The 70,602-nt window shown below is 32.6% G+C and overlaps 9 protein-coding genes and 1 pseudogene across 16 annotated transcripts in view; 4 read left to right on the top strand and 6 right to left on the bottom strand.

The window, feature by feature from the left end:
* The first annotated feature begins 10,258 nt into the window (after positions 1–10,258).
* On the top strand, positions 10,259–10,573 carry LOC123206157 (CLAVATA3/ESR (CLE)-related protein 33-like). The gene has a single exon (XM_044623286.1). It carries the CDS (start codon positions 10,259–10,261, stop codon positions 10,571–10,573), a length of 315 nt encoding a protein of 104 aa, XP_044479221.1.
* Positions 10,574–26,713: 16,140 nt separating this feature from the next.
* On the top strand, positions 26,714–30,839 carry LOC123206175 (transcription factor GTE3, chloroplastic-like). Of its 2 annotated transcripts, XR_006499952.1 has the most exons (6): positions 26,714–29,020; positions 29,117–29,162; positions 29,274–29,387; positions 29,504–29,580; positions 30,130–30,184; positions 30,519–30,839. XR_006499952.1 is itself a non-coding variant. In XM_044623313.1 (5 exons), exons 1-4 carry the CDS (start codon positions 27,332–27,334, stop codon positions 29,551–29,553), a joined length of 1,899 nt encoding a protein of 632 aa, XP_044479248.1. In that variant the 5' UTR covers positions 26,714–27,331; the 3' UTR covers positions 29,554–29,580; positions 30,519–30,839. The 2 variants fall into 2 exon arrangements, 1 of the variants encoding a protein (XP_044479248.1); XM_044623313.1 differs by lacking the exon at positions 30,130–30,184.
* Positions 30,840–31,367: 528 nt separating this feature from the next.
* LOC123206167 (malate dehydrogenase, mitochondrial) lies at positions 31,368–35,151 on the bottom strand. The gene is made up of 7 exons (XM_044623299.1): positions 34,836–35,151; positions 33,941–34,114; positions 33,678–33,846; positions 33,241–33,302; positions 32,987–33,108; positions 31,939–32,056; positions 31,368–31,758 (listed from the first exon to the last, which is right to left on the bottom strand). Exons 1-7 carry the CDS (start codon positions 35,076–35,078, stop codon positions 31,618–31,620), a joined length of 1,029 nt encoding a protein of 342 aa, XP_044479234.1. The 5' UTR covers positions 35,079–35,151; the 3' UTR covers positions 31,368–31,617.
* A 3,858-nt stretch (positions 35,152–39,009) lies between these two features.
* LOC123206166 (tRNA dimethylallyltransferase 9-like) lies at positions 39,010–44,117 on the bottom strand. 2 transcript variants are annotated; one of them, XR_006499950.1, is made up of 13 exons: positions 43,744–44,117; positions 43,037–43,090; positions 42,861–42,903; positions 42,619–42,727; positions 42,010–42,208; positions 41,414–41,636; positions 41,220–41,314; positions 40,527–40,621; positions 40,339–40,414; positions 39,594–39,733; positions 39,456–39,515; positions 39,210–39,305; positions 39,010–39,078 (listed from the first exon to the last, which is right to left on the bottom strand). XR_006499950.1 is itself a non-coding variant. In XM_044623298.1 (12 exons), exons 1-12 carry the CDS (start codon positions 43,978–43,980, stop codon positions 39,269–39,271), a joined length of 1,368 nt encoding a protein of 455 aa, XP_044479233.1. In that variant the 5' UTR covers positions 43,981–44,117; the 3' UTR covers positions 39,010–39,268. The 2 variants fall into 2 exon arrangements, 1 of the variants encoding a protein (XP_044479233.1); XM_044623298.1 differs by having other exon boundaries at positions 39,010–39,305.
* Positions 44,118–46,039: 1,922 nt separating this feature from the next.
* Positions 46,040–48,443, top strand: LOC123206173 (protein trichome birefringence-like 31). Its single transcript, XM_044623310.1, has 5 exons — positions 46,040–46,679; positions 47,071–47,242; positions 47,532–47,731; positions 47,822–47,968; positions 48,055–48,443. The coding sequence occupies exons 1-5, from the start codon at positions 46,303–46,305 to the stop codon at positions 48,407–48,409; spliced, it is 1,251 nt and encodes a 416-aa protein (XP_044479245.1). The 5' UTR covers positions 46,040–46,302; the 3' UTR covers positions 48,410–48,443.
* A 36-nt stretch (positions 48,444–48,479) lies between these two features.
* LOC123206172 lies at positions 48,480–52,062 on the bottom strand. Of its 3 annotated transcripts, none has more exons than XM_044623308.1 (6): positions 51,924–52,062; positions 51,102–51,277; positions 50,044–50,992; positions 49,843–49,959; positions 49,488–49,642; positions 48,480–48,940 (listed from the first exon to the last, which is right to left on the bottom strand). In XM_044623308.1, exons 2-6 carry the CDS (start codon positions 51,195–51,197, stop codon positions 48,743–48,745), a joined length of 1,515 nt encoding a protein of 504 aa, XP_044479243.1. In that variant the 5' UTR covers positions 51,198–51,277; positions 51,924–52,062; the 3' UTR covers positions 48,480–48,742. The 3 variants fall into 3 exon arrangements, with proteins under 3 accessions (XP_044479243.1, XP_044479241.1, XP_044479242.1); XM_044623306.1 differs by having other exon boundaries at positions 49,843–49,962; XM_044623307.1 differs by having other exon boundaries at positions 49,843–49,962; positions 51,917–52,051.
* Positions 52,063–54,078: 2,016 nt separating this feature from the next.
* LOC123206163 (UBP1-associated protein 2C-like) lies at positions 54,079–59,802 on the bottom strand. Of its 3 annotated transcripts, none has more exons than XM_044623295.1 (2): positions 58,455–59,802; positions 54,079–54,310 (listed from the first exon to the last, which is right to left on the bottom strand). In XM_044623295.1, the coding sequence occupies exon 1, from the start codon at positions 59,713–59,715 to the stop codon at positions 58,456–58,458; it is 1,260 nt and encodes a 419-aa protein (XP_044479230.1). In that variant the 5' UTR covers positions 59,716–59,802; the 3' UTR covers positions 54,079–54,310; position 58,455. The 3 variants fall into 3 exon arrangements, with proteins under 3 accessions (XP_044479230.1, XP_044479229.1, XP_044479228.1); XM_044623294.1 differs by lacking the exon at positions 54,079–54,310 and adding an exon at positions 54,465–54,663; XM_044623293.1 differs by lacking the exon at positions 54,079–54,310 and adding an exon at positions 55,953–56,231.
* A 3,020-nt stretch (positions 59,803–62,822) lies between these two features.
* Positions 62,823–65,265, bottom strand: LOC123206176 (multiple organellar RNA editing factor 8, chloroplastic/mitochondrial-like). The gene is made up of 4 exons (XM_044623314.1): positions 64,811–65,265; positions 64,068–64,165; positions 63,918–63,983; positions 62,823–63,763 (listed from the first exon to the last, which is right to left on the bottom strand). The coding sequence occupies exons 1-4, from the start codon at positions 65,203–65,205 to the stop codon at positions 63,009–63,011; spliced, it is 1,314 nt and encodes a 437-aa protein (XP_044479249.1). The 5' UTR covers positions 65,206–65,265; the 3' UTR covers positions 62,823–63,008.
* Positions 65,266–68,759: 3,494 nt separating this feature from the next.
* LOC123206158 lies at positions 68,760–69,964 on the top strand (annotated as a pseudogene).
* Positions 69,965–70,050: 86 nt separating this feature from the next.
* The window catches only part of LOC123206144 (cold-responsive protein kinase 1-like), a 4,639-nt gene continuing 4,087 nt past the window's right edge, over positions 70,051–70,602 (bottom strand). For both annotated transcript variants that reach the window (XM_044623276.1, XM_044623277.1), the window contains exon 7: positions 70,051–70,602. This exon is cut by the window's right edge and continues 156 nt beyond it. In XM_044623276.1, coding sequence (XP_044479211.1) covers positions 70,393–70,602 — 210 coding nt within the window. In that variant the 3' untranslated portion in view covers positions 70,051–70,392.

The following is a 70,602-nucleotide window of genomic DNA, read 5'->3' on the forward strand; positions in this document are numbered from 1 at the left end:
AAAAAAAAAAAGTGAGAGGGGTGGATCTCTCGCTTGTTTTCGGTAGAAACTTCAATAAAGGGGCCATAAATATCATGGGGGGGGGGGGGGGGGGGGGGGGATAGAAATTACACTATCAGATTGGGAAAATGATTATTAGAAAGAGAAAATGTAATTAGATGTTTCAAAGTTAATAGGTGAAATTTTGTCAATGAATTAAACCTCAAGTTTTTTGGCCATTCCGATGAAAACAATAATAGGAATTTTGGAACATAACTTCTTTTCATAAATTTTCAACACAATTGTTGTTCCATTGATTTTTTTTTTTTTAAATCGGGAAAAATGAGAATATAAGAAATAATTTAATGGTTGTACATAGAAAATTGGTTGTAAATTAAAGAGTTATTAAATTATAGTTGGGTGCAAATAGCCCCACTCAATGTAGCCAGGCTGGTTTTCTATTTATTCGGGTGAGTTCCATTGATATGAAGTAAATTATACTTCACATTGGCTCTCAAATCTTGATTAATTTATTTCTTAACCATACAATTTAATCGGAATGTGAAGTAATTTGCATGGGTCAAACATTTTTGTCTTCCTACCAACTCATCTTCAAAGATTCGTTAATTCAAAGGATCATAACTTACTACTTTCCATGATGTCAGTAGAGGCAGACAACGACGCCAAAAATAAAAAATAAAAAACCCTTTGCCATCTGTGAAATGGATGGTGCGATGTGATTTTAAGGTTTAATGGAGACTGACCCATAAGAGCAGATTAGTTTTGTTTCTCATCAGAGAAGACAAGTTTCAAAGTTTATCTGTTTTTGCGACGATCCACTATAAAAGGGCTTCTTCATGTTCTCTGTGTCACTACTTTGCCATCTTTCTAACCTTATTAAGTCTTTTAAACTGCTATATCCATGGCTAATTTATCAAAAGCTGAAGTGTTTTTAGCTTCCTTTATGTTACTGGTGCTTGTAGTGAGCTCAGAGGCAAAAATTTCTCGTGGTATCCCAGCAGCCTCAGCACAAAAGATTGATAGCAAACTTATCCTAAGGAAATTTGGATATCATGTATCAAAACTCCATGGGAGGAGGTTGATGCTTGGTAATGAAACCCAGAGATTTTCTCCAGGAGGCCCAGATCCTCAGCATCACTCTTTACCCCCCGCATTTTCCTAGAGAGCAATGTTATGTATACCCACTTTAAGTACATAGATAGATACACATTTATGTGTCATTATGTAATTGAGTGTTACTTTTTCATTAATTCAAAATGTGTATTCATTTATGTGCTCAAAATAGTACGCGCATATAGTTTTATTGTTTCCTAGAATATCCCATAAAATTGTGGATGTTAATATGAACATACAATAAACCAGGAGAATTACTATATTTTGTTATTCTATTATGTAGTTAGCTGTATGATCTAAGCTCATTGATCTTACTTTATTTATCCTTTCTTGTTTAAATTCTGTTATGTTTTATTTTTTTCCTCACTTTCTGTTGTATATGTGTTGTTGTTGAGAATAAATGCAGGTCTTGCTAGTTTAAAGCTGCAGTGGTTTAATGAAAGATGGTCTTTTTGGCCCCTGCTATTTTTCATGTGTTGTTGCATCAAAAGAAATATGGCTTAAAAAAAATTAAACTCATTTATAGATCAATTAAAGAACACCAAAATATTCCTGTGATGCTGATATATATGACTAAAACTTTTGCGTGAAGTTCCAATTGTTTCATTTTTTTTTCATGTTCCTTGTCACTCTCTCTTAGAGGTGTTAAATAGGTCAAGCTGGTCGCGGCGTGGCACGACATGACTTTTTTGGCTTGGGCCACTTAGGCTTGGCATGGAAAACCCTGGACCGTGCTAGGCTGTGGGCTGAGCAAATCGTGAGGTAAGGCCTGCGTGTCAGGCCAGACAGAAGAAGAAGCTGAAAAGATATCATGCTGAACCAGAAATAAAGGACAATGAAGAAAGTAGAATCGACGATGAACATATAGGTGAATTGCTGAGTTTAGGCCTAAACAAGAATGACCCGCAATCAAAACCTGCAAGCGGCAGAGGCAAGATCTTTTGATGCAACTTCTGCTTGAGGAAGTTTTACAGTTCACAAGCGTTGGGTGGTCATGAGAATGCACACAAAAGAGAAAGAGGAGCTTTTAAAAGGTTCCATTATTCACACAGAATGATGATGACATCTATAGGTTTTCCTTCTTATTCTCTTCCTGTTAGATCATTGAGTGTTCAAACTCATTCACTTGTCTACAAACCCAACAGAGAAGACTCCTGTATGGTTGCAAAATTTGCTCAAGGCAGCACAGGGTTTGGATTTGGGACAAAATGGCCACCCTTTGCACTTGAAAAGGCAACCAATAGTGTTTGGCCTGGAAGTTTTCGTGTTCATAATTCGCCAAATGTTTCATCCGAATTGTGTAAACTCAATTTAAGTCTTCGGTTTTGATAATTTGTTATACTATTTGTACGTGGGGTTAGTTTTTCCACTAAAGTAATACTTTAATATGTAAACAAATTGATCTCGAGAGTTAATTTGAATGGTTAAGTGAAATAACTCTTTCGTGAAAGATTAGGATTTGATAACTATGTTTGTTCATATAAAAAATCTAGACCGGTCAACTTGTATACCAGTTTCATTATAACATATTATTTATATATTAATTTGTATACTTAAAAGTGTGTTGCTTCTTAAAAAATTCAGTGCACTTTATTGTCTATGTAAATTACTAATTCCCACCCTAGGTTTAGCAAAACTATTTCTGTTTACCAAATTCTTTAACTACAAATTTTCACCCAAAAGCTAATCCGTTAATAACCATATTATGCCTAATTATTTCAAAATTTAAAATTTATCATATTATCCTTGATAGGATTGCTAATAATCTAATTAGATTCCACAATCAAAATTGCACCAAGAAAGTTGCTTTGGCTAGATTGCACCGACCTAACACACTAATCTAGATGTGATTTTGTTAGAATCTCACCAAGTCAAGAGAGATTTTGAAACTCGAGTTGCACTAAGCCTAGTGAGATTTTGATGAGGGAATCACACTTGCTTGGAGCAATTATAATAAAATCGCAATGAAAAGGTATAATCTCACTTACTGTAATTTCGATTAGATTATTTTTTTTTTATGCCATTCTATGGTTTTTGATCAAATATTTTTTAAAATTTTTTATTTTCAAATTTTTGGAAGAGGAAATGACATTTATACCGTTCGATCATTAGTTTTTTCTTATATAATTAGGTTGTGGATGAAAATTTTTAGGTTAGAAATTCAGTGGGTAGAAAATATGGTATTGCTAAACCTGGAATATGCAGATGGGAACATGGTTTGCGACTGTTTATTCTTTTCCCATTTAATTGGCAGTCATTTCAGGGTGATAAAGAATGAGATAAACTTTGTCGAGTAGCTCATGAATTGAACATAAAAAAGGTAAAAAGGGCATTAGTGTGAAACAGCAATGGAGTTTTGTATTTTAATGGATGACCATCGACAACAGACAGAGCTACAGAGAAATTAGATCAGTGGACCTAAAATGGATTCTATTAAAAAGTTTAGAATCAGCCGAAGTCGGCACTTAGTTAACCGACCAACCGAAACCAAATTGCCTCTTGCACTTCTCTCTGTCTCTCTCTTTTTTTTTTTTTCCTTTTTCTTATCATTATTTTTTAGGCCATATAAAGGATATCGGGGCTGTTGCTTCCTTTAATTTGATTGGTACAAGAATTTTCAACCTTTTAGACCTTTAATTTATCGTAATTGCATTATTTTGTGTTAAATGTGGAAGAGCAATCTTTTATATATATATATATATATATATATATATATATATATATATATATATATATATATATATATATATATATATATATATATTAGTATACAATTTAAATGTATAGATAATACGTTATCATGTGATTTGATATTATTTTATTTTTAATTTAAAATAATCTAATTACAAGATAAATTATTTGTATATCTAATTTGTGTATAAAAAAATACACATACATAGTTTTATTGAACGTGGAATTTGTTCCTGTAAATAGTTTGATTATATTTCCCATTTGAATTATTACCGAAAGGTTGGGAAAGGTTCTTTGTCAAAAATAAATAAAATGGCCGATTCTTATAGGCCAAAAGACTTATTCCCACCCAAGCTTTAGTCTATTAACAAAGTTTAACCTGTTAATTTGGAAAAATCTAAATACTCATTTATCGTCCAATTCTTTTAATATATTTTGTTAGTTTAATGGCAAATTACTAATTTACTATTTTAAAATATATGTATAGATGCACATGGAAAACCAAAATTGGATGAAGGGGTGTATTATTCAAAAAACTGACTTTTTTCTTGTCCTAAGATTTCATATTATTCATATTTTCCCTTTTTAGCCGCAACCACAGTTTTGAAATGTTTACACTTTCAACCTTGTCTACCATGATTTTCACAACCAACTCCGGCAAACTTCTCCGTTCATCTCCGATCGATGAAGAAAACTAAGGTACAACAAGTCAATCTTGCTAACGAAGAAAACCAACGTTGTTGACGAATAACTGAGGAACTGAATCGACGTTCTTGTGTGTGATTTAAAAAAAGGATGGTTGGATCAAGATACAGAAGAGGGAGGGGAAGAGGGAGGGAACCAAGCCGACGTGATGAGTGTCAATGACCTTTCTCCTTCGTTGTGACAAGCAAAGGAGAGCATTGACTCTTGCAAAAAAAATTAAAATAAGTGAGAGGGGTGGATCTCTCGCTTGTTTTCGATAGATTCAGAGAATGATTTTTAGAAATGGAGAATGCAATTGGATGTTTCAAAGTTAATAGGTGAAATTTTGTCAATGAATTAAACCTCAAGTTTTTTGGCCATTCCGATGAAAACAATAATAGGAATTTTGGAACGTAACTTCTTTTCATAAATTTTCAACACAATTGTTGTTCCATTGATTTTTTTTTTTTTAATCGGGAAAAATGAGAATATAAGAAATAATTTAATGGTTGTACATAGAAAATTTGTTGTAAATTAAAGAGTTATTAAATTATAGTTGGGTGCAAATAGCCCCACCCAATGTAGTCAGGCTGGTTTTCTATTTATTCGGGTGAGTTCCATTGATATGAAGTAAATTATACTTCACATTGGCTCTCAAATCTTGATTAATTTATTTCTTAACCATACAATTTAATCGGAATGTGAAGTAATTTGCATGGGTCAAACATTTTTGTCTTCCTACCAACTCATCTTCAAAGATTCGTTAATTCAAAGGATCATAACTTACTACTTTCCATGATGCCAGTAGAGGCTGACAACGACGCCAAAAATAAAAAATAAAAAACCCTTTGCCATCTGTGAAATGGATGGTGCGATGTGATTTTAAGGTTTAATGGAGACTGACCCATAAAAGCAGATTAGTTTTGTTTCTCATCAGAGAAGACAAGTTTCAAAGTTTATCTGTTTTTGCAACGATCCAATATAAAAGGGCTTCTTCATGTTCTCTATGTCACTACTTTGCCATCTTTCTAACCTTATTAAGTCTTCTAAACTGCGATATCCATGGCTAATTTATCAAAAGCTGTAGTGTTTTTAGCTTCCTTTATGTTACTGGTGCTTGTAGTGAGCTCAGAGGCAAAAATTTCTCATGGTATCCCAGCAGCCTCAGCACAAAAGATTGATAGCAAACTTATCCTAAGGAAATTTGGATATCATGTATCAAAACTCTATGGGAGGAGGTTGATGCTTGGTTATGAAACCCAGAGAGTTTCTCCAGGAGGCCCAGATCCCCAGCATCACTCTTTACCCCCTGCATTTTCCTAGAGAGCAATGTTATGTATACCCACTTTAAGTACATAGATGGATACACATTCATGTGTCATTGTGTAATTGAGTGCTACTTTTTCATTAATTCAAAATATGTATTCATTTATGTACTCAAAATAGTACACGCATATAGTTTTATTGTTTCCTAGAATATCCCATAAAATTGGGGATGTTAATATGAACATGCAATAAACCAGGAGAATTACTATATTATGTGGTTAGCTGTATGATCTAAGCTCATTGATCTTACTTTATTTATCCTTTCTTGTTTAAATTCTGTTATGTTTTATTTTTTCCTCACTTTCTGTTGTATATGTTGTTGTTGAGAATAAATGCAGGTCTTGCTAGTTTAAAGCTGCAGTGGTTTAATGAAGATGGTCTTTTTGGCCCCTCCTCTTTTTCATGTGTTGTTGCATCAAAAGAAATATGGCTTAAAAAAAAATTAAACTCATTTATAGATCAACTAAAGATCACCAATTATATATTCCTGATATTCCTGTGATGCTGATATATATATAACTAAAACTTTTGCGTGAAGTTCCAATTATTTCTTTTTTTTTTTTCATGTTCCTTGTCACTCTCCCTTAAAGGTGTTAAATAGGTCGAGCTGGTCGCGGCGTGGCAAGACATGACTTTTTTGGCTTGGGCCACTTAGGCTTGGCATGGAAAACCCTGGACCGTGCTAGGCTGTGGCTGGGCAAATAGTGAGGTAAGGCCTGCGTGTCAGGCCAGACAGAAGAAGAAGCCGAAAAGATATCATGCAACAATCAATATCATGCTGAACCAGAAACAAAGGACAATGAAGAAAGTAGAATCGACGATGAACATATAGGTGAATTGCTGAGTTTAGGCCTAAACAAGAATGACCCGCAATCAAAACCTGCAAGCGGCAGAGGCAAGATCTTTTGATGCAACTTCTGCTTGAGGAAGTTTTACAGTTCACAAGCGTTGGGTGGTCATGAGAATGCACACAAAAGAGAAAGAGGAGCTTTTAAAAGGTTCCATTATTCACACAGAATGATGATGACATCTATAGGTTTTCCTTCTTATTCTCTTCCTGTTAGATCATTGAGTGTTCAAACTCATTCAGTTGTCCACAAACCCAACAGAGAAGACTCTTGTATGGTTGCAAAATTTGCTCAAGGCAGCACAGGGTTTGGATTTGGGACAACATGGCCACCCTTTGCACTTGAAGAGGCAACCGATAGTATTTGGCCTGGAAGTTGTCGTGTTCATAATTCGCCAAATGTTTCATCCGAATTGTGTAAACTCAATTTAAGTCTTCGGTTATGAGAATTTGTTATACTATTTGTACGTGGGGTTAGTTTTTCTCCTCTTTTAACTTGTTTCTTCCGTTGCTATCAATGTGATGTAAATGCCAGCAATGAAATAAAGATACTAATTTTAGGTGATTGGGATGATTAAAAAACCTTCTATTTCTTGTTGCTCTACTGTTTGTACTTGGAGCTCTCCCTTCTAGTAAGTTTGGGAGGGGAGGAACCATTGTAATGTTGAGTGCTGAATGGGAGTTGGTTGAGAATTGGAGAATAAAGAGTCTCACATCAAATAAAAATAATATAAGTGAGTAGTATATAAGTGATGTAGATTAAACTAAATAAAAGTCAATTGATTTTGTGTAATATGAATTTTAATCTCTATATTTATAGGCCAATATATTTTTATATGGTATCAGAACCCAACATATTTCTATATGGTATCAAAGCTCAAAACCAAACGAGTGGTCCTAAAGAATCTCATATTAAATAAAAATAATATAAGTAAGTGATATATAAGTGTGCTAGATTGAACTTTAATATAAACCAATTAGTTTTTGCTAGTTACGTGGATTGTATGCATGAATTATTATTATTGATTGAGATCATAGGTCAAAAAGACTGGCTATAAGAATCACTTGAGTTTAACTAGAGAGAAGCCACCTAGGACATTTTCAAGTTCTACTTGAGAAATTAGAATTTTAAGGTGTATATTAATGTGTTTAGGCTAGAGGTGTCCACATGCCGGGCCTTTGAGCCCGGCTGGCCCATAGGATGAATAAGGCCTGTGACTCGACCTATTAATTTTAATAAAAAAATTAATTTTTAATATCATAATTATTAATGAATTATTCATTTATTTTAATATTATATGAACAGGATTAGGCTAGGTTGGCCAACAGGCTTTGTGTCTAGGCCCATGGGTCTGGTTCGGTATTCTACCGTATCAGATCGGGACATTTTCCAGGGCTTTGGGCCAGGCTAGGCAGCGTAGGGAAAATTGAATTTAAGGAAGATGGTCTGTTACTCAAAAGTTATACCACTAGGATTTCTATTTACAATTTGGCAGTGAAAACATGTATGTGACAATTGTCTTCTCTAAGTCTATGTACAATCCTCAATTTATAAAATAAGAGGACTGAGTTACAAATATAATTACAAATTTAGAGTATCAAAATCATTGCACAATGAATTTAGACATATTAAATTGCTATGGAAGGTGGATGGTTGTGCTTCAAATTTAATAAAAAGTGATCCTTATCCGTGGTGACAGAGGGTGCAAAAGGTATAATAAGTAAATCACGAGAAATTGTTGTTAACTTATAAGAGTTCCGTTTTCTACTCTCTGGACTAAAGGTTGGTCACTTTCATTATGCCATTGACTTTCGTGTAAGCATGTGGCTAGCTAGTGGAGTTAGTTGCCCTTAGGGTGGATTCAAATCGAGTTTATTCAAACTCTAACTTAAACAAGCTTAAAACAAGCTAGTCATAAACAAGCTCGAGTGAGTTTTAACTCAAGCTTGCTTGTCAAAGTTTATGAGTTAAAATTTTTTATACAAAACGACTTTATTTTAACCAATATGTATTAAAACGACATCATTTTAATAACAAATTAATTAAAAATTTAAACTCAAAACGAGCTAAGTCAAACTTGAGTCAAGTTCCATCTCAAGTGTAGCAAGCTCGATTAGCTCGAGCTCTATTATATGTAAGTCGAGTCAAGCTTGAGCTCGAACTCGGCTCGAATTGATTCCAACACTAGCTGCCTTATAGTGTTGTTTTGGTGGGTATGGCCAAGGTTTTTAAAACCAGACCAATGATGAATCCGATTCTCTCACTAAGTTGTGGTTCAACTTATTCTCAAATTATTATGAATTTTTTAAATGATAATAACTATTTAACACATTTTTTAAATATAAATCATATCATTATAAGTAGTTTTGTACAATTATCAATAACAATAAAGTGTATTTACTTATTTGAAACATAGATTTCTATTTAGTAAAATAAAAAAAAACTCAAAAAGAGAAAAAACAATTTTAAATATATTAATTAAACAATTCATACTCGATTACATAAATAAAGAAAAGAATTAATATACAAATTTATTATAAATATTGGATATAAATTTATATTTGAATGATAATATATTATTATGTGATTGAATATTATTTTATTTTTAATTTAAAATTATTCAATGATGGTATTTCACTGATTTATGTAAAAGTTTATATATATAATTTTAGGCAAATGCATTAATATATATAAGACAAAATTGATAATAGGAAAAAATTGTGAAAAATATTATAAAAACAAATGCAAGATTCAAGAGAGATATGATTGGGCATTGGCTAATCACACGAGGCTCGAGATAATTATTGCCTTCAGTCTACTGTTGGAATATGAGAAAACTAAAAATATGTAAAAGTGAGGTAAACTCAATTCAATTCGTTTGATCAGTTCATCTAGTCCATTGAGTTTAACCAAATTGCAAAACAATTCACTAATTTATGATAACCGAATTGGGTGTAGACTGGTTTCTGGTTATCTTAATTGAATCAATCAATCCGATCTGATTTAAAAACAATAGATATAATTGAGAAGTTCGAGTCAATATACTCTTTACTTTGGATTTTTTATCTCCATTTTTATTATTAAAAAATTAACAATATAATTTTTGTTTTGTTATAATTTTATTTTTAAATATTAATTTTTTAAGTGAAAAATATTGTTTTTTTAATTAATATGATAAATCACATGAAAGTTATTTTAAAAGAATTATATCAAGATTATTTAAATAAAATAATATTAAAATATTTTTTTATTATATCTAATTAAATATAATAATTATTTATATTTATCAATTATTTTTATACATAATAATAATTTATACATAATAATTTTTTAAATAATCTATTTTTTTTGATAATATTATATTTTTATAATAAAATATTACCTGACCCTTGGTGTGGTGCCTTAAGCTAATTTGACTGATGTAGGAATGGAAAAAATATTATTGAATGAGCACTAAAGTTGTCATAAAGTTTAATATTACAAGTGAGATGGACAGATTGAGCTCTATAAAAGGCAACTCACTCTTGCTCTCAAATACTACGCTTCACATCATACTCCAGCTTCTGACTTCAGAGACAGCTAGCTTCGGTAAAAAAATGGCCTTTAGCTTCAGGTTTTTGTTATGCCTCTTCTTGCTTTCGGACATCATTTTAATCTCTCAAACTCGCCCTCTTGATAGCGATGCGACATTTTTGAAGAGCCTGGAAGAAGTTTCCAGGACGAGTTTGCCGAAACAGAAGATCATCGAAAGGCATTTTGAGTCCAAACGATATTTGAACGATAAGGGTCCTCTGTTGATGGAGAAGGCCATGGAAATGTTCAAAGAAAGTGTAAAAAGACAAGAGCTTCTCGGCAGGTTTTTTGATTCCAAGAGAGTGAGTCCTGGAGGCCCTGATCCTCATCACCATTAATAACTTCTTCAAGTGATGTTAACAAAAATCCTGTAAAACTTGTTCTGGTTTTGCATCGTCTTTAAATAATACAAAGAAGCCACTAACACTTAAGTGGTACTCCATAATTGAAATATTATTGTATTCTCTTCCAATAAAATTGAGCGTTTATATTTTTGGTATTAATATTATAAAATTTGAAGAGTGATAAATGATTTTTATATATAAAAGGCTCTTCTTGTGAATTTAACTCACTAAAACAAATTAGATATTCAATGTGTACGTATGTAATTTAAAAATCAATAAAACTATATATACATATTTTTAGAATATGATTTGGATATATAAATGATATATTATGATATAATTAGATGATTTTGAATTAAAGATATGCACATATAACATTCCTCTTTAAAGAAATATACAAATTAGGTCATTGAGTCAAGCCTTGTTTAAAGGAAGTTTCAGTTATCACCTTAAAACATTTAATGCACTTTCATTGTATGTAAATTATTATTTCCCACCAAGGTTTGGCAAATTAATTCCATTGATTAAATTCTTAAACTATGAATTCCCTAAAAGCTAATCCGTTAATGACTATATTACGCTTAACTATTTAAGATTTTAAATTTATCATATTACTTGTGATCTGATCGCTAAAAACTGTTGAAATAAGTGGCTCTTTATGTCCCATATCTATTAATTTAATCTCTTTATATTTTATCAAAAATTATAAATAGAGACATTGATTTTAATTCAAAATCATCCTTAAGACAGTTGTGGTCAAATACAATTGTATTGAGAGAATCTTATTATTAGAGATCTCTAATAGTTTATATTTCCTTTTGTAACTATTCTTTGGAGATAGTGAAAGTAGTCAGTGACATTGAGGACGTAGGTACATTTACCGAACCTCGTAAATTCTTGTGTTCTCTTTCTTTTATTTTTTTGTATTTTATTTTCTGTTTTAATTATTTATTATATTTAATAGCATAGAAATTATGTTTTATATTTTTTTTGCACAACAAAAACCTATTCAGATTCGATGAGCAAAATTGCACCAAAAAAGTTGATTTGGCTTGATCACATTAGTCAAACACATCTACCTAGGTGCAATTTCGCTAGAATCTCACCAAGTCAAGTAGAGTCTTTGACACTAGAGTCGCACAAAGTCAGGTGAGATTTTGACGTAATAATTCCCATAGAATCATATCGTGAAGGTGAAATCACATTTATTTGTTGTCATTTTCGACTAGATGATACATTTTTTGTACTATTCAAGGATTCTGGCCAAAGATTTTTTTTTTTGAAATGACATTTATGGCATTTGACAATTACTTTTTTCCCAATATAATTAGGTTTTGGGTGCACATTTTTAGTATAGAAATTCAGTGGGTAGAAAACTATGCTATTGCTAAACCTATAAAATGCAGATGACATGGTTTAGAATTGTTCTTTTTTCTTCTTTTTTTTTCCTATTTCAACTAGCAGTCTTTTGAGTGTTATAAAGAACGAGAAAACTTTGTCGAGTAGCTCATGAATTGAACATAAAAAAGGAAGAAAAGGGCATTAGCGTGAAACAGCAATGGAGCTCTGTATTTTAGTGATGATCATCATCAGCAGAGCCACAGAGAAATTAGATCAGTGGAGCGCTTAAGTGGATTATATTAAAAGGTTTAGAATCAGCCGAAGTCGGCACTTAGACAACCGACCGACCGACCGACCGAAACCATATTGCCTCTTGCACTTTTCTCTTTTTTTTTTTTTTTCACTTTTCTTATTATTATTTTATAGGCCATATAAAGGATATCGAGGCTGTTGCTTTCTTTAATTTGATTGGTACAAAGGTTTTTCAATATCTTCTAGACCTAAAATTTATCATAATTTTGTGGTAAATGTGAAAAAACAATGTTATATGTATTCACTTTTAGTACACAATTTAAGTATATAGATAATATATTATTATGTGATTAAGTATTACAATTTGTTCTTGTAAATAATTTGATTATATTTCCCATTTCAATTATTACAAAGAGGTTGGCGAAGGTTCTTTGTCAAAAATAAATAAAATGGCCAATTCTTATAGGTCAAATGACTTATTCTTACATAAGGTTTAGTCAATTAACAAAATCTCATCTGTTAACTTTAAAAAATTCAAATATTCACTTATTATCTAATTTTTTTAGTATTTTCTGTTGATTTAATTGCAAATTATTTATTTATTATTTTTAATAAATATGTATAGACACATGTGGAAAACCAAAATTTGATGAAAAAATGTATTATTTAGAAAACTAACATTTTTCCCCTTATTCTATGGTTTCATATTATTCATATTTTTCATCTTATAACCACCCTAGAAAGTTTTGAAATGTTTACACTTTCACCCCTGTCTTCCACCATTTTCACAGCCAACTCCAGCAAATTTCTCCCTTAATCTCTGATGGAAAAAAACCAAGGAACAACAGCTCAATCTTACCAATGAAGAAAACTGACGTTGCCTACAAATAACTGAGGAATTAAGATGACGTTCTTCTGCGTGATTCCAAAAAAGGATGATTGGATTGAGATACAACAGACAAAAGGAATCATGCTGACGTGACCAGCGTTGATGACCTTCTTCTTTAACCGTGATGAGAGAAGGAGAGCATTGACTCTTGCCGAAAAAAAGAGTGAGAGGGGTAGATCTCTCACTTGTTTACGATCGAAACTTCAATAGAGGGGCCAAAAATATCACCGAAGAGGGAGAGGGTGTTGGAGGATGGATTCACACAGTTGGACAGGGAAGAACAGTTATCTAAAAGAGAATACAATTTTTAGGGTGTGACTATAATTTTCAATGGGGCCTTTTGTATTGAGTTAAAGAAAAGAAACTCTAACAAAAGGAAAAATGTGAGTTTTCAAAATTATGTTGGAGGAGGGGGGAGAAGTGAGTTTTTAAAATCAAGTTGAAAAAATGGTAAATTTTGTTTTTTAATATTATTGAGTATAATGTCAATTACACCCTTATTACTAATGAATTTTACTAATAATAACAGTTAACGAGTGAGTATTTGAATTTTTCAAAATTAACAGTTGAAACCTTGTTAATGAACTAAACCTTAGGTGGGAATAAGTCTTTTGGTTGTTCCTATAAAAACGAAGATTGGAATTTTAGAACATAACTATTTTCATAAATTTTCAACACAATTGTTGTTCCATCGTTTATTGGGAAAATGTTAATATATGAAATAATTTAATGTTTGTACATAGAAATTTGGTTGTAAATTAAAGAGTTATTAAATTATAACAGGATGCAAATAGTCCCACTCAATGTAGCTAGGCTGGTTTTCTATTTATTCGGGTAAGTTCCATTGATATGAAGTAAATTATACTTCACATTGGCTCTCAAATCTTGATTAATTTATTTCTTAACCATACAATTTAATCGGAATGTGAAGTAATTTGCATGGGTAAAGCATTTTTGTTATCCTACTAACTCATCTTCAAAGATTCATTAATTCAACGGATCTTAATTGATTACTTTCCGTGATGCGAGTAGAAGAAAACTCTTTTATGGGGTAACTTGAATAGCAAATGATGTGGAATTTTCGAATGAGGGGGTTTGGGTTTCTCCACACTTATAGGCGTAATATATATTCCGATATGGTATTTGAGTATGAGTCAAACAAGAGGTCTAATAGTTTAAAGTATTCCTGAATATAAGTAATAATGCACATGTCTAAAAATAGACTTAGTCAAGCGGCGGGCCTAACACCCTATGGTGGTTGCATTTGAGAGAGGGTGTTGAAAACTAAATCCCTCATTTAATAAATTTAATATAAGTGACTAGTATATAAATGTAGGAGATTGAACCTTAACACAAATCAATTGGTTTTATGTAATATGAGTTTTGATCTCTATACTTATAAGCTCAATATATGATTTTCATACTTACAAGCCTAATACATATTCTGATTCAAAACTCGTTGATGATATACGCTACCAAAAAAACTGCATTGTAGCTTTCAACTATAAATTTATGATTTTAACTGGGGAAAATGGTCGTTAAAAGTATATTTCCCATTGTTAAAAAGTTTTAACGATCTAAAAAAATTTATCATCAACTATTATTGTAGTTTTTTTTGTTAAAAGTATTAACAACCGGAGTTAAAGAATTTTTTCCCTTATTAAAGCCTTTTTTTTTTGTAGTGATATCAAAATTAAACTCTTGACTTACTTAATACAGTGATTATAGGGTTAGTTACTAGACTTAAAGTGCCACCAATTTAGGTGATTGATTCAGCCACAAAAAGGCATTCTAATTTAAGTGAAGTTTTCTTTAAAAAAAAATATAGTAGAGGCTTTAGAGGATATTAGTGACATGGGGAAGAGGCCAAAGCAACGGATTATAAAACCTACTAGATTTATCATAAATTGAGAAATAGAATCCTGTGAGAAAACTTATGTTTTGTTAAAAAGTCTGGTATCTTGTTGCGTTACAATTTTTACTATTAGTTTTTGTTTATTGAATAAAGCATGAATGGGAAGTACGGGTGTTTAAACCCAGTTTGACAATTTTTCAAATTAAACTGAATTTTCGGTTGGAAGAAAATCATAATCTAAAACCGAATCACTTTAAAGATTAATTGATTTTGAACCAAACTAACAATACAAATTAACCGAACCAAACTTTTGATTAACCGAATTTCAAAATATTTTTCTATTTTATCATTTTTTCTAATTTTTTAAAAATTTGTTCAATATTTTATTTTTTTAATTTAATTTTTTTTATAAATTTGTTCAATTCGGTTAATCAATTTTAAAAAATTAATAAATTAGTAACCAATCAAAACATCAGCTTTTTCATATTTTTGAATTAGTGTCTAAATAAGATTTTCAAATAACCTATTTTTCTATTCAATTTTTGGTTCAGTTTAATTACTTGATATTTTTGAACACCATATTGGGAAGAGAGGGAAAAGGTCATAGAGGATAATTTCAAAAATTCCTGTCCTCTTTTTCTCTGCTCTTCCATTTCTCATCCCCATTTTTATTTCATTTTTTCCCTTTCTAATTCTAAGTCTTTCTCTTGAGAGTCCAACAATTGGTGCTTTCATCGTCATTGATGGCGTCTATGCGTTCGAAGTCATCCGTGGAGGGAAAGTGGACGAGCAAGAACAACTGTTGCTGATGAATTCAGGTTTGAAAAATCTCAGCCTTCATCTTCGAATCAAATTGTGCTAGTGGAGATCTCCAACTCACCTAATTTACCACCTTGGAATTTCAAGGGTTTGAAAATTGTCTTTCCAAGATTTAATGGTGTTGACGTTTCTTCTTCTTTAATTCAAAATTATCCCAAACATCCTTAACAATCTGACAATTGACTATTATTTTCATTTGATTAATTGAAATAACATTAAAAATAGCATGAATGACTTTAAAATTCCATTTGGAGAGTTTTAATTCAATAGTAATCCATGGTTCGATAAGTTTGGGTGTACAAACTGTTGATTTTATCGTTGGCTCAATATATCAATAAGGGCAATGATCGTAAAATTTAAAATTTAAAACATAGCATGATATTCATCCCCGATTAACCAAGATCCAATTTATAGGAAATTAATATGCATAACATGTCGTCACACCATCAATGGGTGTTTTTAGGTACTTTCTCATGTATTCTTTTAACGATAATCTTGCGTGAGTATAGCTATTCAATCTAACATAGGATAGGAGAATGCCAAGGTGATTCATATGAGGCACACTGACACAGAGAAAATAGAGGGCTCTAAGTTTCTATATGACACCTTGGGATTGATGAAATCATGTTTTGTTGAGAGCGTATGAAAAATGACATACAAATTAAATAGTTTGCATATGCAGCCAATTTCCAAGGAGTGGTAATGCCACTTATGAGTGTGATATATCTAGGACAGACATATAACACATCATTTAAATAACCGTTTAGTGTACATTCATGATCGTTCATGTGATACCATATCAATTTACATTAATTATGTGATTGATTCTCAAGTTATGTGATGGCATATTGAATAAGGACAATTAGAGATAATAAAATCCATTTACTCATAATGAAGACATGTTCATTTGACCTGACACTTATCTAATAATTTAATTTCTTTTATTCATTTTGGATATAGTTAACTCTCAAACATTTCATTCCAACCCTTCCATTTTTGGGTTATTTCAGCTTTGACCCTTCAATCAACGTAGTCATTATTGAGTCTAACAATCTTATACATAGAGCTCGAAAATCATATTAGATTTTGGACATGATTCATTCTATATAACTCAAGGTCTCAAGATTTTGTGATCTACCCCTTTTTATGTATGATCCATAGACTCTTTATCATGTAAGTAGTGTGTAGATTTATGGCAAATCAATAATTCATCAACCATCATTTGGATGGCTATGATACCTCATTAGAGGTTAGCCTTAGTCGGTCAATTCGGTGAATATGTCTATTTAACATGTACTCATGTGTTATACCATGTTATTAACAAACAATCTTAACATGAGAAATATGTCATTACCTTTAAGTAAGATTGTTCAACATTATAATAGTTATAATTGTATTACTATGATTTAGGTCAAAATAGTACCAAGAATAAGAACATTTTTAGAATGGATATTATTTGTATTTATAGAGTTCTCATGATCAATGCTACACATTGATTCCCACACTACAATTTTGTCATCTTAAGGACCATTCATCTAATTACAAAAAGTAATAAAATCAATGATGAAATAATGCCATTTTATTAATATAATCGTAATACAACTATTATTACATGAGTAAGATGATTAATATTAGAGCACCTACTCTAATAGAAATATCATCTACAATAATCATAAGAGGCAACAAATCATTAACAACATATATCTAAAAAATGCTCTCATCTTCCCTTTCTAATATAGATAATTAGTTCTATGTAATATGAGAAGTCTTATAGTTGACCAACCTTCTCAGAAAAAATCTATTAAGAGAAAGAAACAAATTTATCAAAAATGAGAAAAATGAAAAAGTAGTAAATAAACCAAAGAAGAAGACTAAAAACCAAACCCAAGAGGATCTACTAAATATGAGAAAATTTTGAACCCGCTTCGATACCAATTGAAAACCAGTAAGGTGAGATGTACTATGTTAATATTGATAGTCTCTCACAGTAATCAAACAACCATAAGCAAATGCATAGAAGTAAGTGGACACAACCCATTTTTTTATTCTTCAACCAAGAATTAATATAGCCTACATCTATGAGACCTTGTCAAGGTAATCCACTAAAAATAAACTCAACGTAAAAAACAAGCAAAAATTAATGTACAAAAGTTTATCCTCATATCTAAAACACTTTGACTATCCCAATCAATTATTCAAGCTCAAATCCCTTTAAAACCCTGGTCTCGAAATCTCTTCAAGCATTAGTCACTTAATTTGAATCCCACGATTTGATCAATCAAGCTAACCTGCTAGACAAAGTTAAAAAATAAAGCATAGAAGAAAAATTGCAGTACTAAGCTCTACAGAAACAAATGAACCTGACAAAAAATGACAGTAAAAAATTTCGCCCTTGAAACAAAGAAAATAAATAGGTTAATCTATTTGAAGACAAAAGTAAGTTCATACACCCAACAAGAGCAAGGCAAATGAGGACACCAATACAGAATCACAACAATACACTTAGACAATAAATAACTAATTCGAATACAGACAATGCAACCATGTGCTTAAGTGAATAACCTAGCTTAGATGATCATATACAATGCAACCATATGCATGCCAAATACCAAACGTAGACAAAATAGTTCATACGTTTACTTTAAAAAGCAGAGAGTAGGACATGACACCATTGCTGTCGGTCATTGCTGTAAGTCGATATACACGACTCCATTCTATCAACTTCATCCACTTAAAAGCATGATGCAAATGGCTGCCATTCATCAAAAGTCGAACTCAGCCATTTTCATCAGTCAACGATAAGGCAGAAATTCGTCTAAAATTTCAATCTCCTTCAACCCACATGTAAAGGTGGATCCAGAAATGTAAGTGGGAAAATGTGTTCATATGGACTACTTTATCGTCCTGAAATATTAATGATGAACTATGCATGAAAAAAAAGCTTTTAATGGCTAATTTTTGGAACATCTATGACACCTTTAGGCAAACTTTATATTGATAAAACACGAAAGATATGTTGGGTTTATATATACATTCCACATCACTTGAGATATTAAGATATGAATGATTAAATAGTCTGTGAGTTACTTAAGTTCTAAAGATACATTTTGAGTTTACAAAATCCACAAGTAAGACCAATTTAAACTGTGTGTTTAAAGTAAATAATATCTTGACAATGTGTCTTTATTGGGGATGTTACAAATGGACTAAAATATTATAAATGGTATCTTGATAGTTGGTCAAACTATTAAACCAGAATTTTACAATAGTTGGTCAAACTATTAAACCAGAATTTTACAAATGAGAGGATTCATAATAATGGGTCAGACTATTAAACAAAGACATTATAAACAAGAGAAGATTTATGACAATGGGTCAAACTGTTAAACCAAGATATTACAAATGAACCAAATTATAATAAATGTTATATTGATAGTAGATTCGACTATTAAACAATGAGTCAAACTATTAAATTAAGATGTTACAAATGAATCAGAATATTATAAACGTTATCTTAGTGGGTCAAACTATTAAACCAATTAGAACTAATTATGAGAGAATATTATAAAGGTTATCTTGATGGTGAGTCAGACTAATAAATCAATAAGAACCAGTTATGAGAGAATGTTATAAATGCTATTTTGATAATGAATCAGACTATTAAACCAATTTAACAAGTTACGGGAGAGGATGCTACAAATGGATGAGAATTTGTATGTGCATTCCACGTAATTCCAAAAAAAATCAATGCGATCTTATGTGTTGGATGTTGAACGGATATGGTCATCATGATTTATAAATTTTTACTCATCCAACTCTAATTCTTATAAATTTCAGCTAAATGATTGATTATTTGACCACTATCAGTCCATAAAATCGATCCCTATCATATAAAAAAATAATTTATTTGGCTGTACCTGTGAAACAAGCCAAAGGGTCATCCCACAGGTGGCAAAAAATCATGAAGCAGCCAAAAGGATTGAAGCATCAACATAAATTAAAGCTTTCCAAAATCTAAGCTCTTAGAGGCAACTCTCAAAATCTCTCCTGGGTATTGGAGATATATACATCAGATATGCAGTAGCAAAAGCCTTAAAAGCATGATGCCTTTTTTAGCATGATTCCTTTTTTAGCATGAGCCAGCTTACAAGAAATTTGTTGATGAATTGGATAAAGACAATAATGGCCGACATTAGAGGACAAATTTAGGTGACCAGATTTCATGAACTTGAAAACAGTCTGGCTGTTAGCGCAGACAAAGAGAAGATAGACAAGTTTGACCCATTAAAGCAGATTAGTTTGTTTTTCTGACATGGATGTAGTGCGATGTGATTTTAAGGCTTTAATGGAGTTTGACCCATTAAAGCAGACAAGTTTCAAAGTTTATCTGCTTTTGGGACGATCCAATCTATAAAAAGGCTTCTTCATGTTCTCTATCTCACTACTTTGCCATATTTCTAACCTTGTTAAGTCTTTTAAACTGCTATGTTCATGGCTAATTTATCAAAAGCTGAAGTGTTTTTAGTTTCGCTTATGTTACTGGTGCTTGTAGTGAGCTCAGAGGCTCAAATTTCTCATGATATCCCGGCAGCCTCAGCAGAAAAGATTGACAGCAGACTTGTCCTAAGGAAATTAGGCTACGATGTAGCAAAACTCCAACAATATGGGAGGAGATTGATGCTTGGTTCTGATTCCCAGAGAGTTTCTCCAGGAGGCCCAGATCCTCAGCATCACTCATTACCCCCAGCATTTATCTAAAGAGCAATACTATGCATATCCACTTTAAATACACAAATGGGTACGTATTTATGTGTGTTATCATGTGATTGAGTGTTACTTCATCATTAATTCAAAATCACTCAATCATATGATGATACACATCAAATACATACACATTTATATACTCAAAGTGGGTATACGTAGTTTTAACGTTTCCTGAAATAATAAAATTATGCATACCTACTTTGAGTACACAAACGGGTGCATATTTGATTTATGTTTTCATATGATTGTCTGATTTTAAATTAGTGATAAAATAACACTCAATCACGTGATGATACACATAAGTGTGTGTTTATTTGTGTACTAAAAGCGGGTACACATAATATTGCTTTTCTATTATCTAGCTAGCAGGATGTTCTAAGCTCATTGGTCTTACTTTGTTTATCCGGTCTTGTTTAATTTCTGTTTATGTTTATCTTTTCCTTGCTTTCTGCTGTATGCGTTCTTATTGAGAATAAATGCAGGTCTTGCTAGTTTAAATCTGCATTGGCTTCAATGAAAGATGTTCTTTTTGGCCCCTGCTATTTTAATGTGTTGTTGCATCATAAGAAGTATGGCTTCAAAAATATTAAACTTACTAATAGAATAGCAAAAGATCACCAATTATATATTCCTCTAATGCTGATAAATATGTATAAAAATGACTATAAAACTAGCATGAAGCTCCAATTGGTTCATTTATTAATATCCAGTGTCACATGATATCTATTTATGTTGCTTGTCACTCTCTCTCAAAGGTGTTAGATAGGTTAGGCTAGCCCGTGACCCGATATGGGCACAACTTTTTTGGCTCGACGCACTTAGGCTTGGCACAAAAAACCTTAAGACATTCTAGGGCCGTGTACTGAGTGGGACATGCCTCATGTCATAAGGTAAAGCCTATGGGCTAGTTCGACATGGCTCTATATTGTAGTGGCTAATTTTTTAAATTTTTTATTAATGTTTTGGATGGGTCAACCCATCTGGTATGGTCTATTACTGTAGTAGACCAAAATAATGAAAAAATTAAATAAAATTTCCGTTTTTGGGCTGATCCATGGAGGCATGACTTGGATGCTCTGAGCAGTGTCTTAGGCCTTGAGATTTTGCCCAATTGGCCCGACACAAAACCCATCAAATGGCAGGCCTTGACATAGTCCAACATGTGGACCCGATAGGGCACATCAAGATTGGCCCGACCGGTCCTAATGACATCTCTATGCTCTCTCATATCACTTTTAGTCTACAAGGCATGGAGTTACTATAATTGTCTTCTGAGTGATTAAACTAAAATCCTGTAATTTGACTGGCATTTGAAAATGATAATGTTTCAAGCCAACAGAGATTAGGATTGAGACAATGATTATAATTGAGCGCAAAGGACTTTCATACGATATTCAGGATAAAAAATATTTCCAATAAACATTATTGATTTTCATCCAAACATTATTGAAATCATGTGGTCGTCTAAAATAGATGCATCATACAAATATTATTAAACCGAATTGAATATATCTCTGTCCGGTGGGTGTTGTTGAAGAGGACACCATGATTAATCTTACAAACTTGAAATTGATAAAATTGGTTTCTTTTCGTATAAGCGTGTGTCTAATTAGTAAAAACACGAATTATTTACATTTTAAACATGTCGTTCTAAATTTTTAAACTCAAAACGTATTAAATACGTATTAAACCCGTTTTCCATATTAAACATGTATTTTTGCTCTTTTTTATATTTTTTTTAATGAATTTTTAAAGTGTGAAAATATCTCCTCCACTTTTAATTAATTGACATAATATCATAATTATATAAAACAAAAAACCCAATTTTTTGCCTTCTAAATCCGTAGCCTCTCTTGCTCTCTAGTGTTTTTGACTTTCATAGCAGCAATAAAACGTTTTTTCACTAGCTCTTCTTCACTAGATCAATAGTATTTCTTTGTCGGACTCCACTCTTTATCTTTGAAATTATCTGAAAAGATAAATTTAATTTTCTTAACTCAAACCTCAATAAATAACAATATTTTAGTGATGATTTTAATAAAAAATTTATAAAATAATAATTTGAAGTATGTTTAATAATTAATTAGATATTTTACATTTAATATAAAATTCATGAAATGATAATTTTTTATGATGATTGAATCTTAGTTATATATTATATTATATTAAATTTAATAATCAATTAGATGTTTTACATTTAAATTATTATATTGATTTTAATAAGGAGATATACGAAAAGTATTAAAATTCTTATTAATATTATCATATTTTAGAAATATATTATAGATTATGTCTTATATTAAACTCGTATATAAAATTTTTATTTTTATTTTTGTATCTGAATATTTTAAATTTTTTTTATAAATATATTTTTTATCATTTATCGTATTATACTTATATAATTTCTGAACCTTTTTTCCTTTTTGTGTATTTACTAACTAGGGTGTGTGTGTGTGTTCACTTAATTGGATAAGATATTGGGTAGTCAAAATCCCAATTTTATCCTTACATTCTCCCACCTGGCCTAATTAGAGTATTTTATGTCTCATGATAATACCATGATATAACTCACAATCATGCTCTATATTGTAAATAACTCCTTCCATAAACTACAACACTTAATTACAATTGGCCAAAAGATTTATTCCCACCTAAGGTATAGTGTAATTTTAAATTCACACCTGTCAATTTTCAAAAACTTAAAGTCTCATCTATGAGCTAATTTCTGTTAAAATTCTCAGTTAAAGCTAAAGGTAAAATCGTTATTTTAACAATCATATTAAAAAAATATATAATTTATTATATTTTTTCCTTGGGTTTTAAAAACTAATAGTTTTACCCTTGCATAAGTTTTTCAGTTTTGAAAAGTCGCATTCCCCCTCCCCCCTATCTAAGGTGTCCATCTTTTTCCCATTTGCAGCTACCCCTATAAACTTTTAAAAACTTAGCGGTGAGAGATGATTGGTCGAACAGAGGATATCGTCAAACACAAAGTGGTAGCCAAAAAGGGGAGAAAAAAAACCTAAGTTGGGAAAAATAATCACTTTTCAAAACTAAAAATGTTTAGACAGAGTTTTTAAAATCTTAGGGGTGATGAGATTAAATTATATAGTTTTTAATATTATTATTGAAATGATGGTTTCACCTTTACTTATAACAAAAAATTTTAAGAGAAATTGACTTATAAGTAAGATTTTAGATTTTTGAAAGTTAGAAGGTGAGAATTTGAGATTACATCAAACTTTGGGTTAGACCAATTCTTTTGGCCATTACAATTTATTATATTAGGTTCTTAACAGAAAACGTTATATCATCGTTTCATCATGGTCAACAATAATAGCTTATATGATATTTTTCTTGTTAATATTAAATAATAATGCATATGTAACATCATATACTGTTCACAAAGCCTTAGCAGCCTCCTGTGCATAATTTAGCCTCTCCAAGTCCATACTTCACATAGATACTAAGACACTGCCTCAATTGTGGATTGGATAGCAATCTCATAAACCATGCAAAGATTTGGAAGAGCCATCAAACACAAGTATGGTATTCTTAAATACCTTATGGTTGTTTAATAACATGTTCGTATAAATTATTCTCTAAAATGTGATCCTCTATAAGGTTTTTTTGGGGTTTTTCTTATGTATGATTGAAAATTTTGTAATGTATTTCGCTGTTCTATTGGTGTTTAGCTACCCAAAAACCCCAACAATATATACATCAGATATGCAATAGCAAAAGCCTTAAAGCATGAGATAGCTTACAAGAAATTTGTTGATGAATTCGATAAAGAAGATAACGGCTTATATGAGATTTATGTCTTTTTGTAGTTATAGTGGACGGTAGAGGACGAAATTTAGGTAACCAGATTTCATGCTCTTTAAAAAACACTTTGGCTGTTTGCGCAGACAAAAACAGGATAGACATTGGAAACTTCTCTGTGAAATGGACAGTGCGATGTCTTTTTAAGTGTTTAATGGAGTTTGACCCATTAAAGCAGCCTAGTTTTGTTTCTCAACAGAGAAGACAAGTTTCAAAGGTTATCTGCTCATGCGAAGATCCAATCTATAAAAAGGGCTTCTTCATGTTCTCTATGACACTACTTTGCCATATTTCTAACCTTGTTAAGTCTTTTAAACCACTATAATCATGGCTAATTTATTAAAAGCTTAAGTGCTTGTAGTTTTCTTTATGTTACTGGTGCTAATCATATAATGGACAGAAAAATAAATAGCTAATTTCAATTACCACTTTTGTCTTTTTGACACAAGACTCAATATTATGTATTTCTAATTGGTGTACGAGAAATCACATCAACATTTTAAAGTTCCAACTAATAATGTTTGTACTTACAAAGAAAAAGATTCCTAGAAGGCGGAATGAAGACATAAAAGGAGTTATAAAAGAAGAGGGCTAAAATGAGAATGGATGACCATATGAAAAAGAGAAAGTTAGAAGATGAAGAAGAAGAATTTCTAGAAGATTGATGTTTGAAGCCCATTGTTGGTTGTAATCTAATAGAAAGTTGATTTGTTTAATAGTTCACAATGAGTTATGATGTTGCTAATATTAATATTTTAATAAAATTACAAATGAGTATTTTGAGTATATAAATAGATATATATTTGATCTGTATCGTTAAGTGATTATGTGATTTTGAATCAAATATAAAATAATATTTAATCATTTGACGATATATTATTTACATACTAAAAAATATATGCATATAACATTATTGTTAATATTTTGGATGGTGACAAGGGATCTCATCGTGCATACACAAAGGATATGGAGCTGCACATGGGTTGCCTCCACATTTGTCAAACTCTCTATTACTTTAAGACCCTGTAGTATTTTAATTTTATCTTCAAAATCATTAATTCATGTTCAAGGGATAATAACAATTTCGTTAAATAATTTTTTTAGGGTCATAAATTAAATTAAAATTTAAAAATTCTTTACATAAGTTGATTTTGTCTCCATCAAGCCCAAAAGGCGAGTCATGCTAAGGCTCCCCAATGGATGGGCTTTCGTCCCAAGCTGGTCCAACAAAATTTCAAGACTAGGGCATGGTTTAGGGTCTTCAGTCTGTGTTTTCACAGGCCCTTAACAGGTTAGTACACAGACTTGCGAAAAATTATACAAAATTAATTTTTTAAATTATTTTGGTTTATTACAATAGTGAACTGTATCAAATGGGTCAGTTCATTCAAAATATTAATTAAAAAAATTAAAATAACCCAAAAATATTAAACCGTATCAAATTGACCTATGAAACTTGCCTCACAGCCCAAGACACAACCTGTTCGATGCACGAGACTAGCATGACTTGTTTCTTTTAATGTCGGGCCAAAATGGGTCATATCAAAATTGTAATGTTCAGCCCGGCCCATTTTCCATATCTGAATCTAGTAATTGGAAAATATGTTTGGCCCAAGGACTATTTCTCATTCAAGGTATATTGTATTCCCAAGTTTTTCCTCTTTAATTTTGATAATCTCAAATATCTATCTATAAACAGTTAAAATTAATGGAACCCTAACTCTTTAAAATTTTATCTCTTTTCACCCCCTAAACTTTAAAAACTAAAAGTTTTTCCCAACTTAAGTTTTAAAAAATAACAGTTTCATTTTAGGGTTTCGTTTTGAAATCTCTAACATCATCTCTAACTCCAATCCTGACGGTCTCTCTCTCCTGAAGCATCCTCTCTCTCTTCCTATTTGGATGTTTGATCAACATCAGGGGAGCAGTGAAAGATGAAGAGGCTCTTCGTCTTCACCACTCTTCTGATACCAATCTGACGTTCAAATGGGAGGAAAAAGACCGTCGAAGGGAGATGATGCTTTGGGAGGGAGAGGCCACCTGCAATGGAGCCGGAGATGACATCGGAGATTTCAAAACAAAACCCTAGGATAAAATTGATATTTTTTAAAACTTAGGTTGGGGGAAATTTTTAGTTTTTAAAGTTTAGGGGGGCAACAAGAGATTATATTTTAATTTATTTTTAATATTATAGAAAAAATAATAATTTTACCTTATTACCGTTAATTTTAATTATTTATGGGTGGGTATTTAGAATTATCAAAGTTTAAGGGGGGGGGGGGGGGGGGGAGAGGGAACGGGCTAAAGCGTACCTTGGGTGGGAAATAGTCATTTGTAAAAATTAGAAACAAATGTATTAACTTTTAATCCGGTTCCTGTCATTTTAATTGAAGTTGACGACTGTCTGTCCCTGGCCCTCGCTTTTGTTTCCTTGGCTCTGCTTCGCCTCACTTGTTCACTCTCTCGCTCCTCTCCTCTCCCCAAACGAGGCACCGTTCTTCTCGATTTTTTAACGAGCCCTAAACCCTAATTCTTTTATTCCCCTCAAAATTCCCCACCTTTCATCTTAAATTCTTCACAATAACCCTTTAAACCCTTACAAAAAATAAGCCTCTTCCTTCTCCCACTTTTCAAATTGCCTCCTTTGTTCTGTTTTTAGTTTCGTTTTATAGTGGAAACGAACCTTTTTTGCAAAGTAAACAAACTCTTTTACTTATATCGTAACCCAGTTTGATTTTTAGTGTTTTTTAGGTGAACTTGTTTTCTTTTTCAACGATTTTTTCTTTTTCATCTCAGCAACACCAGAGGAAGCATCCTAATTTTAAGAGCAATTTCAGTTTATGGCATTTGGGGTTTGTTGTTAAAAAGAATTAGGGTTTTTGTTTGACGATCACATAGATGGCAGATTGTTGTATTTCTGAAATTTGGTTTTTGTCTCACTCCAAAAGCTGAAAGATTTTTTCTTGGGTTTGTGTAAAGTTAGGGGTTTTGTTTGATAATTACATGAATGGCTTCAGGTCCATTACTTGGTGATGCTGGAGAGAAGCAGAAGAAGAAATTGTATAACAGAAAGAACCAAAACGTTTCCGATAATCCCAACAATGTCCCTCAATACTATCAACAACACAAGCGCCAGAAATCTTCACAACAACACCTAGCCACCACTATTGATGACAACTCCTCGCAGCCTCAGACTATTCCTGCAGTATCAGAAGATTCCTCAAGCCACAACCTTGAGCAACCGGGTGTTGCCCTAAACAGCCGTGAACCCAGCAATGCTATTGGAGTACCAGGTTATGTTAAGTTTGATAACTTTGTACGGATTAATTTAAATTTAAGAAATAGGGATGAGGTTAGAGCACTTAAAAGAAAGCTTTCAAGCGAACTTGATCAAGTGTTGAGTCTGGTTAAGAGGCTTGAAACTACACAGAGCCAGTTAAGTAAACATGTAAATAGAAATTCAATGAGAAAGAGTTCTGAGATGGGTTCTGTAGAACCTGCAAATCCACGGTCTTTCCGGGGATCAACTGTATCTGTGAGTGAGAATGAGAATAATCCTGGAGTTAATGGTGAAATGGTAGACAAAATGAAAAAGGCACCAAAAGTTAATCAGAATAAGAAAAAGTCTGACGCCCTTGTGGTAAGGGAAAAGTCAACCTCAATGGAGATTAAGAAGAAGTCTGATGCTCCTGTGAGAAGGGAAAAGTCAACCCCAATGGAGAGTAAGAAGTTCAAATCCTGTGAAACAGGGGGTGGGCTTGTGTTAGATAAGGGTTTGAGTAGATTGTTTAAGAATTGTAGTAATTTGTTAGAGAAGTTAATGAAGCATAAGTTCGGTTGGGTGTTTAATAAGCCGGTGGATGTGAAGGGGCTTGGATTACATGATTATTATACGATAGTTAAGCATCCAATGGATTTGGGCACAGTGAAGGTTAGGTTGAGTAAAAAGTTGTACAAATCACCTAAAGAGTTTGCTGAGGATGTGAGGCTTACATTTAACAATGCCATCTTGTATAATCCAAAGGGTCAGGATGTGCATATAATGGCTGAGCAATTGTTAATGATATTTGAAGAGAAGTGGACAAAAATAGAGGCCGAGTATAATTTTAGTGGGAGTTCAGAAATGGGGAATGAGTCTGGTTTGCCAACATCCACTTCAAGGACGACTCCAGTTCCTGGTGCACCAGTACGTACACCAGCTCCTGCTCCTGCTACACCAGTTCATTTTCCAGTTCCTGCTCCTTCTACACCAGTTCATATTCCTGTTCCTGCTCTGTCTCCTCAGCCTACAGAAGCAAGGAATTTGGAAAGACTGGAGTTGATGACAATGCATGTGGATCCAAAGACTAAAATTGCGGATCATCAAGCTAAGACACCAGTTCTAAAGAAGCTTAAGGCTAAGGATCCTGAGCTGAGGGATATGACTTATGAGGAGAAGCAGAGACTAAGTTTGAACCTTCAGGATTTGCCTTCAGATAAACTGGACAACGTTGTCCAGATAATTAAGAAGAGGAATCCTGTGCTTTCTCAACAAGATGATGAGATTGAGGTGGACATTGACAGTTTTGATCCTGAAACACTTTGGGAACTTGATAGATTTGTGAATAATTTCAAGAAGAGTTTGAGTGAGAACAAGAGGAAAGCTGAATTTGCCCTTCAGGAAACTGCAGAATCTGACCATAATATTCTGGATACTGTGAGAAATTGAATTATTGATGACTGATGGTTTTCCTGTTTTTCCTGCATGCTATTGCCCTTTGCTAAGCTTCCAGTTTTCTGATTGTATTTGCAGAATATTGAACGAGTCATTTCAGAGTCAGCAAAGGGAACTGAAGCAGGTAAAGTGAACTTACAAGGAATTCTGATGCTTACTTTAGGTAGTCTTTTTTGATATTTCAGCAACCTGTTTATCATGCACTGAGTTATTCAACTGGTTGGATTTTAAATAGTCGAAAAGATTGTTTCCACATCTTTACCTGTTCAAGGAGAAAAGCAGTGTGATAATGTGAGTGAATCAAGTAGTTCAAGCGGCGCTAGCAGTGAATCTCGATCATCCTCAAGTGGTAAATGCTAAATCTTTTGTGTTGCCTACTACAGTATTGATGCATGCACCACTCTTCCAGAGATCGAACTGCCATTCGAGGCTAGTATTAATTTGTTGTGATGCTTTTATATGTAGACTCTGGCAGTAGTAGTTCGTCTGGACATGAATCAGAAGCAGATAATTAAACTAGGAGGTGAATGGATTGACTTGAGGTACGGGTAATAAACTTTGGTTTTAAACTTTTAATATGGTTTTTTATTGCAAATCATTGAATAGTATTGAGCCACATATGCTTGTATTATTCATCATTTTATTCCCAAATTGCAATCTCTATTTGTAGGAAATTTTTCCTGGGCTGGCCCTACAAACCCACTAAACTTTCACTATTCTTCTTATAGTGACTGTCAAATGACATTGTCATAATGACATCTAGGGTGAAAGTTTGTTTCTAATATAATATTTTGTTAGTATAATACTTTTATTATTTCAATTAGAGTCCATTTTGCCTTTCCTTTAGGGTGAAAATTTTCCATTCATTAAAGCAAAATTACATTACATAATTCTGTATTTGGAGTAAAATTTTCCCTTGTTCATTTTGACAAAGAGTGTTTTGAGAGGCATATTTATTTAGGGCTGGGGATTTCTACTCCAATACAATTTTTATTACTTGTCAACGACAAAATGTCATCTAAAACCATTACAAAGAATTTTGATTTATCTAAACACTGCACTTCCATGCATGCCGGTCACACTGATTTCAGGCCAGCTATCTTCCCCATCGCTCCTCTTCAGTTGCCATCACTTTATAACCTGCAGGTATACTGGTTTGGCCAATAGAAATATCTAATTAGTAGAATTTTAACTTTCAGAGTTTGGGTCAACTCGTTTAATGTGAAAAATAATGATTCAAGGTCTGTAATCACCATCATGCAGAAAAAGTTTAGATCTAAAAATGCAATTCTGTTGTAAGCATGGTGAGGTCTGAGATATTTTGGTATTAGCGAACTATGAATCGTTGTTGGTTTATCAGATTTTTCATGTTGGTTTTTCTGAGTAGAATGATAAGTCTATAGACTTGCCAGTACATTATACCCGTAATATTAGTAGTACAATGCTTAATATGGTATGCTCATGAGGTTGCATTTTGCAGGAGATAGGAAGATGTTAGATCAAAATTTGAGCCATGTTAGTGAGATGGTTGTTCATTTTGGTACATAATATGGTGTGGAGGAACCACCCCAAGGCCCAAGGTAATCTACCAGTGGTTGCAAGCCTTCAATTACAAAGTTTTTGGATTTTTGGAGGTTGAAACTGAGCACCATTATTTTTGCTGTTATCAGAATTAATTTACCCTTGTGGTTCTTCCTGGTTCTAGTTTGTAGCATACTGTAGTTAAACTTACCCAAATTGCCAGTTACAACTGATGTGAAATTGCTTTGTCAAGTTAATTTATGGTTTCTCTTTTTGTTCAGTTTGATGCCCTCCATCAATCTGGAAGGCATTGCTGCTTTCTTAGCTAATTATAATTATTTGAAGGGCCAATGGACTATTTTCCATCCAAGATTTAGTCAAATATAAAAAATATACCCACGACATTTAAAAAACCCAAACACTTTTGTATGGGTAAATTTTGTTAGAAACAAGGATAAAATTGTTATTTTATTATTAAATTCTAAAGTCTTAAAAATTTATATCATTTTTTTATGTTAGTTTGTGCAAGATTAAGTTTTGAAAAATTTACGATTTTTTTTATTTTTAGGTTTCATTTTTGGTAGTTTAGAAAATTTGATCTCTGATCTTCTCGATAAAAGATGATTTTTTGTTATTCAAATCTAGAGAAAAAGATGGGTGAAAAATATTAGATGATTATCATTCAAATGATATTCATATTATTTATAATTAAAAATTATAATAGAAGTTATCTTATAGATGGGTCCAAAACTTGGGCGGAAAATAGTCTTTGGTCTTATTTGAAGTGGCAAAAACTACACAGAAAGAGTTGAAGCAACTGGTGACTTTATAAATGATAATACATCCCACTTAAATTGGGAAGAGTGAAAAATGAACACTCAGTAAATGATGGTACAACCCACTTAAAATGTGATAACATTCAATTTTAGTATGACAGACATTGGGAATTATTAATGAAAGTTTCTGGTTTATTTGGAGCCTACTCCAATCGAAACAGCACAGCCAGTGCCATTGGCAACAAATACAACACTAAATAATGCAAAATTTATGAAGATTGATCAGTTGCTATTGGCAAACTTTATTCCCTTCTCAATAGATGATTTGAGTTCGGGCTTCATTTTCTCCAAACCCTCCTTTTCATAGTCAGAAAGTGGACCCAATCCCAGAACTTCTTCCACACCATTCTGACCAAGCCTCACCTGCAAATTGAGGTAGGATTTAATAATATATCAGTGACAGGATTAGGGAAGGCGAGTTTTATCGTTCTTTTTCCATTATCAACAAAGCACCGCATGAAAACAGATAGCAAAATTAACAAAAATAAGAAGACCTGTAGTGTAGCTAACATTTAACATCATAGCTTAGCTAAGTTAAATCACCTTAGAAGCAAAGAAGGGGAGCTCAGTGACAGTTGATTGCACGAATGAGCATTCCACTACATCTGGAACGCCATTAAGTCCCTTCAGGCAAGCATCAGCAAATAGGGCTCCTGCATAACTGCAAGGGACAAGGGGGAAGTTTGTCATGGATTGGATTTTAAAGGGAAAATATGATAAGAAAACCACGACAACAATAAGATAAAGAAGTGAAATTCAGTGGAATTTGATCAAAGTGAAAAGGAGATGAGAAAAATCATCACACACAACCAACAAGACAACCAGTCATATTTATTAGACTCAAATACAGGTGGGTTGATAATCTACATACACTTTATTTCACAATATTTTCCATCTCAAATGGTAAGTTTATTAACACTAATAGAAATATAAATCAAAGACAAAGATCAATATCTATGCAAGCTCAATTCTGCAGCAGATATGAATTGTCCAAACAAGCATGTATTAACCGTAAACCTAACAGAAAAATTGGACATACAACTACAAGCAGTTCAATCCCATGCTTAGTAAAATTACACATCATGAAAATGCAAAAGTATCCTTTTCCCACTGGTACCAATATTTTATGGGGCAGCAGAATTTCACCTAAGAAAATAAAATTCATATCATAGCAATTACAAAATTGGTCAGAGAGGTGTGATGAGATGTTGAATTCAAGTCCTAACAATCACAGAATTTTTTTTTTTTTTTTTATGTAATACAAAAAATAGGTTAAATAAAAAAAATAAATCAAACTTTCATGTGGCTGGTTGGTTTTTCCTACCTTATACAAATGCTGAAACTCAAGTTCAAGCCTCAGCTTTGAAAAAAAAAAATTGATTTTTTTTGTACTGACATCAGCACCCAGGTATAAAAAAAAATTGATTTTTTTTTACTGACATCAGCACCCAGGTACAAACAAGGTGAACCGTGGTCCAACCGACCAGGTTTTACCTTGGGTCCCGGTCAGACCAGCCCAACCAGCCAGTCCAATCCGGGTTTTCAATCCATGGTTTGGACAACACCTATATGACTAACAATCCATACTTACGCCATTGACAATGTTGCAGAACCCTTTCCAGCCTTGGCTTCCACAACTTCAGTTCCTCCATCTTGTGTTCTCTTTGTAAGGGCCTTAATATCTTCATCTGGCAAATTTGCTTTTGGTGTGGCCTACATTTTCAATTAGCATAGTCATCAACAAAAGAGACCAAAAGGAAAGATCCTTAAACTAGATATCAGCATACAACATGTAAATTTTAATATAAACAAAGGAAGAGGATAAGAGAAGGGTGCATGAGCTACCTGAGAAAATAGTGGGAGAATAGTTACACCAGCATGACCACCAACAACTGGGACATTAACCTCTGGAGAAAAATACAAACTTAAGTGAAAAGAATGTTCCATTACATAAAACTTATTTTCCCACACCGAACATCCCAATAGCTGAAAACTAGTAAGAACAAAATTCAATCAGAAATCCAACTTTAGATCATAAAGTTGCATTATTCAAAACAGAGGAAAATAATAAATTATGACAGATTGAGCATGTTAGGGGCATATTGATAATGTCTAATTCCTTGTAAAACCCTAATAAGAGAAACATTTTTTTTGAAATGCCTGAGGGCAAATACAAATCATACACCCAATTTTGTCCTTCAATTTGATATTTTAGCTAATAAAACGAACGAGAGCGTCAAACACTAAGCATTAGCCTATATTGTACAGGCAGTTGAGCAAACCTGCAATGTTTACATTAGCCTTTCCGGCATAGAAAGTCTTAGCTCTAACTACGTCAAGAGTTGTCACACCAAACAATTTCTTCTCATCATATGTCCCTGCTTTCTTAAAAACCTCAGCTGCTATAGGGACAGTTGAGTTCACAGGGTTGCTGATCATGTTAACAATTGCCTGTAATCCACAAATTGCAAACCGAGTATAACTAGGACCAGGAAAAAAAAGCACTCATCTAACAGAACTAGAGCTGCTTTAGAGAAATACTCACATGAGGACAGTACTTGGCTATTGCGGTGCACAGGGACTTGACTATTCCAGCATTAATGTTAAAAAGATCATCACGTGTCATACCAGGCTTCCTGGGAACACCAGCAGGAATGATGACAACATCTGATCCCTCTAAAGCTTGTCCAAGCTGATCATCACCAACATAACCAGCAACCTAGAGCAAATGCAAAAACAGAATAGGTTATATTAGAGAGAAAGAAAAAAAAACATATAAATCAATATTAATCACTATCTAAATAACTCAAGATTAGGAAAAAAACAAAACATTTAAAACAAGGACAAACAGCAAAGAGTAGTTCAATCGGGTTCTTAAGCCATTCTTCCTTTGTTCAAACCAGATAGACCCAAAAAAAGAGTTTCAATATGAAAGCAGACGGAGGCTCATTTTGATCGACCAGAAAGAACATTTATGGAAACACACCAGCCCAATAAGAACAGATTAGTAAAAATGGAAAGGCGGTAGAAACATAAAAATGCAAACAAAAATTCAATTAAAATGACACATACACAAACACATAAATCCCCGCCTGTAAAATACATGCAGAAGAAAATGAAAGGTAGAATAATCCTAGAAAAATTCGAACACAAACATGCAAACTTATTGACCTTAAAAAGACACCACCATCAAACCAGAGCAAAAACCAGATAGGTTGAACCACAAATAAATTTACCAAAAAACATAGAAAGGAAATAAAAGCTAAACAATTTGAAGCAAAAACACAGTTACACATACAATCCCCATTAAATCCCCGACCAATAAGCCTTTCCACCACAATTGTAAATGAAACAAACTAAAATCGTTCTAGTAGTCAATAAAAATCATCCCTTTGACACAATATGATCCATTTTTAAAAGAAGAGAACATTAATAAAGACCTCAGATCTGGTATTGATGTGGCTAACATCAGCAGCAACACCGGGGGTGTTAGCGATATCATAGAGAGAGAGCCTTGAGACAAGAGGGTTGAGCTTCATGAGAAGAGCAAGGGGTTGGCCGATCCCACCGGCAGCGCCGAGAATGGCGACCTTGCGCTCCGGTACGGATTCAGAGCAGAAGCCACGGACGGCGGCGGACTTCGCCGCAAGGGTTTTGACGGATCGGAAAAGGGGAGAGCTCATTTTCGGGAGGGTTTTGTGATTTGTGAGAGTTTTTTCAGAGGTTTAGTGAGGGGCCCTGAGTCTGGAGATGTCTGCTGTTCAATTTATAGAAAGTCTCTACAATTTTGCCACGTCATTCCTAGAATACAAAGGATAAAAAAGTATTAATTAATTATAATTTATAAGGAAAATATATATATATTAGGATATTTGTTTATATTGTGCTCAAAATTTACTTCAATTTAAGGTAAATATGATTGGCAAGGGTCTACAACCGTTAGAATAGTGATTGACGATTTTACCCCTGTATAAAGGAAATTTTATAGTAAACATAACCTTATTTAACTCATGAATTATAACAAAGGTCGAGAATTTTCAAACTAAAACATGTGACAAATAAGTTTATGTTAAATTGAAGTATCTTAAAGTTTTGTGTTGACATTTAAATGTTTATTGTTCAAAACTGTGTGTTTATGTTTGGGATACGTATTTCAAAATTTTAATAAATGAAGTGTTTTATATGAAAAAATGCTTCAATATTGATCGATTTACGGTATAATTTATGGTAAATAAAAATATATATGACATAAATAAGTTTGAAACTTAATATAGATTATAGAGCGTTAAACAAATGTATCTTAAAGTTTAGTGTTGATATTTAAATATTTATTACTTAAAACTGTGTGTTTACGTGTAAGATATGGATTTCGAAATTTCAATAAATGAAGTGTTTTATATGGAAAAATGTTTAAATATTGATCGATTTACGATATAATTTATGGTAAATAAAAATATATATGATATAAATAAGTTTGAAACTCAATATAGACTATAGAGCGTTGAACAAATGTATCTTAAAGTTTGGTGTTGATATTTAAATATTTATTACTTAAAATTGTATGTTTATGTGTAGGATATGGATTTCGAAATTTCAATAAATGAAGTGCTTTATATGAAAAAATGCTTCAATATTGATCAATTTACGGTATAATTTATGGTAAATAAAAATATATATGACATAAATAAGTTTGAAACTCAATATAGACTATAGTGCGTTAAACAAATGTATCTTAAAGTTTGGTGTTGATATTTAAATATTTATTACTTAAAACTGTGTGTTTATGTGTAGGATATGGATTTAGAAATTTCAATAAATGAAGTGTTTTATATGGAAAAATGTTTCAATATTGATCGATTTACGATATAATTTATGATAAATAAAAATATATATGATATAAATAAGTTTGAAACTCAATATAGACTATAGAGCGTTGAACAAATGTATCTTAAAGTTTGGTGTTGATATTTAAATATTTATTACTTAAAATTGTATGTTTATGTGTAGGATATGGATTTCGAAATTTCAATAAATGAAGTGCTTTATATGGAAAAATGTTTTAATATTGATCGATTTACGATATAATTTATGGTAAATAAAAATATATATGACATAAATAAGTTTGAAACTCAATATAGACTATAGAGCGTTAAACAAATGTATCTTAAAGTTTGGTGTTGATATTTAAATATTTATTACTTAAAACTGTGTGTTTATGTGTAAGATATGGATTTCGAAATTTCAATAAATGAAGTGTTTTATATGGAAAAATGTTTCAATATTGATCAATTTACGGTGTGATTTGTATTTATAGTAGATAAAAATAGATATGGTATAAATTGTTAAAAACGTGTCGTAAGCATGATTTGTCATCATGTACATAGTAGGGGGTAAAATGAAAAATTTGATAGATAATTTTGGGGGGTTGTTAGTATTTTACCAAACATGATGCCTAAAAAGAATAGATGATATTTGATGGTGTGTGTTTTGGAGGAAAAATTAGGAGCAATGCCTTAACGGGGCTTAGATGATATATTCCATATAGGGGGTAAATTTCCTTTTTTATTTTTTTTTAATTTAGGGAAAATTAATATTTAACAATTATGGTTTAGGTCAATTTTTTTAAAAATAAGTTATTAAATGTTTGAATTAATCAAAGTTTCAAACTTTTTTTCTAAAAGATCAACATCTGGATCTTAAAAAAAGTCTTTTTCTTGCATTGTCAACCTTAAATCAAATTTTTAGGATTTATGATTCCCAATTTAGGGTTTATTGTTTTATGGCTCATTATTTAGGTTTTATGGTTTAAGGCTTATGATTCACAATTTAAGATATAGAGTTCACGATTTAGGTTATAAGATATATAATTAATAATTTAAGGGTTAAGATTTATGATTTATTTTCACAATTTATTGCTTATGATTTACAATTAATGGTTTAGGGTTTGGTTATAGAGTTCGATGTTTATGATTTATAATTTAAAGTTTACAAATCATGGTTTAAAATTTATAATTCATTATATAATTTAGGGTTTACAGTTCAAAATATAGGACTTATGATTTAGGATAAAAATCATATTTAACCCTTTATTATATAAAATATTGTTTACCCCCGTCCAAAAATAAAATTACGTTTCCACCCAATAAACTTAAATTCACATGCTAAGTTGAGTTACACATTCTTCTTTTTTTTCTAAAATAATTAAATGATTAATACTAACAAAACAAAAAAACCCAAATATACTTCTCCATATGTGAATTTATTAAAGTTTCTTGTTTGATTTCATAGATTTTGTATTCAAATAAAATAATGAGTTAAAATTATACAGTAAACAATAATAATAAGATGTGGCAATGGGCCAGAATACGTCGGCTTCAATGCGATCCATCAGACTTATAAGTTAAATCAAACTTAAGATCCACACAATAATATATTTTATAAGTCGAGTTAACCCATAAAAAGTATAAAACCTATAACCCAGTTCTATGCTTACAATAACGAGTTAATCTATTAATTTTAGTAAAAAAATAATTTTTTATATTATAATTATTAATTAAATAATTAATTTTTTAATAATTACAAAAACAATAACCGACTAGACCAAGTTGACCCACAGGCCTCATGTCTAGGCCCAAAGCCCAACCTAGAAGGTTCATGGCTCTAACCCAACCCGCTACAGTAATGGGTTGAGCCATTCTCCATGCTTCAAGTCTAACCAACCCATTTGACACTTCTGGATATAACTTATAAAATTGGTTAAACTCATATTAACCCTCTTAGAATGGATAATTTAATTAATTACCTTTTTTTAATGATATGATTGGCGTGTTTAGAGTTAATTTCAAATCAAATCAAACTCAAATTCGATTTGATTCATATAAAACCAAACTAAAGTTTAACTTGTTTCAAAAACGTAAAGCTCAAATTCAAACTTATCACAAACTTTAAGCTCAACTCGTTACAAAAATAATATTGTTTTAATTTTTATTGATCAAAACGTCATTTTGTGTCAAATTTTTTATATGCATAAGTTTGACGAGCCAAACAACCCTAAAGCTCAAACTCAAACTAGAAAATGTTAAACTTTCAGACTCGAACTCGCTTAAACCAAACCCTTATTGAACTCAAATAAACTTGATTCGAATCCAACCCCAGACGTGTTAATGAATTTTGACAACATGATTCATTTATAAATAATTTTTAATTCATAAAAACCATTTATCTAATAATTTGCCAAATAATCAAAAGGTTCTTAATTTTTAAAATTAAAATTTGGGAAGTAGATTGTTAAAACTAAAACACAACAGAGACAAATATTTGCAGCTTTTTCAAACCAATAAATTCTTCCCAAATCCTGGGGAATCTCCCCGTTGAATTATTGCCCATGAGCACATGCTTTTACTTTACGTGTGATGAGGGCAACCATTCAAACCATTATCACATAAATGTTCTACTTGTTTCAACCAAAGGCACCTCATTATCATGGTGCTTTGAGGTAACGCTACCACTTAAACCATGATTACAGAATCCGAATGAAGTAACATTACATTGATATTTTAGGGTTTCAGATTCAAAGGAAGGATCCGAACGAAGAAACTCCTATTGAAGTTTCAGTTTTAGGATTGAACTTGAAACTTTGTGATATTGAGAGACATGAATTTGAGGTTACAAATATAATGTAAACTGCACACCAATGAACATAACAATTTCATTACATAGCAATGCAAAAAATTTAGAAAGAAAAAGCAACTAACGTTGGAAAAATTGAATAATAAAATGGAAAAACGAGCTTCTGCTTATTGCAGATTATATACCTTTTACATGTTCAAATGCAAGATCGATTCGGCTTCTGACCCTGTATGTAAGTAAACACTCAAACCATGCTTGGCTGCTGGAGTCCACAAGTTTCACTGCATAATTGCACCATCAAGGCCATTGTTATGAACTAAGTGATGAACAAGTGAACAGAATATCTTTAAAGAAACTGGAAAGTTATGCCTGAATTCTGCAATGTCAACACTGATCAGAGTCTAAGTGAAAGAAGAAGTTCATTGGTTTACCCTTGAGTTCTCATTATCCAGTCAAGAACATCAGAACAGTCTTCTCGGCTGATGAAATGCCTTTTACGTTTAAAAAAAAAAAAAGACAATTAGTAATTTTAATTTATACACTATGACAAACTCTTCGTTAATTTGTACCTGTTTATAGGGCGGTAAGCCTTGAGTTCAGAAACTTCTCGGGGGTTAGTCATATCTTTTTTCATTCGAAGAGATTCAGGCACAGTCAAAGTTCCAGTTTGATCATGGTATGCATCACTAATGAAGTCAAGCACACTTTCCTGCAGAAGTTGTCTCTACATAAAATAGCTTTGGGGGAAAATAGTATTCAAGCAATAGAATCAAATTATCAGAATATTCATTATGGGGAACCTAAATTAACAAACCGATGAAAGCTTTTGGCACAATACCAACATAAAAACTAATGCCAACAAATATGCAAGGAGAAAAAAAATTGGCTATGAGAATGCGACAGCAGCAAAGAATGCATAATGCAAAACATAGTATGACAATAAACAATATCTCTTCATTGCTTACCAGAAATGTCAAATACCTCAAATGAGCTACCAGCATTCTAGGAACTGAGGAATAGAACGAATAACAAAGAAATGAAGGAATGTATTATGTGCATGTGTATACGGGTTACATATTATTGAAATGAGAACACATTGAGTTTTAATGCTGAACTATTGAGACATATATTTAAAGTGCACATATCTATCCCAAAATCTATGCAAATAATGTGGAATTACATTATTGAAATCATTCATTTTTTAAACAGACACAGAATAATGCAAAAATAAGTAATTTATCATTTCAGCATTCAAAGAAGAAATGATCTAGCTAGATGTTGATTTTCAACCTATTAAAGTTGAGAGTCACACACCAGGGGTCTAGAAGCATTAAGCCATTGATATATGTGCTCATTACGGAACCATGTCATTTGCCTTTTTGCAAAATTTCTGCAGGAGAAATTAATGGTTGCCCGATTAAATCTACTGACTAAGAAAATTATAGACTCCAGAAGCAGAAAAATTAAAGGACCAACAATTTCAAAAGGTAGAAATGTGGTACCTAGATGCTTTTTGAAATTCTGATAGAAAAGAATAAAATTCTCCAGTGGAACTTCTACCCCCTTTTTCCCTACATCTTAGGAGATACTCCATTGCCTGAAATTCATATCAGATAATATATGAATGCTGCAAGTTGTAAAGGATAAAAAAAAAGTGCTGAATAAAACTGAAACTAGTCTACATCAACTTTATAAAAAAAAAAAATTACTAGGAGACAGTTAGCAGAAAATTTTAAGGTAGTAAATAATCCATTAAAAAAAAAGAGAAAAAGAGAGACTGAATGTGAGCAATGCAACATAAAATTTAAATTTCAAATATTCAAGCATATATACATAGTCAACATTAAAAATTTTAATGTATCAGAAATTCACAAAGATACCTATAGGAATGATGTTTAAAGATATTTAGGACTATATTTTTGCAAACACATTCAAACACAAACAAAAATAAGAAAAAAAGGATCTTTTATTTTTCATGAAAAGGAAATAGCATTCTCTATTTATTCAAAAATCTGGACAAGATGCATAAAATATCAAGTAAACAATAATACCAATACAGTAATGTAATTAGATATATCAGTGAAAAAAATCTAACTCCACCATTTTGCCATAAGAAACATAATGGAACATCATTATCTCTTACTATCAGTAGGTAACAGCAAGAACGATTCAAGCATTATAAATTAGAGGCATACTTGTCTATAACCAATTGCTCGAGTTGCAGAATTTGAATTTGGAAGAAGACCCATATCAAGAAGCCATGTGGCCTCAGACAGAATCCCATCCTTTCCTACAGTCCAGATAAAGCATTATGAATTTAATTCTTTATTCATGTAGCTTTATCAGAATATCTATCTTATTTTTTGGAAATCAAGGCAGAATGGTATACCTGAAAGCATATCTTCACAACGTGAATCAATTGATCTGTAAAGATCAAGCCTCTGGCTTGAGAGGAAAAAGCAACTGAAGTCATAATCCAGCTCCTTTGAATTTGGTTCAGGCACACCAGCAGAAGAGTTTCTGTCATGAGATTGGACTGTTTCACTACAACTAGATTGTTCCCTGAAAGAATCATATGGTATTTGGAAAGCAGATGGAGGAGATCCAGTGGACTGCCATGTCAAACAAAAAAAACCCAATAAGTAGCAGCTGCATGACCTCAAATATTTTGTTGCAGCTACCATATTTTGAAGGTAAAAAACAACTTTTCCAATTCAAAATACAAGCATACTATCATGGAATTCAAATTACTGAACTCCAAGCTGGAGATGGAAGTAAGGGCCAGAGAAAAAGGATCCTGAATGAAGTAATGCTCATGACAAATGCAATTCACACCCATGATATAACTTGTGTTTTCATGACTGTGAAGCAAAAAATGCTCATGATAAATATTGCCCACTAATCCATTTCAGATTCAAGATGCTGCTTGTTTTTACAAAAGAGAACTGGGAGGCATCTTCACAAATATAGATACAAACAACAAACCTTGATTATCTCAAGGCTGCGCCGTAAACGATACCAATCATTGGCAGCCAAAGACCGTGCTTTTGGACCTCCTGCTTTGACAACCAACTCCACAGCTGCATCCCAGTCCTCATCTCTCTGTAGATCTGCAAGTTCAGAATATACTTCAGCTGTAATCTCCCGCGAGGCTTTTGGAACATCTGGCTTCCCATAGATGAACCTAATATTATCCATGAAAGGATGACAGTGAACAGGTTTTTGATTTGTTGCTTTCAGCAAATCAACAAGAAAATACAATCATAGCATCTTATACTTTTTGACAGAGAAGATTCACCCACACAAAATAACTCACCACAACTAGATTGATCAGTTCCACTTAAATAATATATATATATATATATATATATATATATATATATATATATATATCATTTCTGATTTCCATTAATAAAGTTATTTAAACAGTGCCAAGATCAACATAGAACATGCAAACTCCCTTCCCGATGGCATTAGCTTACACAGTGTTGCATTCAAGAGAAATTTTATTATATAAGCACTAAATTTCCACCAAAAAAGTAAAAAGAAAAAACAGAAATGAATTTCAACATAAAATGATATAAGTAAACATACCATCGTAAATACAGTCCAGTCCCACCAGTAACAATAGGAACATGACCTCTATTGAGAATATCTTTCGTAGTTTGCCTTGCATCTTCAAAAAATTTCCCAACAGAATAGTCTGAAAAGAGACAAAATGATAAACTTTTGTAAAGAAGAACAGATAATTCAAATTGCTCCAGTAGAAAAATCAATCATATTACAAGGCATATTAAGATGATTTATTAATCTAAGCTGCTCCAAGGACAACATACCTTCAGATGGGTGCAATATGTCAATCAGATGATGTGGCACTTCCTGCAAGAGACTAAAATGTAAATAAAGCTACATACACAAACAAAACAGACAGAATATGGAAAACTTATATATATTTGAGAAGATATTTTTACGGTAAAGGTAGGCATTCAAAATGAAATATCTAAATTAGCACCTTTCTATCAATCAAAGATGGCTTAGCAGACCCAACATCAAGACCTTGATAAACCTGCAAAAAAGCAAAATTTACTCAACATCCTTATAAATAGATTTCAATACTAAATTAGCACCAGTGAGAAGGTCCAAGTAACACATGATAAAATGAGAATAAAGCACATTCAGCACAAGAAAATTAACATTCCACGTTCATAAGTCACGCAGTTTGTAAAACTGCGACTTAGGCCTATCAGAGCAGAAATTTTCCCTCCTTCAAAATTAAAAGAAATCAAATGGACTCAACTAACTGGAAAAAGAACTTGCTTTCAAATATCTTCTATACTGGCAAAACAGCTCCATTTGAAAATTTTCAATCTTTTTCTTTTCCGAAAAAAAAAATATATATATATATATATATATATATATATATATATATATATATATATCTACTCAACTAAAATCAAGTAGACAAAAAGAAAAATAGATAAAAATATCCACTTTGTATATAGCTAAAGTCTGCCAGCAAAACCGCGAATAAATATAACTAAGAATTCTATCACTTACCTACCACTGTTATGAACTTTCATACAGAGAACACAGAAAAATAAAATACCAAAAATTTCTACGTCAATTGAAGAGCTTTACCCACTTCATAATTACTTAATCTCTCTCCATTTTAAACTCAAAAGAACAAAAAAAAAAAAAAAATCCCACGAATGGGCTTACTTGAACAGAGTCAGCACTGATGATTTCACCATTGAGGCGCTTGGCCAGCTCAATAGCAAGCCGGCTCTTTCCAGCTCCGGTGGGCCCAGATATTACTATGACCTTCTCTTTATTTCTCGAAACAGAGCATGACGTAGCAAAGAGTCGCCGGCGCCGAGTAAATGATCGAAGAAAAGGCTTCTCCGTCAAATGCAAGCCAGATGTACGGACGCCACCACACGCTCCGCTCATCAGCATTTCTTCACAGAAATTGTAGATAAAGAAGAGAGGTTTAAGGAGGTTTTAAGGGTTTAAATAACTTCTGCGGTTTGTTTTTCTTGGGTGTATATGTATATATGTAGAGAGAGAGAGAGAGAGAGAGATATTTTGGGTATGTATACAAAGAGGGGAAATTTATCAGGGAGACAAATTTACTAATATATACTCTTATATAACTGAGATGGTAGCCAAATTGCATATTATATATAACAAATCAAAATTTTTATATCTTACATTATATATTATATCATATCATATAATATATTTTTTACAATAATAATATAATAAAATAATAAAAAATTTTAATTAATATATTATCATTTTAAAAAATAGCAAAAACATTCTTAAAAATTTAAAATTTCTTATATACATTTTATTATATCTTCATTTTCTTTGAAAAAACGTATAGTACAATACGTTCACTATATTATATTAATTTGATACGTCTTATGATACATATCATTTTTGACATATATCATATTATATTATAAGATATATATCATGTATTATCGAATATTAATAACCATGCTTATAACCATTTTTAATATGTGAAAATAAAGTAGCACAAATAACATATGTAAATTTATACATAAACGATGATATGTTATTATATAATTGTGTTACTTAATCTCTAATTTAAATTTTTTTAATTATATAATGACATATTATTTTTATGCATAAATTTATGTTTATTATTTGTGTACATAATTTTATTGGTGAAAATATATATAATAAACTCATATTGATAGAAAATTGGACATACCAATTTCAATTTGATTTTTCAATAATTTTAGTGTTTTTCTTTGTGATTAAAATGGGAAAAAAGATTAATAGTTTGTTCATCATTATGTTTTCTTATTTATAATGTGGAGATTCAACTATTTTTGTAGAGGTTATAGAGATTTGAATGTTAGGTTTTGACTATAGGATTTTTTTTTTTAAATTTTGTAAAATAGTTTGAATGGTTTGTAATTTCATTAATTTTGTCAATGGTTTTGTGTTCGAATAGATTTAAAATCGGTTATTAGTAAAATCGTGATTGAAAATAGATGATTAGGTTCGATTTTTCCACTATTCATAGACTATGTGGTTCACACATGGTGGGAGCTAACAAAGGTAAGAGGGTTTATTGATATTTGTCAAGTATATGTGATGCACAATCATTATCTACATTCATCTTTTCTCTCAACATAGGTTCTTTAATGAGAATATTATCTATCTTTTCACCATAGTTAAAGGCATTCTAAGTTTGAATTTTTTTTTTCCTTTATGTACTCGATCCTTTACGGTTGATAATATATCGATGTCGTGCATACTTATCATATCATCCTCATCAATATTCGGATGGTTATTTAGCTATTCATGCTCAACTTTTTGTAAATCATCATTCTCTATTACATTAGTGTGTGCTTGTCGAATATCAATGTTAATGATTTCTAAAGATGTATTTTTCGATTAAGAATAGTTGTCACATAAATTGGATTGAATTCTCTCAACTATCAAGAAAAGTTGATACAACAATTAACGTCATTATCATATATAATGTTGTTAACCCTCTTGCAATTGATCTTTTATCGTTTTATGTTCATCTAAATATGGTTCTGCTTGTGGTTAATATAAAGAAGTTCGCTTATTAATCAAATTAATCCTTTATGTATCATGTTCACAATAATTTTTACTATTTTCTTTTTACTTATAATATATTTCAATTTTGTTTCTATCTATCTTCCTCCATTCCCTCTGTACCAAACCAAAACAATAACAAAACTTGATATGTTGATTAATTTTGCAATATTAATATATAGTTTTATAAAGAATTAATTTAATAAATATAATGTAAAAAATGAGATTGTTTGAAAATATTGTATACACCTCCAAAGAGTAGGACAATTTTATATACACCACCTTAATTGGGTCATTTTAATTAATTACCCTCTAGAAAATATCTCAAAACATTACTCACCTAGATTTTCTTATCACCCAATTTTAGTTTAATTGTATATTGTTTTACTCCAAAAATTTAACTTTGAAGCCACAAATCTGGAGAATGATGTGTCACCTCTCTTTCAGTTCAAATACTCAAATTGAAGTTGCTTGATAATGAGAGTTTGAAACTGGGTTTTTAGTTAATATTTTCAATGCTCCACCTAAACTTGAACTCACCAACTGGTTGTTGCTGAATTGAGTACTTGTCAAAAGACTTGAAACTCAAGTCACTTCAATCAGTAACATCACTTAATGCCCTCTAAAATGAGTAAAATTCGTCAAAAAACACCATGATTTTTTGTTAAATAATTTTAGATGATGCCGCAGCCATGGCTTGATCGCAGGATTCAGTCCCTCTTCCCAGTTGCACTGGTTTCTATTCTACTAGTTGGAAGTGTGAGACTTGTCCTGGATAACTTGAAGAGCAACCAGAGTCATATTTTTCAGTCATATGGCAAAACAGATCAGAGTTACCAGCAAAGAAAACCCGTGTTTGTTTCTTCTGCAGATAGGTTTGAGAATGGCTGTAATGTGTTCGAAGGAAAGTGGGTGTGGGATAATGTGACATATCCTATCTATACAGAAGAGAGCTGCCCTTATTTAGTTAAACAAACTACTTGCTTAAGAAATGGAAGGCCTGATTCATTGTATCGGAATTGGAGGTGGCAACCCAATGCCTGCAAGCTGCCAAGGTAACTTTCTTTTGTATCTATTAGGATCTCAAATGTAAAATATGATACTTGAATCCCACATTAAAAAGTATGAACTTTTAGTGTGTAATTTATATGGTCTTGACTCTACAATCTCAATAGTTAGTTTTTAAAATGTAATTCTCTTAAGATTCATATGATTTGATATCAGAGTCATTATCATATATCTCAATTGTAATCCTATAACATGGATGATGACGTTGGTATTGTAGTGTTAGTCTGAAGCTAATAGGGAGGTAGCGCATAACTATGGATCCCACAATGGCAATTACATGCATAAGACTTCCATTTCAGTATGTGTGGTACTTAATGAGATTTAGATGCATTAGTCTTAAAGACTTTCAAGGTTCAATATTTTGTTTGTGTTTGTCAGATTTGACCCATTAAAGCTCTTGGACATATTGAGGGGCAAAAGATTGATGTTTATTGGAGATTCAGTGCATAGAGGGCAGTTTGAATCAATGACCTGCATGTTACAATCTGTGATTCCTGATGGAAAGAAATCTTTTCATAGAATTCCCCCCATGAAGATATTTAAAGCTAAGGTATCTGAATCTTTACACTTCAGTTCAATGCAATGAATAGGGGATTATCTTGTTTTAGGATTTAAGCAATACTATACGTATTCATTTTTTAGTACACAAATAGATATAGATATATATATATATATAATGTGTCATTATGTGATTAGGTAATACTTTGTCATTAATCAATAATTGCATAATGACACATCATATATATATCTATTTATATACACAAAAGTATGTACGTATAGTTTTATTGTTTAAGATACAGACTTGTTGCCCTTATTCCTCTGAAAATTTAATGTTTTAGGAGTACAATGCATCAATTGAATATTACTGGGCACCCTTTATTGTGGAGTCCATTTCAGATCATGCAACAAACCATACAGTGTCAAAGAGGCTGGTTAGTCTTGACTCCATAGCTAGACATGGGAAGAGCTGGGAAGGAGTTGATGTGTTAGTATTTGAAAGCTATGTATGGTGGATGTACCGACCGACGATCAATGCTACGTAAGTACCCAATTGTGTACTCTAATGAAGCTGTAATCTGGAAGCTAACACAAAATTGTGACTTCTGTTATATGTTTTTAATATTTCCAGATATGGATCTCCGGATGATATCCAAGAATATAATGTCACCAAGGCTTACAGATTGGCATTAGAAACTTGGGCAAATTGGCTGGACTCCAACATCAACCCTCTCACTCAGAAGGTCTTCTTCATGAGTATGTCTCCAACACATTTGTGGTAAGTCACTCAAAAGTTTTCTGCAAATATAGAAAACGAGAAAAAGTTCTTTCAATTTATGAAATGACCTGCATTTTCTGTTGCAGGAGCTGGGAATGGAAGCCAGGAAGTGATGCAAACTGCTTCAATGAGTCGTATCCAATCCAAGGTTCATACTGGGGGACTGGATCTAGTCTCGCAATCATGAAGATCATTCATGACATTTTCCAAAAACTAAAAACCAATGTGACATTTTTGAACATCACCCAGTTGTCCGAGTACCGAAAAGATGCTCATACATCAATTTATGGCGAAAGGAAGGGCAAGCTATTGACAAAGGAACAAAGAGCTGATCCAAAAAATTTCGCTGATTGCATTCACTGGTGCTTACCAGGAGTCCCTGATACATGGAATGAGATTCTGTATGCATATTTATTGCAGAATCATCAAAACTTTTTGTAGCCTTTGGACCACAAAAAATTGTGAGCTTCTGTAAGTTGCAGAAAACTCTCCAGATTAAATACAACAAATATATTATATATTGCCTGTGGCAATACCATAAAGAGATTGCATTATATTGCAACTAATCAGGGAAAAGTGCAGTTCCATTAATAGAAACAGATAAACCTGCATGTCTATCCCATCTTTGAATACCATTATTGTTTCTTATCTCTACGCAGAGGGAACTTGAACCTGCTTATTGACTTTATTTACAAAGACAACACACGGATCTGCACATTCAAGAGGTGGCATGAACACTCTGGCCCCAGCCATCCAGTGAGAAACTTAAATTATTTACAAGAGTTCCCATTCAGAATCAGATATATGATCTGAATCCTTTAAGTCCACAGTTGAAGTGATAGTTGTTGATGGCAAGAGAGCTGGCGCTAACTCTTGACTAGGTCCAATATAACAGTCTCCAAACCAAATTGCTAGCTGCTCATACTCCTTAGCCAACCTCTTTTTCGAAGCAAAAGCATCCTTGATTCTTTTCTGATGAGATACATGAAGCAAAAAGGGGGGAAAAAATGTTTCACTTAGGCTCAAGTATTTGAATGATAAAATAATTGTTACAAGGGGCAGAAATGATAACGTGTTTTATATATTCCAAGCCATGTGCTACCAAAGAATAACTAAAATTCACTTCATATGTGAAAAATAAAAGTGAAAAGAGAGAGAGAGAAAGTTTCCAGGTAATGTAGGAAACTAATTTCAGATTTCAATATCAGCAAGATTTTGCATGGTTCCAAATAATACTCTATTGATTTCCTTGTAAAGAGCCTTTTCAGCATTGAGAAAATAGACCCATAATCCAGATTAAAATAGTTGCATATTAACATTAACATACTTAGCTTTTATCCCCACAAAATATTTAACCAAGGGTGCAGACAGTAGAACACTACTTTAATACAATCAGAAGCGGATGTCAATATTGCTACTTTTCCAGCCTTTGAAATCAAGTAATTAAACTAATAAATCAAGCGATTTTTTTTCAGGAGAGATGGGACCCCTAAAAAAGTGAGAGATAAAGAGACAGAACCTTGAATGATCCAAGTTTTTGGGTCCTTTGAGCAACAGCATAAAGTGCGCTACTGTCAACCATGACGCAGCTTTCCTCCAGCTTCACTTTTTCAGACAATTCAACTGTTTCCATCCCAGAATAATCAAAATCATCACTGCGATAATGTGAACATCCTGCAGATGAAGAAGAAAAGAATGAGAAAAGAAAGACATGATAGCTCCAGTGAGCAGAAACAAAAGAAGAAAGTAATTTCAAAGTTGAACACAGTCTACGCCATTAGCATTAGGATAGTCATCACCACATGAAAATGAATGCAGAAAAGGACAGACTTCTGAAAAAGAGGGACAAAAACAAGAAAGGCACTTTGACATACCACTATCTGAAGAGAATGTACAAGCATCAAATTGAGCAGAACCACAAAGCTCAGCATTACTATTTTCAGATGTCCCACCAAGTGACAATGTACAATTTGCTCTGGAGATATCTTCCCCTGCTGAAACACAAGGAAAATGAGAAGGCAAAGTAAAATAGGAAAATAAGACTCCTCTTAATGCAAGATTTGGATAATACCAACCATCTGACTCTGACGACAGGACACTGCAGGATTTGAGGAGTCCTGCCTTTGCTTCATTGTCTTTGAGAGAGGCAATTAGAGACAATGTTGCGGATGGGGGGGCATCAGAACAATCAGAAACAGACCAAATTTTATCAACTGGGTCATTACAACACACTGATTTTGTATCAAAGTTTTCAGGTGAATTCTTATGCAATCTGTTAGATCCCATCAGTTGTGAATTGGTAGAGGACATCAATCCCGTTTCTGATACTTTTTCCTCACTAGATACAACTGAGAAAGCCACCTCAGAAGCAGCAGAAGCATTAGAAGAATCAGAAACACTCAAAAACTTATCAGAAACCCAACTCATTTTTTGGGCAGATTGGCACTCCACAACACAAACTGAAGTTACAGATGAAACCTCTGACACATAGCAGCATGCATTTTTCTGATTGCAATCAGCAGACTTGCTCATTGGCGATGCCTTTGAAGAGTCTTTCTCACCACAAGATATTGACTCCAATACCCAAGATGTAGATGAGTTCTCCTTTAAAGAATTCTTTTCATTATTCACATCAGACGTCTCATGTGCCAAAACATCATCGATTTGGCCGGAATCCAAATCAGACTCTGACCTCACAGAGGGATTGTCAGAAATTGTACTTATAAGTTGATTTCCAAGGTTTAGTCCACTCAATTCCTTTCCTATCTTGTTGGTCTCTGGATCAACAGCATCAGGCTCCACAGGTGATTGGTTAGTGAACACATCTACTGAATTTTCTTGAATACCTATTATTGACTTAAGATATGTACCAATGACAGCATTTTTTTTCAGAGCCGGTTCTTGAGCTTCATGTCTTACAGGATCCACTGAAGGAGGAAGAAAATCTTGGACGACATCAGAGCAAAACTTTTTCATACTGTCCCCCATTGTCTGCATTTGGTTTTCAACATATCTAACAGTGTCCTGACGAAGCAAAACACTTTAAATTCATCAGTTGAATTGCCAAAAAAAAAATCAAACACACAACAAGAATAAAAAACCATCTTAAAAAGTAAAAAAATCATTGACATACCTGACTCACAATATTATCCACCTCCTGGCACATTGTTTCAAACTTCTGGGAGATGTTCTTCCCAACCCAGGTAATAGTTTTTAGTTTCAAATCCATTACGGGTGTGGGCTTCTACTAAATTTCTGAAACAAATGTCTCAAAATACATCACTTGTTACCCTGGGATGAGGAGTTTGCCTGCAAATATTGAGATGGAATCTTATCACAAACTTCGATGAGTTACTAAATTAAAAACAACAATTCTGTAAGTCTCAATATCTCCTCTTAGTTAGGCTGCATAGAGTTGATGAATAATAAAATATACAGTACACAAAAAGAAAGTTAACATCTTATTTGTGAATGAAATATCACCACATAAACTATATACTTTTAGTAAATAGCAAATTTATAGTTTAAATAGCAAAACCTCTAAACTAATTTTCTTCTCGACCCATGTCCTCTATGATCATCATCCAAAACTGATTATACCATAACAATTATGCTTTCTGTGGCCATGAAACCCCTTAAAATTCCTTTCTATAGAAGAAATAACCATAATTATTGAAGCCTCGTAAGTTTCACCACAATCCAACAGCACAAAAGAGCAGCCAACCAAGATCATAACACAAATCACCATTGAAAAAACAAAAAACCCATATTTAATAATAATAAAAACATGTTAACGCATGCTCAAGTCATTATTTTTAGAATTCACACTCATTAAAGTTGATTTTTTTTTTTTAATAAAAAACTGACTGTTGCCTATAAACCTTACAAACAGAGAAAATAAACCCAAACTACATTCAAAAGAGAGAAAGAAGAAGATGATAGAGCTACCAGGGACCTGTAGCAGCCGGTGAGGGGTGGCGATCGTCGCCGGTAAGTTGGCTTAAGTTTTACGATATAGCGGGGTCTGTGAAAATGAGGTTTATAAAACTCCGTCGCAGCTTTTGTCCGTGGGGTTTTAGTAAAATATAACCCAAGTTCGGGCATTTTTGGTAATCTGTTTAAACGGTACCGTTCTATTGATTCGAATCTCAAACAATGGACGGTTATAGACGATTTCTACAATCTCTTATTGTAGATAAGTGGACGGAGGTTGAATAAAGAAGAAAAATTTGTTAAATAGAATATATTTTGATCTATTCTAATTTGATGTAATTCGATTTAATTTTTATTTTTTATATTATTTTTTCTCTTTCATAAGAGTATGAGTCTATTTTAAATTATATTATGATACTATATATATTACACAATATTTTCTTAATTACTTACAAAAAAAAAATATTTTTTTAATAATATTGATTAGTTCACAACTTAATTCACAATTTTATATAGTATAAAAGTCATTAATATTATTTTGTACCCTTCAATTTTGAAAGCTACATTTTCTACCCTATTTACTATTTTCTAGTTTTGAAAATTGGCTTTTCTCCCCTGTTCTACGGTACTGTATTTTTCTTCTTTTCTTTTTGCAGTGCCTCCCCTAAGCTTTGCAACTTTACACTTGCACCCCTACCCTTTACCAATTTGCTGACTTTGATTTCGACAACCTTCTTCCTCTATCTCTAGTTGCCTTCTCACCGTAAAATTAAGTCCACGTCAACTCAATCCTTTTTTCCTACAGTGTCTCCTCCCCGCGACACAAACATGATGCAATGCGTCCGCTTATGACATAAGCAAAGAAAATGGGTTCACATGCTAATGCACCACCATGAACATTAAAACCTGAAAAGATGTCTGTGTGATTAACCTTATTATATTCTTACCAGATAACTATTGAGTTTTGATAAAAGTACATTTTTTACCTTTAAGTTTAAAAAATCTATTTATCCGTCTATCATATGGTGAAAACCATAGGAGGGTGAAAAAGTAATTTTCCCCCCAAACCCTTCAATTTCTTCCCAAAACCGTAGTCTTTTCTACTTCTTTCTTCGCCAAACTATAGTTTATTCAATTTTATATAATGTTTAAGTAGACTTAACAAACAGACGAGCCAAACTAAATATAAACCAAATCAATATAAATGTAAATAATATAAATATGGATCAACAACTGAGTAAGATATATAATAATAATTTTTAAAACCTATACCTAACCTTACAAATACAGATCGACCCATAGGTTATACAGTAATATTAATTTTTTATTTTTTATTTTTTGTTTTTATTATTTTACCACATTCATTCCATAAATTTCAATATTTTTCTTTTCAAGTATATAAATATTTTATAAATGAGCAAAAATTCAACTTAAATTATAAAGATAACTTCTATAGATTTAAAGAATCATAGCATCAAATATAAAATGAATATTTATAATAAAATATTTATTGTTTATATTCTTTAAATTTGTTTTCTGCATATAAAAGCTAATAAAAAATTTTAATTTTAGGGTAGATTTAAATTCACTTCATATTAAGAAAAAGAAATATATATATAAAATTTGTATTAAATGTATTATAAGTTTAATGTTCCAGAGAAAGAATAAGAATTTTAACAAAAAGAAAAAGAAACAGGCATCCGAAAGTACCCCCGAGTACATCCTCAAAAATTCTTAAACTGCAAGAACAAGTCCAAAATAGGTATAACCGCAAAAATTTAAAACCCATCTCTACTTTCAGACGGGTTACCAACAAATCCTACAAGCGACTTGACGGTTTTGCCAAACCCATGTTTGAGTAATTTTTTCGAAGTCAATAAATAAATTGGCACTTGCAGCCATTCTAGCGAATTTAATTCAACGTGAAAGAAAAAACAAATATAGATGAACAAGTACAATTATAATTTGAGGTCCAATTCGTTCATAACACTTACACCGCAATAAAAAATACATAGATAATACGTAATCAAATTATTAGATAATTTTAAATTAAAGATAAAATAATATTTAATCACATGATTACACATCATCTGTATACTTAAATTACGTATAAAAAATATGTATATACAACATTACTCAATCGTCAGGTAGGAGTATAAATAGAAAAAGAGAGTAGATTCTGGTATGTGAATTTACCTAATAATTTATATTTTAATCAGTCATAAAATGAATGTGATGAAGATTACAAGAAGTAGAGAGGAGAATGGCACTAATGGCATGAAACTTACAAAAGTTTAGCTAAATCTGAAATGGTTACAATGGTATTGCCCTTTTCAAGATAAGCCTCGGTTTTCAGCACAACAAAATGCCAGTGTACCTTGAGCAACCATTGGACAGCACCTCCAACCCCTCATCACATGTTCCACGCAATACAAAATTACATAACAAAACAGCTCACAGTAGTTAGGCCACCACAGTGGACAACCTTAAATACTAAACACCCCATATTCAAATTAGAAACAGAGTAACAACTTCCCATCTCACTAAATGTTGAGAATGAATCTCCACCAAAAGAAAACACAAGGCTTATGGGCATCGAAATTTCAATGTCAATGGATGATTCTCTTTCATCAATCGTAACACAAACCTATATTTAATGTAATAACTAAAAATGCCACAATCAATCTTTAACCAAAAATTCAATATCATCCCTTAGATAAAGATTCTAAAGGTTGTGACAACCAAGCTGTTCTCATGTCCATCTGTAGATAACCACATAACACCATAAGAGTTTTCATAAACATCTAGGAAGCTACATCACACGGTTCCATATCAGAGAAGAATGAAACTATCCAAACATTGAAGATGTGGGATGATCTCACACAACGCAAAAAGCAATGACTTGAAAATTATATTAAGCCTGCATAGGTGGTTACCAAATGCAGGCAAAACCCTACCTCAAAGACATTAATTCTAGCCCATTAATAATCTCATCTTAAAGATAAAGAGTTGTGGACCCTAATTTGTCAAAAGTGAAACATAAATCAACATCAACTAGACGTAAAACCCTCAACAAATCTCGACAGTGAAAGACAAGGAATTCCAGCTTCTCATTACAAAACATGATCCATGAGAGTGTTGCTCATAGTTTATGCCATAACATTCAATTTACAAGCTATCATTCAGCATAACTATTAGATATGGCAGATAAAACAGACAACACCTTTGATGAAAAGACTAAAATCAAAAGACTCATAATAAAAGTTACAATGCCGTTTCATACAGTTTTAAAGAGAAAATGTGAACAAATCAATGCAACCTAGCTCTCAGCAAAAGACAGGTAAAACCACAAATATCAGGACAAATTATCCCAATCATATCAACAATAGTATAAATCAAATCACTGGCACACCAAACTGCAGCTCCAACAAGACAAAACTTGAGAGAAATACGATTACCCACAGAAATCAATCCTCTAAGATTGGATATACACAGGTAAAGGATAACAAATTATTTGAGACCAAAATAATCATCCAACCCATGTAAAAGATAAACCAATCACAAACATAAACCGTGTGGCCAAATAGCCAGAATCTAAAAAATAAAACAATACATAAATAGGAAGGTTACAGGTCGATAACCAACAGGGGCTATAGAAACACCATGCATGCTTCAATAGAAAGGATCAAACAACTGCTTTAGTAATATAAATTGTAAAATTTCTATGAAAGTGATTGAGATGTGACACAACATAACCAACATACATGAAATTAGAAGACTAAAAAATGAGTAAAATGTTACAAAAATTTTACTATTCAACTAAAGCAGTATGAATATGAATAAAGAGCAAACAAATAATATCATCATTTATTTTTCCACAACTTAAAAAAGAAACTACTTTGAGTGGAGCAGTAATTCACTGAGGTTTACCCATATGTTTTGTGTAATTATATGTAGATGCATAATACAACTCAAGATATAAAGCCATATCAACAACCATGACAAAAGTCTAGGCAGTAAAATCAAAAGCAACAACTATCAACCATACAAATTTGTGTAAGAAATGGAAATATATTATCTCAGTACTCATTAAAATGATGTTGCCACTTAGAAAGCCCACATAGCAAATAGATCCCAGGAAAAGTACAAAGACTAGTCTAAATCAGTCATTTCACAACCATCACTCAGAGATAAACCACATCTTAAAGGTGCAGTTCAAGACATCAAGCGAAGAAGTGGCCGTAAAAGCAAAGGTAAAATATTCATATAGTCTGCACTACGCAATCACCAGAACCACAAAAAGCATCTGCGCCAACAAGCTGTCATACACCTGAATCAAACACCCATTCATAACTCAATTCATCATTCCACATCATCAACAGAACAAAGTTCTTGCAAAATTTATCAAATAATCATAACTAGCAAAGAAAGAAAACACTTCACCTTCTTTGATTGAACAATATGACAATTCACCATGCAAACAAAGACAAGCACCAAACAAACATCAACACCTTTTAGGGGGTTTTGGTTGGAGGTAAACAAAAATTACTCTGGTAATCTATCTTTTATTACTTATATTAATTTGTTTAGTTTGTAAGTAATCAAAGAATCTAGTAATATTCTATTTCTAATTATGATGTGACAAGTAATATAAGAAGTAATCCGATTATCATTTTTATCTTAGGTATTAAAATATTATTAATATAATCTTGATTTTGTGGCAAATCTATCCTTACTTATTAATTTTTTAAGATAAAAATACCTTCATTTTCAATTGATATAACAAGTAATATGAAAAATATTTTAGAATAATTATACCAAAGACATTTAAATAAAATAACATTTCAATATTTTTTTATTACTTCCAATTAAACACAATAATTATTTAGACCTACTTATTTGTTTCAAACATAATAATAATTTATACCTATTAATTTTCAAGGTATCATGATATCAAAATATTACCCAAACCAAACACATCCTTAAAGTACAAAATATCTCAAAGGCACTACTACAAAAATGATATCACAAAGCAAATCAACTTCAACAACATTAAATTTTATCAAGAAAGTCTTCCAAAAAAAGAAAGAAATAAAGGTTTCATTTTACAAAGACTGTTCGTATGATTTTGGGTTCAAGAAAATAAATAAATGTCAGATACCAAATCCAAGTCATTGACTTTACAGCTCAAGGTCTTGTAGCTAACAGATATAATAATTCATGGTCTTGTAGCTAACAGATATTACAATAGGATAAGCATATTAGTTTAAATAAGTTATTCATGACTAAAACTTTAGACCAATGTCTAATTTAAGGTTTGGGGGCACACTTGCAAGGATAATTCTTCAGGACTCAACTTCAACACAATCAATCCCAAACTCCTGATTGTATTTAAGTTGTAGCACAAAGCAAACATCATATGAATATAACTGCTTAAACTTTGATTTATGAAGAAACACAACCATTTTTTAGATAGAAAATAAATTTGCTTGGTTACAAATGAGGAAGAGGTCACAATCCTATGCATATTTCAAAATTCTTTTTCTCCATATTGCTCAATAAATTTTTCCACAAGTACTCAGCATTTACAAATTTAGACATCAACGTACACTTCAAATCCTTTAAAATATCAACTGTTAAAGATAAATCACCCAACAAGCAGTGCAGCATGACATATTGCTTCATACAACTATGAAATCAAGTAAAAACAGAGCATGACAATTTATCTAAGAAACAAGTCCTTTTAAAACATACTATTTGCAGAATTAAAAATGAAATCTTTCAGTGATAAAAGATAAGTTACAATGAGAATATACAACAAAGGTAAACCACCAGCTCATAGGTATCTACTGCAAATATTTTTGTCACTTTTACTGTTTTGTTTTATTTTGAGATGAATAAACTACTACAAAAGTAAAACATGCATATGCAATGTTCCAAAATCTAAAACCCATAAATTCATACACCTCTTAACTTAACAACCTGGATTTGGAAATTATGGCTAATTTCAACTTACATGCAACAACAAAAATAAAACTAAATCGAGTAACCAACAATTTGATGTATAACAAAATATGAATGCAATATTTTCTTACCCATCAAGTTCAAGATAAACACAAACAAAGAAAAAAGACAATAAATAAGGCATTAAAAAAATAAACAGTTTGCAAACAAATGCAACAGATAGAAGACCACTATAATCAAAACACATAATCAATGAACAAAAACAACTTACCTATCAAAATTTTGCCACTCAGATCAATTAGTGGTTCAATTAAATATATAGATTATAAGAAATTAAAAAAACAGCAAGGACTACAAAATCACAACAAAAGCAAAGCCCAAAAACAAACTAAAAGGCAAAAAGTAATTGATCAAGAAACGAATCATCATAAAAGACAAAGGAAGCAACAAAGACAACCTCAAAACCTAGAACCAAACACATGTGAAAGGAACACCAAACAAAACAACAGCAAGTCCTAACAGAAGTGCCAAAAAGAAGCTGAAAAATCTCAAACATGTCAATAAAAAAAACATAATAAATAAAGACTACCTCAATAATACGGGGGAACATTCGGGTACATAGGAGGAACCCTAGGCACAGGAGATGTCCCGGTTGCCTGGTGATGCTGACTAGGATAAGCAGACGAAGTTGATGACAAGTTGTAATGCCCACCTTCAGAATACCCACCAGAAGGCATTCCAACCGAACTCGGTGGCAACCTATACAGGGAAGAACCACCCCCCAATCCACCACTACCAGCAGCACCACCCAAACCTCCATAACCAGCAGAGCCTGGCCCACCATAACCACCATACGGCCCACCCAACCCAGCACCATAACCAGCAGCACCAACACCTCCCAAAGAGGAGGGTACCTGTCCCGGTCCCCCTAAAGACGAGTTCACATGATGACCCAAAGGTGGCGCCCCTGAAAACGGGCCGTAAGACCCATGTCCACCTGGCCCACCATAGGATCCCGGCATGGATCCTCCAGCCGGTGGCGGAACCATTCCCATCCCATCGCCATGATTAACATTAACATTCCCGGGCCCACCAGGCGGAATCCCATCAGGCCCCTTCGCCTTCTTATTATCAGCCAATCTACAATTCAATTGTTTCCCCTCGACGGTCTTTATAGGATCTACAAGCGCAGCTTGAGCCCCTTCCGCCGTCTTATAAACAAACAAAGCAAAGCCCTTTGGCTTACCGGTCTGCTTATCAAACCCCAACGGACCTTCTTCAATCTCTCCATAACAAGCAAAATGTGCAAGCAATTTGTCAGCCGACATGTCGTTTGGTACATTCCCGACAAATATCTTCCTCAACGACACATCCACGGGGTTGTTAGTACTATTCGCTGAATTTCCAGCAACTGCAAGATTCGTAACCGTCACGCGGCCGTCAATTTTCTTGCTGGGCTCTTTAAGAGCAAGCATGGCACCGTCAATATGTTTGAACGTAATAAAGCCATAGCCTTTCGATTTTCCGGTGGCTTTGTCGAGGATAACCACCGCTTCCTCAAGCTCACCATAGACGGAGAAAATGTTACGGAGGCCTTCAGTGGTGGTGTCCCAGCCGAGGCCACGGATGAAGAGCTTGCGCTGAGTTGGGTCCGCATCTGCAATAGATCGGACGGCTTCGAGGACATCGGGGTGGCGAGTGACAGCGTTGGATAGAATATCTAGGAGTTGATCATTTGTTAGGCGTTCGACAATTTTGCGAGAATCCAGAGGGTTTAGAATGTAGGCAGAATCAGTATCGGCCAATGCGACACCGTTCTCATCGAGCTTGCGCTTCTTGGTCGGGTCCATGAATGGATTTAAGAAGGAACAGAGAGTGAAACCCTAACCCTAGTTTTAGGTTTAGGCAGTTAAAAAATTGGAACGAGAGAAGGCGAAGTTGGCTCGGTTCCGGTGGTAAATATATATGGAAGAGGCATAGTTCTGAAGGCAGGCCCATTTCTAAGTTGGCTAGCCCAATCACATTGAAAGAAAATGATCCTTTACACGCATTTGTATGCATAGTTAGATACATTTCGTTATTATTTTATCTTTAATTTAAATTTATCGAATTATATATATTAATATTAGGGTTAGATTTATATCAAATCGAGTTTAAATTTGATTCGATTTGAGTACAACTAAGTTTGAAATGTCGAACTTGTTTTAAAAGTGTTCAAACTCAAACTAAGTTTTGAGTTTAACTTAATAATATAACTGAGTAAAATGATACCATTTTACTATACATTTATCATAACAATATTATTCTAGTATATTAATATCAAATTTTTCAGATTCGCAAGTTTGATAAATTGAACATCCATAAACCTTAAATTCGATAATATTTAACTTTTAAACTCAAATTCAAACTTATTTGAATCAAACTCGTTTAAAGCTAGTTTGAATCAAGCTACACATACTAATGCTCTTTTTCAAATATTATTTGTTATTTATACATGGTAAATGATTTTATAGGAATAAATGAAATAATATTAGCTTTAAATTAGAGAAAGAGAGTGAAAAATTGAAACAAATATTTAAAGGGTATTTAAATAGAAAGCTAAAATTTATTACCATTTATGAAGATTTTCAATATGATTTCCCTTCTTTATTATTTTGTTAATTATCTTGCCAAGCACAAAGATTATTTCAGAAATATTTATGATAATAATTGATAATATATTAAATCAATTATTAAGAAAGTTCAAGCTAATTTTTTTGTGTAAATATGGAAAACATTTTGAAATGCATGAGATTGATTTTATGTGCAATATTTTACTATGTGTACCGACTTTTTGGTATATATATGTGTGTGTGTGTGTGTGTGTGTGTGTGTGTGTTATCATTAGGGCTGGATACGAGTCGAATCAAGCCCGAACAGGGCCCAACTCATTTTCGACTCGTTTTCAGTGAGCCCAAGCTTGGGCTCACCAAGCTCGCTTAACACATATTCGTGTTCGGCTCATTTCATAATTTTAGTGTTCAGGTTCGGCTCGCACGTAGCTCAGGTTCACTTTGGGCTGGTATTTCAAAGAACAAATGTTGTCGGTTTTTCTAAGTTAAATATTTTTTTATTTGAGTAAGTGGCTCACGAGCCGAGCTCAACTCATTTAACTGGTGTTCGGATTAGAGCTTGTATTCGTTTTTTCCTTAAAATTTAGGCTCATGTTTGGGCTTGGGCTCGTTCAAGGCAAGCTCGGGCTCTGACTCGTTTCAAGCCCGAACAAGCTCGCTTCGAAACCACCCCTAGTTATCATATAATTAAGTATTATTTTATTCTTAATTCAAAATTATCATATTATTTGATGATAGATATTGAATGTGTATTAATTTGTGTACATAAAATAAGTACGCATAGTTTTATTATTTACAAAAATGATAGAATAATGAAACAATAAAACTATATACACAATTTTTATATACAAACAAAGATATGTTATCATATAACTAGATATTATTTTATCTTTAATTTATAACTATCTAATTACATGATGACACATCATTATTTGTATGTAAAAGTTGTATATATAACACTACTCATAATAAAATGTCCACCCAATAATGTATTCATGGTAAATTTTGAAACAATAAGGCAATGTGTATACAATTTGGGTATACAGATGATGTGTTATGATGTGATTGAAAGATTTTGAATTAAAGAAAAAATAATATTTAATCATATAATGATATATTATTTGTGTATCCAAATTATATATAAAAAGTGTGAACACATAATATTGCTCTTAGATGAATAAAAAGAGGCAGCTAGATTGAGGGAAAGGAAGGAAAAATATTATTTTGGTTTCAGGACTAGCTTTACTGATTTGGTGTATGACCACCAAGGCTCATACAACATAACCATTATACGGATCTTCATAAAGCAACATTGACTATGAAGATGGCAACACTGGAAGCCAATTCTCCAGGCCTTCGCTTTATTCCTCTCCCTTGTCTCTTCCATCTTAGTTAATCTGGGTTATCAACTTATTCAAGTTTTGTATGTAAACATGCAAATAGAAGAACTCACTTTGCTCACTTAGTGTCCTTGGAGATGGGAATGTTAATGGAACCCCACATTTTCCAGGTAGAGATGAATTCTTAAGCTTTTCTTTTCTATTCTTTTCATTGAAGAGAAACATGCCATTTTCTGGTTGAAACCAACTTGGGAATTCATGCTGTTATGTTTTCTGCTACTTGAAATGATTCAGAAAACATGTCATCTTGATAAATGTTGGACCGTTCATTAGCATCCTCCATATCTCACACTAGCAAAAGATGAGTCAAGGAAAAGCAGAAGCATTTTATTCATCTACCTGGAAGAAAACAGCTCACTCTGATTATGTAAGTTTATTTTCAACAAGTGATGATCCTCGAGCAGGTTTAAACATGTAATACCCAACTTAATTAAATAAGTATTTATGGTTTATTGATTATCCTATATTAATTTGAGGATTAATGCCAATCTTAAGAGTTTATTGATCACTTTATGACAATGAGTTAAATGGGTTTCTGTTGTTTATTTGTTCAACTCCTCTTTGTTGAATAATGAAGTATAGGAATAATACCAGTGACAAGTAAATCCGAGAGAATCATGGAGACTGACTTGAATTTCATAGCATTTGATCATAGACTCTATCCACTTCCTAAATTTTAAAGGTTAAACTTCTTTCTCCAGACATTTTGACACTTACGGGGGTGATATAATTTTCCCAATCTCCCACCACCCCTTTTCAGAGCTTTTTACGATTTTTGACATTGAAGCACAGTTTTATTTTTTATTGAACGTTTTAACTTGGTTCAGAGTGACAGTAGATGATCCATATTCAGAATAAAAAATGTTGAACTGGTACAGGCACCATAATCAAATGCATTTATTAAGTAGTTGTCTACGATGGGGAAACCAGTTATCACTACCCTGATAGCATAAACCAAGTCTTACATTCAGTAAAAAGTCTGCCAAGGCAAATAGCAACAATGATTCTTTAACATGTTCAGAAAAACCAGAAAACAAATAATATTAAAACTTAAGTCCAGACTTAGTTATCTACAATACCCCAAAAAGGTCTCAGCTTGGTGGATGGAAAAATACTCCTGTGGGCAGATTCTCAATGCTGATGCTGGTTTCCACCCGGCATGTTTGTATTGCCACCTGGGTTGTAGCTGTTCTGGAACTGTGTGTTTGGACCATTATGGTAGGCAGGACCAGCATTCTGATGTACACTCCCCGGCATGTTACTGGACCATCCTCCTGCATTTGGTGGCATTCCTCCCATGTTGCCAGTGTTGTTAGGCTGGGGTGGCATTCCTCCATAGTTGTTGGCCGGGGGCACTCCTCCATAGTTGTTGGCCGGGGGAACTCCTCCATAGTTGTTGGCCGGGGGCAATCCTCCATAGCTGTTGGCTGGTGGCACTCCTCCATAGCTGTTTGCTGGTGGCACTCCTCCATAGCTGTTTGCTGGCGGCACTCCGCCATAGTTGCTTGGTGGCGACATTCCTCCATAATTGTTAGGTGGTCCTCCCATGTTGCTAGGTGGCATTCTCCCCACACTGTTGGGAGGCATGTTGTTGGGAGGAGCCATGTTGTTGGAAGGAGGCATGTTGGGAGAAGGCATGTTGTTGGGAGGAGCCATGCTGTTGGAAGGAGGCATGGCGCTGTTGGGTGCAGAGTTCATCATGCCCTGGTTCTGAAAATCTCGATTCTGCATGTTCTCCCTTCTTCTCTCGAAGTTTCTTGATCTATCAAAGTTACGAGGTCTATCGTTCCGCCGATTTCGCTCATTTGCTCGAGCATTGTTCCTGATCCATTCTTCGTGATACTTCGGGTCATAAGGAACTGCTTGCCCATTAATGAAAGGTTCCCCTGCACAATCATGAATAATACTAAGAATTATGTGAATAATGTATTCTACGGCAGGTTCCCTAAAGCTAAGTTAAGCAAGGTAAATGTAAGGGACAAACATCATAATAAATGCAGAAAAACATTTCCATGCCACCTCATAAAAAGCATGGGTTACCTCCATAGTCTTTATTCTTAACATCCAAATATGAATCTGGGAGAACCCATCGAACTCGAGGCAATTCTGTTATTAATCAGAGAAATGTCAGTGACATCTCAATAAAAACAGCAGAAATTACTAATTTAAGAAAAAAAATAATTATTATACCTTTGATCTTGTATGAGAGCTCCTCAGAAACCAAGGCCCCAAATGCAAAATAGCACCGAGTTGAAACTGAATAGATCTTCATCCTTGCTTCTTCTTCACTATTAGAGAAAGAAGAAACAATAGAAACAATATAAAACAATGAAAGCTTGCAAGATAGAGATTTGCAACAAATAGGAGAAAACATTCACATCCTAAAATTTGGAGATCAATGTTACAGGGCAGAAGAGTGCATATCATGTCAACAATAAAATGCTAACAGTCATCAATATTCAACCTTTATCAGAAAGATCAAATTACTAACTTCATCATACAAAATTGGATTCATATTCATGTTCAGAAGGATGACACTATTTTAAAATGTGAAGAAAATATTAGGTTCCTTCACAAAATTATATAAGAGACGTATATAAAATTTCCAGAGATAACCTTGAAGATCATAAGTTAAAAGTTTTTTTTGTAATCACCATCATCGGTAATAATCAGAGTTTGTCTTCAGAGATTATGTCATTAATTTACAGAGAAAGACCAAACATCCATTGTTCACACACATTATCACCTTCACATATGGCATCGAAAAACTCACATTTCTAGTCAATACTAAATTACCCTTTCAACTTATGGCTTAGTATACACAATTTAATCGGAAATATCAACAAGCACAAAAGCAATAATAAACAAATAACACAGTGCAATAATATTATTTCCATGTCATGGAAAATTTTGTTAAAAACTTAGAATCTAACCTGCCGATGACCATGGCTAGGGTTTTGATATAGCTATCAATAATCTCATCCCTAGTCGGATTTCCTTCAGGCGGCTCCATAACCACAAGCCAGTGCTCAAAGTCACACCCATCAAGCAGAATCGTTTCTTTGGGAGGCCGGTTCGACCAGTTGGGATTAGGATCATTGAGCGAGGACGAGGTGGCGCGTGTGGCCAAGCCGCGAGTGGGAGAAGCGATGGTGACAAAGCGGCCGATGTTGACGGCGGCCAAAGGGCGAAGGCGGTTGAAGAGAGACAGGGAGAGAGAAGGAGAGGACTTGAGCGGATGAGAAGCGAAAGAGAGAGAACAAAAGGAGCGGGAGAGAAGGGCGGTTAGGGCTTTGGCAGTGGCGAGCTTAGAGAAATGGGTCGCCATCTCTCTAAAACCCTAGGAGAGAAATCGAGAAATTGTTTGAAGAGAAACTGGTGGAAATGAGGGTTTATGGGTACGATTTTATAGTGAGAGGAATGATAATGTTAGGCAACACTTCTCAGCCGTTGATCACTTTTAGGATGACGATATCCGCTCGATTGCGCTAATTTTAAAAGCAAAAATTAGTGAATTACATTTTCCCACCCAAGGTTCTACCAAAACACTGTTCATCCAAAATCAACTTTGTATTACGAAAAATCTACCTTAGAAAGGAAAATCATCAATTTTATTTCCTAAAATATAAAAAAAAAAAATTAAAAATGTTGTTTAACCATATGTCACGTTAGGAAAAGTCTACCAATCTTTCCCATGTTTCAACTCATTGTCTTCTTCACAATAACTTTTTTGTCTAACTATGACATTATAATTATCAGTATCTTATGATACATAATACATATTTTACAATATGATACGATATAAATAAAAAATAATACATATAATAAAATATATCGAATTAATACGATACAGTAAATATATTATACAATAAGATATATATTACCGATACAGATTAATACATCTTTTTAGAGAAAATAATGATATGATATAAGTATATATAAAAAAATTTTAAATTTTCAAAGATATTTGTAATTTTTTAAAAAATAATGATGTGTCAATTTGAATTTTTTATTAATTTATGAATATTTTATTCTTTTATTCTTTTAAAACTACATCATACGATATAATATACGATACAAAAAATTAAGTTTTTTATCTATAACATGATACATGGTTCGACAATTATGCAATGACACCCCCCCTAAATGAATACCTTATAGATTTTCCAATTGATAAACCTAGAAAATTCATGCCCAATAAATGCGATAATATGAAGATCAAACTTTTTAAAGACAACTAAATTTGGAATTAAAAAAAAAAATCATCTAAAATAATTAACATGCCAACCAAATAAACTTGTACTCAATTTGTGCTTATACACAAATTGAGATTATCATTAAAAATAAACACCTTTTTAAGAACTTAATTACAATTGGAGAAACATGTAAAATGATTTTTGTTTAATGTAAACCAATTGTAACTCAACATTTTTTAAGTCAAACATGGAAACGCCTTAACCTAAGTTTAACTTCTTAAAAGACATCTTACTTTCTCACATGCCCCTGGATGGTCATTGCATACGGTCCATTCGAACTACTTGTTATCTATAAAACATTGAAAATGAAAGAATAAGTGCTATATTAGATTTTTTTTTTATATGGGTTAACATTAATTATAATTTTTGCTTACTAAAACTGTATAATTAAATAGTTTAATGATAATTTACGGATGAACTTAAGTAGTAAATAAAAATAAGTCTAACACACCTTACAGGTAATGATTTAGATTAATGACATAAGTATGAGTCTTACGATTTAATGATCCTTTGACAAGAGGAAGAGTTCAATAACTTACTATATATTGACTAAATCTTTATTCTGAAACCCTAACAAAGTGGCTTCATCCGTTGAATTCTATCATTCCAAGAAGGTTTTAGGGAGAAAAATCTTATAATCATTCAATAAGGTATCGATCACTTAAAGTCTAGATCTATATTAATGTTTAATAGTTACTTACCTTATAATGTAAAACTTCAACATTACTTAGCATAACACAATTAAACTTAATGTATTTAATGCAATGAAGACTCGTTATGCACTTTAAAACTTTGTTTAACTTTTACTTAAAAATTGAACTTTCTCTTATATTGATCGAACTAAGATATTGCATGGATTGAAAACTCTAGTCATTTTGAGTAATAAAACTTTAACTTGGGCCATGCATTACATGCAGACAACTACACAAGTTGGTTTATTAAGGAACATACTTTAATCTCTTGCCTCTGGTGGCCGTGTGCATGAAATAGTATGCACTCTACTATTTCATTTTTCAAAATTACGATATAACCTTATATTAACAAAAATTAAAAATACACCTTTTAAATAACCAAATTATATAAAAACTCACTTATTTTTTTTCTTTTCACCCTCATCTCATTCTTCCTCTCTTCCCATAGATAAGGGTGTTGATGACATATAATTATATATTTAAGGATAAATTATAATTTTTGAAAATTTAGGTGTATTATAAAAAAATTTTAGGGCATTTTTGGAATTCAAAAAAATTAGGGGTGCTTTGAAATTTTTAAAATTATAATATATTTTTCAGTAGTTTCAAAATGACAATTATACCCTAAAAAAATTGAACATAATACAATAAATTAAGGGTATAAATGTTATATTATAAACTATTTAATCCATAATAGTATTTTCAAAATATGTAAGAATTTGAAAAGATTTCAACGTTTGATTTGTATAAAAACTCACTTATTTTCAAATTATATAAAAACTTACTTATTTTTTTCCTTTTTTTCTTTTTTCACTCTTACTACCTTCTTATAAATTAAGGCGTCAATGATCGGATTTGAAAAACAAGACATTGGAAGAGAATGAGTGTCGATCAACTATAGCGATCAACTATAGAGATGTAATTTCGATTGCCAACAAGAGGGGTAATTGGATGAAAATGTTAATTGCTTTTAGGTAGAGCAATGCAAATTTCAAAATTGAAACATTAAGGAGTAACATGGTATTACAATTTTAGCATTTATTTCAACAGGTTTTTTCTGTTAATGGAGTTTGATTATGAATAAAAAACTGTGATTGTGGAAAAGATCTTTTGAGCCAAACCTTTGGTGGGAAATTGTAGTTCACTAAATAAAAATATAATTATTTAATTATTTGTACAAAACATGTCAAATTAGAAATAAATACATAAATATTATTCCTGAAAATGTAAACTTTCTAGTTCAATGGCCCACTATTAAAATATTTTTCACTTCAAATATACAGTCAAAATACATATTGACAATGCAAAGAGTTTACAATCTATTTAATCAATTTAATTTGTTCATTTTTAAGTGATGTAGGATGTACAGATAAATCTAATATAATTTGTCTAATAGTGTCATATACACCACTTTACAGGGACTCAACGATTTATCCTACCACCGCTAGATAGATTACATTGAACTAGATTGATTACATTCACTTTACTGTTCTTCCAACAAGTAGTTGAACTAATTCTTCACTTATTCAGATTTAATGTAATTTCTTTCCATTGAAATTGAAGCTTACCACTTACAGAAATAAACTGGGGAAGGTGGGAAGCCATCAATGCTCAATTCTATGCAGTCATTATGCAGCTCAACTGATAAAAATAGGCAACTCATTTTCTTTCTTTGCTGTTTCTTGTAACTCCCTAAACTTGATCAAATCCTGCAAAAATTTCCTTTAATTTGCTTCACAAAATGCTCAGGAAATTGCCAAACCAAGTTGAATTAAGTCTATGCAGGCTATATTTTACCATAGTATATCATGCTTCAACAATAACTTGTATGCTAATCAACACTCGGTTTGGTGTGTTAGCTCATCTTCTAGTTCTGTTTCAAAAGTATATTAGACATCCCATTTTCCTGAACTTCCTCTACACATTTTCCCTTCATGGATTTGCCGGTTAAGGTACTGGTTTCCAACTGTCAGAAAGTCTCTTCCAGGTTGGAAACCAAGATTCTGTCTTACAGATTATGCAGTAACTATGATGAGTACTTGAGTTGGATTGCTTCTTGTGGTGGGGTTTCGAAGAGAGGTCCTAATAAGTTTATTCTGAAAGATGTAAATTGTGAAGCTAGGCGCGGAGAGATTACTGCCATTGCTGGTCCCAGTGGGGCTGGAAAAACCACATTGCTTGAGATTCTTGCTGGAAAGATTTCACTGCAGAAAGTTCCTGGTCAAGTGCCTGTTAATGACAGGCCTATGGTTGCTAGTTGTTTTCGGACAAAGATTCTGCTATAAAATATTCAGGACCAAGCAACTCGTTGCCACAAGAGTAATACAAGCCTTGGTAGCCGGTCTAGTCCTTGGAACCATATACTTGAATGTTGGCAATGATATAGGAAGGATTGCGCTACAAACCCGAATTGGATTCTTCACTTTCAGCCTCACATTCTTGTTATCTTCCATGACTGAAGGCCTACCGATTTTCTTACAAGAAAGAAGAATTCTAACAAGGGAGACTTTGAGAGGAGCTTACCAAGTTTCCTCATATGTTTTAGCAAACACTCTCATCTTCATTCCTTTTTGGTCTTCTCTCCACTACTCCAGTTTACTGGCTAGTTGGCGTGAGAAGGGACATTAATGGGTTCCTCTACTTCTCCCTTGTGGTTTGGTTGGTTCTTCTCATGTCTAATTCATTTGTAGCATGTTTCAGTGCTCTTGTGCCCAACTTCATCATGGGAACATCAGTAATTGCAGGCCTTATGGGATCTTTCTTTCCGTTTTCTGGGTATTTTATATCGAAGAACAGCATACCCAACTACTGGATTTTCATGCATTATTTGAGCATGTTTAAGTACGCATATGAATGCTTTATCATAAATGAATATGGAGGTAAGCAAGGGAAAACAAGATGCTTAGAGGTTATGCATGGCGAATGCAGTTTATATGGAAGTGAGTTCTTACAACAGCAAGATCTTAAAGAGTCAAATAAATGGATTAATTTAACTGTGATGTTGAGCTTCATCATTGGCTACAGAGTTCTTTGTTTTTTCATCTTGTGGTTCAGGTTACAGAACCGGAAATTAGACGAAGTTTTACAAAAAGATAGACACATACTGACATTGGCTTCATTGTTCCATATACATGTTTGAATCGGATAAGAAAGGAAAATATTTGAGAAAGAATCTTGTGAAAACAGAAAAACTCTCATCTAAATAGAAAAGTACAAAGCATAAACTAGGATGAAAGTAAACTTTATTTGATTAATAGACTTCCATTTGTTCCTTCATTTAATTACTGAGAAGTAGAAGTTGAGTAGCCAAAGAGTGTAGAAATAGTTCCTTTTTATTTTTTTCCAGAAACACAAAAACAATATAGAAAACAAGGAGCTAAGTTGAAAAAGAATCAACTAAATCTACCTACTAGATTACAGAACATTTACATAATTGAGATCTCGAAAGATGAAGCACCACTTTGTTAGCACCTCATATGCACTTCAAATGTTCTCCAAAGCCAAACTCTCATGATCTTCAGTAAAGAAAGAAAAATAAAACAATAAGTTAAAAATTATTTTATCAACTTAACTGCTTCGGTCGTATATAGAGTTGAAGGTCATGGTAGCATAAGAGGTATCCATATTTCTTAACATTGAAGATGAACCATCCAGCTTGCCAGAGTCATCGGATTCATCTTTCTGGCCCTTGCCAACTTTGAGGCCAAGCAATTCAGAGAGAAGGCCAGGTTTTGATATTTCCTGTTTGCTTAAATCTATTTCACCTGCTAGCATCTG

Source organism: Mangifera indica, unplaced genomic scaffold, assembly GCF_011075055.1.
Source record: "Mangifera indica cultivar Alphonso unplaced genomic scaffold, CATAS_Mindica_2.1 Un_0026, whole genome shotgun sequence".
Lineage (NCBI taxonomy): Eukaryota > Viridiplantae > Streptophyta > Magnoliopsida > Sapindales > Anacardiaceae > Mangifera > Mangifera indica.

Bases quoted from the DNA above. Each gene is read 5' to 3' on its own strand.
- LOC123206176 (XM_044623314.1), bottom strand. From the start codon at position 65,205: ATGGCGACCCATTTCTCTAAGCTCGCCACTGCCAAAGCCCTAACCGCC. The intron at 64,166-64,810 runs GTTAGATTCTAA...TTTCTCTAATAG, and splicing joins CTAGCCATGGTCATCGGCAG to TGAAGAAGAAGCAAGGATGA. The intron at 63,984-64,067 runs GTATAATAATTA...GATTAATAACAG, and splicing joins GCTCTCATACAAGATCAAAG to AATTGCCTCGAGTTCGATGG.
- LOC123206163 (XM_044623295.1), bottom strand. From the start codon at position 59,715: ATGGACCCGACCAAGAAGCGCAAGCTCGATGAGAACGGTGTCGCATTG.
- LOC123206173 (XM_044623310.1), top strand. From the start codon at position 46,303: ATGATGCCGCAGCCATGGCTTGATCGCAGGATTCAGTCCCTCTTCCCA. The intron at 46,680-47,070 runs GTAACTTTCTTT...TGTGTTTGTCAG, and splicing joins AATGCCTGCAAGCTGCCAAG to ATTTGACCCATTAAAGCTCT. The intron at 47,969-48,054 runs GTAAGTCACTCA...TTTCTGTTGCAG, and splicing joins ATGTCTCCAACACATTTGTG to GAGCTGGGAATGGAAGCCAG.
- LOC123206167 (XM_044623299.1), bottom strand. From the start codon at position 35,078: ATGAGCTCTCCCCTTTTCCGATCCGTCAAAACCCTTGCGGCGAAGTCC. The intron at 34,115-34,835 runs GTCTTTATTAAT...CATTTGCTCTAG, and splicing joins ACATCAATACCAGATCTGAG to GTTGCTGGTTATGTTGGTGA. The intron at 32,057-32,986 runs GTAAGTATGGAT...TGTCCCTTGCAG, and splicing joins TCTGCAACATTGTCAATGGC to TTATGCAGGAGCCCTATTTG.
- LOC123206175 (XM_044623313.1), top strand. From the start codon at position 27,332: ATGGCTTCAGGTCCATTACTTGGTGATGCTGGAGAGAAGCAGAAGAAG. The intron at 29,021-29,116 runs GTGAGAAATTGA...TTGTATTTGCAG, and splicing joins ACCATAATATTCTGGATACT to AATATTGAACGAGTCATTTC. The intron at 29,163-29,273 runs GTAAAGTGAACT...GATTTTAAATAG, and splicing joins AGCAAAGGGAACTGAAGCAG to TCGAAAAGATTGTTTCCACA.
- LOC123206157 (XM_044623286.1), top strand. From the start codon at position 10,259: ATGGCCTTTAGCTTCAGGTTTTTGTTATGCCTCTTCTTGCTTTCGGAC.
- LOC123206172 (XM_044623306.1), bottom strand. From the start codon at position 51,197: ATGGATTTGAAACTAAAAACTATTACCTGGGTTGGGAAGAACATCTCC. The intron at 49,963-50,043 runs GTTGGTATTATC...CTTGTGTTTCAG, and splicing joins CCTGTCGTCAGAGTCAGATG to CAGGGGAAGATATCTCCAGA. The intron at 48,941-49,487 runs GTTCTGTCTCTT...GTATCTCATCAG, and splicing joins AAAAACTTGGATCATTCAAG to AAAAGAATCAAGGATGCTTT.
- LOC123206166 (XM_044623298.1), bottom strand. From the start codon at position 43,980: ATGCTGATGAGCGGAGCGTGTGGTGGCGTCCGTACATCTGGCTTGCAT. The intron at 42,904-43,036 runs GTGCTAATTTAG...AGTCTCTTGCAG, and splicing joins CATCTTTGATTGATAGAAAG to GAAGTGCCACATCATCTGAT. The intron at 39,516-39,593 runs GTACAAATTAAC...TAAACGTAAAAG, and splicing joins GCTTACCGCCCTATAAACAG to GCATTTCATCAGCCGAGAAG.